This window comes from Tetrao urogallus (genome assembly GCF_951394365.1).
Source record: "Tetrao urogallus genome assembly, chromosome: Z".
Lineage (NCBI taxonomy): Eukaryota > Metazoa > Chordata > Aves > Galliformes > Phasianidae > Tetrao > Tetrao urogallus.
In genome coordinates, this window is record NC_136816.1 from 47,599,319 (window position 1) to 47,660,266 (window position 60,948).

Consider the following 60,948-nt stretch of genomic DNA (forward strand, 5'->3'; position numbering starts at 1 on the left):
CCTACTGAGTCTTTACTTCTGCCTGTAAACTCACTTACTGTTTCACTGTTGCAGCCACAGTATTTTTGCTGTTGTAAATTACAAGAGATTACTGTGGGAAAAGACTACTCCTTTTAACACAGTATAGAAAACACAGCCACTCAGAAGCAGTCAAGATGAACTATATTCTCCCCACAGCAGCTTTGATTGAGACTTTTCTCATTTACAGGCTGAAAACAGTTATGTGTGGTGCAATATCATTCATATTAGAATGTCTGTTTATGTAATGTTGTAAGAAAGATTTTATAGATCTGCAATGTAAGCTTACTGAATGAGTCCTCAGGTCTATTCGACTCTGTTGCTGCCTTTTACATTTTTTTTGGCAGGGAGACTCGTGGGGTTTTTGTTTGTTTGTTTGTTTGTTTTTACTCCTTCAGTCTCTTTTCTTGTCTTCAATGTGTTATCAGGAAGGAAGATTTGCCATCTTAATCACCTGAAGGCAAAAGGTTGCCCATCAGTTTTATTTGCATTGTTTCACTTCTCCATAGAATTAAAGAGTAACTAGAAATAGTGATAGGATGAAAAAATACTGCGGTAAAGAACTAATAACTATTCTAAATTGTTATAATGAACAACAATTAATTAACAATTAAATGAGAATTAATATTTGCTTTAACTAGAAATAGGCAAAGATAGTTTCAACTAATAACACCATAATGATAATACAAGCATACTTACTGCTTCAAAATGGATTTATTTCTCAATGGAGAAGAATTAAGACAAGATATTTGCCTAAACAATTAAATATGTTGTTTTTTTACATTTCTTCTTGCTCCTTTTGCACTTCAACAGTCAGAAAAACAGCCTAATATTTTAGCTCATTTTCACTTGATAAAGGAAGGACAGCAACACGAAATTTAGAAAGCAATATAAAACAAAAGTAGAAGGCAAGTGTTTTACATACTCGAGATTCTTGAGTTCAACAGTAAGTCTCCTAGCAATAAAATAATTTTATCAATACATAACATCAATAGAGCAAGTTTTTATTAAACAAAGATGGTAAAATCATTAAAAGATGCATAAAAAGGAATACTGATTTGTCATGCATTCATGTTGCTTGAGGAAAGAAGTTTACATTCCACAATTACCTTATTTCTACTCTATTAATACAAAAATGGACTGCAGAACTATGAATAGAAATGCAAATATAAAATAAATGATTTGTTAACTCAAGAATTAAAGATGGTGAAAGAACCACCTGCATACCCCTGACACTAATTCTATATAATATCCTATCAAAAAAAAATAACATATCTGTCTCAACTGGTTGAAGTTTAATGACTTTACAAAACCAAAATATAGTATTCCAAGAGTTCCAGTTGGCTGTCCAGTCCATGAATCTTAGAGAAACAGAAGGAATTTTTAAAATACTCTGATTTAAATACATCTATTTATACACTCACATAATACATATGAACTCAGTGTAATTAAGTATTCAAGTGTCTTGGGGCAAGACAGATTAATTCACTTAATTTAAATTTGCTTAATGTAGTTCTGATTGAAATTGGAGACAATGTTTATTATAAATCATTTATGATTTGCATTTGTATTTTTCAGCTGTCATTCTGCATTTACCCACTTTAATCACGGAACCAGTCAAACAGTAATACATCGTGCTAAGTTTGATTTTTCATTAATTAAACAAGACATGTTGAGTTCTATCATTACATTTCATTTATACATAAGAAGTGTAATGTATTCAATCTAGACTTGGGGTTGTAATTAATTAGTGTCTTAACAAGCAAGTTGGCTGCAATTTTCAAGACAATGTTTTTTTAACATGTTTCTGGCAAGCTACATTTGCAAAATTGAAATACAACAAAAATACATAAAAATCTAAATACAATTAAATGCAACATTTCTAAAGAAATGCTACATTATCAAATACTTTTATCAAAACATTTCACATTTCAAACCGAGCAGTTCATAAAGAAGGAAAACACTATAATTATGAGAACTGAACAGTTAGTTTCTGGTCACAATGTCCTTTAATGGTTTAAAACCAGTATACTTCATCTCATTGAGTAGAGATGCGGTTGATGTCCCATCTATGGAGACTTTTAAGGCAAGGCTAGATCAGCACCTGGGCAACTTGGCTGTGCATGTCACTGCTCATTGCAGGGAAGCTGAACTAGATGACCTTTAAAGGTCCCTTCCAACTCTAGTGATTCTATGATCTTATGGGTTTTTTTTTATATGTAAATTTGGAGAGCACTCATGGTTTTGGTTGCTAAGAATTCCCAGACTTTATACCACTCTGGCTTTCTTTAAAATTCTGGCAACATTCATTTCTTATTTGAACTTAAAACACACTGTCCAGTCCCTGTTCCACTTCCAGCCAATCCCCAACACAGAATCATAGAATCACTCAGGTTAGAAAAGACCTCCAAGATCATCAAGTCAAACCATGACCTTACCATACTATACTAACAACCTTCTGCTAAACCGTGTCCCTGAGCACCACATCCAAACAGTTTACAAACACATCCAGGAATGGTGACTCAACCACCTCCCTGGGGAGCCTATTCCAGTGCTTAGCAACCCTTTCTGTAAAAAAGTTTTTTCTGATATCCAACCTAAACTCACCCTGGTGCAACTTGAGGCCATTTCCCCTCACTCAGTCATCTGTCACCAGTGAGAAGAGACCAATCCCGCTCTCGCTGTAAGCACCTTTCAGATACTGGAAGAGAACAATAAGGTCTTCCCTCAGCCTCCTTTTCTCCAGACTAAACAGCCCCAGTTCCTTCAGTCTCTTCTCCTAGAACACCTTCTCCAAGCCCTTCACAAGCCTTGTTGCCTTTTTTTGGGCCTGCTCCAGCACCTCAATGTCCCTTCTGTACTGAGGTGCCCAAAACTAAACACAGTACTCGAGGCCTCACCAGTGCCAGCATTGGTGAGAAAAAAGCATACAAACTGAAAATGTTCATGGTAGGGGACAATGACATGGTCACTGGAAGACAGACTGGGCCAGTTCAACTTGAAGAACAGATGAATTCTGAAGACCTGGCAGCAGCCTCCAGAGCCTATAGGGAAGTTCTTGGAAAGTCAGAGCCTGGCTCTTCATCAGACAAGAGGTCTAAAAGATTGAGACCAGACATAAGGAGAAACTCTGTCACCCTGAGGAGAGCCCAGCAATACAACTAAGACCCAGAGAAGACGTGATGACTATATTTGAGAGCTTTCATGACATCACCAGATACAGCTTTGAGTAACCAACCTGTCATGATCTCGTGACCAATGCTGCTTTGGGCAGGAGTTTGAACTGGAAACCTACTGAAATCCACTTCACAGTAAACTATTCTCTGATTTTGTGAATACAGTATATTTAACAAAAAAAAAGAAAAAAAGAAAAAAAAAAAAAAGATTAAATTTACGCCTTAGCGGATTTGAAGTAATCACTCTTGTTTTGTGTCTGTACATTTATCTTGGTATGCAACAGCCTCTTCCAGGCCCACACATATTTAATCCATTGTTTCAATATATGAAAAGGATGCTGGAGGTTGCTTCCTCATAAGCATTCTCAGTAAAAAACACTTCATCACAGCAAGTCAAAACAATACTAAGTTTTCCAGGCAAGGCTGATTTCCGATGTGGGGGAAGAGAAAAATAATTTGACACATTCATATGAAGTGCCAGTTTGAAGTTGAAGCTTTTCCATATTTCCTGAAAACGTCTCAAGTAATCTAAACAGAAAGTTGCTCAAAGACATTTCACAAAAGTAACAGTGAATAGTCTACAAGGCTGCTTAGCAATAAGAAACTAGAAAGACGGAACTGAGATAATGACTTTTGAAAGAAAGTTACGACATATAGAATAAGTAGCTTGGCTTGTAACTCCTTTGAAAATACCACATCTAGGCATACTGACATGTGGCTGATTTGCTCTAACATCAGGTAATGACAAACTCCAAATTTTCTTCTTAGAAGTCTGACCATAAGAAACACCATAAGAAGCATGTACAGACATCAAATCATAGCATGAGCTCTTAAACAATACAACATATTGTCTTTTAACAAAACTGTTAAAAAATATTGTAGCTCAAGTTCAGGAGCTCCAAAAATGAAAACAAACCTATGCAACCATTGACATATTACAGCTGCATTTTGCTTACAATAGCTTAAAACTCACTATGAGTCTACAGGCAAAAATATTGATAAGCAAATGGATGAGTTCTAAAACAGACAGACATGGAAAAATAATAAAACTAAAAAAAACTACATAATGGTTTAATTTGCTACATACCAGTGTTACCCTTGTAAATACTGTTTACATGCCTAAACCAGCTTGGATAGCAAGAACAACATGAAATTTAAAATGTCTTGCACAGCTCCTCTGGCTTCCAGCTGCTGAAACTTCAGCTAGTTCTGCCTTATTAAAGGGTTATAATCACATATGCAATACTTCAAATTGATTCGGTTCTTATACTGGGCTAACATCATTAACCTCAACCAGACAAACACGATTTATTCTCCGTTTTGGCTCAAGTCTATTTATCACACTGCTTTTAGGTCTACAAATGTCTAAAAATGTAACTGGAGACTTCAGCTCATTTTTGACACCTATCTTGCACAGGCCTGTATGTTCTACCAACTATTTCATTCTCTCATAATGACAAACTTAAGTCTAATATGGTTCTACTCAACTTCTGCAACCATGTTGTATGGGAACTGAATCACGGCCTGAACCTCTGATTGACCACCTGAGGCAAGCACTGAGTCAGCCAGAGGAGCACAGGTGAAGGCAATTCAGCTGTGCTGCCGGAAGGGGTGGAGCCTGGCTGCATCTCTCCTAGACCCATTTAAGAGCTGGCTACCAGTGGGCAAGGATTTCTTTTGGAGATTGCTCCTCTTGAAGTCTTCCCAGCAAACCCAGGACAAGGGTAAGCTTTCTATCTATTCTTCTTTGGTGTAATAATCTGTTTTGCCTAACTTTCTTGTATATTTCTTAATTATAATATCTGTATATTCATTGATTATATATGTTTTCAGAATACTTCCTGGAATTCAGTACAGCTTCACCCTTCTTTCAGTGTTGAAAACCGACAATTAGTGTGCCAGTCTCCAGTTTTCCGGGTCAAAAGGCTCTTAGAATAGAATGTCTTAAGTTTAGCCTGAGGCCTTGAAATCACTGTTTGCTGATGCTAGGTTAATACAAAAGCAACCAGAATTTTATTTTATTTATTCACAAGATCCCTGATAAACAACACAGTTACAGAAGTTTATGGTAGCATAGTTATAGAGCAATTAAAAGGTAACTGCACCTATTTACACAGTTAAAATAGTTCCAAAGTCTCAAACTTTTGGAAGCCAGCTGTTGGACTGACATGTTTTATTGCCTACAGCTGAGGATCTGGGTCTTGTGCAATCCCATGTCCTCAGATTCCACAGGGAACCCAAACTTTCTTTTGTAGTTCAGTTCATTTTTGGGGCTATCCAGGATGCTGTTGCACAATATTTTCTCTGGCTCTGCAAGCCTGTTTAAGAAGTTACCTTGACCACCCCTGTTCCTTTTTGCCACTTGTTTCAGAGATCAAAAATAGTCATTCACTTAAGTCACAGTTATGATATAGTTCATAGCACAACCCTATAAAGAGCTGTTGTGTCTACAAAGCTGATGGAGCAGCAAATTCCAGAGTTTATGAGAGGCTGAGGAACAAAACATCTTGTGTGGCATATGCTTAGAACATCATGAAAACACAATCTTTAACTTCCTTTGAGATCCTTGGGATTTCTTGTTTTATAATTCCTCACAGAAAGGCCAAAAGGCCACTGCTCAGATTCCTATAATTTCCCCCAGTATTAAAAGTTTACCTACTCCTTGGACATCAATGCCTAAGAAGATAGTTAAACTTTCTACTGCTTCAGAGAGCAATACCTCAAGGTATCAAAACATGTAAATGGAGAAAAAAAAAAAAGAAACACTACTGTTTGTTTTACTCAGTACAGAAATCAGAAAGATATGCACAGTAGATGACTGTCAATCTAACACATCTGTTGCTTAAAAATTGCATAATTAGCACTGATCTTAACTCACAAGAGTAGGTGCTCAAATTTCACACAAGTGATCTTTGACTCTGAAAAGTACATTCTTGTAAAACTGGCTTAAGTCTGACTTTACGTGACAATTAAATCAGCAAGCACTTTTGTACATATTATATGAATGTAATGTATTCTATAGTAGAATTTCTAATGGCTCAAAATGAGCCCAGAAAGAATCTGTACTACCAGCACTGCAAAGTACGTCAAAGTAGCACCAAAAATAAGATCAGAGATGCCAGTTATAATTTACAAAGTCATTTTGTACAAGAAGCACTTCTCACTATGAAATGTACCTCACATGGAGAGAGGAAATGCCTTTAGTCATTTGATGATACTGTTGAAAAACAGGCAGGCTTTTAGGTGTGCAAATCTTGGCAGCCTTAATGCAGCCACCTACAAAATGGACATAATTTGGCTTTGTGTTCAATTCTTTCAATTATAGGAGATTTAAAAGGTTTCACTCAATTCCTTTTACTCACTCCCTCTATTTTCTGAGGATAGCAATGTTTTTGCCCTCCTTACCTTTGTAGTTTATATCTTTGGAATAAGGATGGTTTTGATTCTGCTTGTCCCTGCAGGGATGCCAACTCATACAGACCAAATGCTATTTGGCTCCATCTCCAAATTTCCCAGCACACAGGAGTATACAGATGATATACAACAAACATATACATAAATGGCTTTGCCTCTCCTTTACATTTTAGCAAGCATTTATTCCTTCACTTCACAGAGGAGGGAGGTATTTCTACCCCTTGCAACTATATCACAATTAACTTATGAGCAAACATAACACTGTTACATTTTCTAGAACCAGGACTAAACTTTATAGCATGTCAAAATTCCTTACAGCTGGGAAATGCTGCAAAACAGGATTTTTGCTGGCTTTCCTGCCTAATGTTGTAAACTGTACATCAACTACAGCACAGATAACAGACTTAATTTTATGATTTTTTTTTTCCTGACCATCATCTTTTAGCATGAATCCTCACTTGAAAACTATATATTTTTTAGAGCTTTTTGTCTTTATAACTTCAACAGTCTCCTATATATATATACATTTTTTTTTTTTTGTAGTAGCTTTCTAAAACATCTTTTTAACTTGGAGAGGGAAAAAAAAAAAGCAACCCTCCTTAATCAGAAATTAATGGTTATTTTCCAACAAGCTTTGTCTTGAAATGCTCTTGCATTAGGTTTGTAGATAAGTTTTACCAATATACTCAGAGAAACCCAGACACTGCCTGTGACCCCATCTCTATAACTGAATTCCTGAAAACAATCCCCTGATTTCATGCTGAAGTCAACAAGGTACATCTAAATGCACTTAAATAACTGAGGCCTCCAAGTATTGTTGGAGAAATGAAGGTAGAAAATATACTGTATGTTTATACATAGCAATATTTAATATGTAGAAGTAAAATACTTTTACTGTACTGGAAACTCAGGAAGCAGCACTACACATCAGAAAAGAATTAAGAACATTTTGCTTTTAACTAAGAAGCACTAGCTGTTGACCAGTATTAATGGAGAACAAAAACTGAAGATTCTCATGTAAGGTATATTAGGCATGTTCTTAAAGATCAATCTATCTTGTACATGCAGAATGCATATATATATGTGCACATATATGCCAGGACTAAAAAGATATTAATACCATTACTCTAAAATATTAAAAGAAAAGAAATCTCAGCCAGATTCCTAGTTTTCATATTCTGTTTTTGGAAAACAGGACGACTGCAAAAATAATTAGTCTGACAAACTGATGTCAACTGAATTCTAAACTAAGGGCAACAAAAACAAATCTGTAGGACCAATAAATGAAAGAATATTTTTTAATTCTTAATTTACACATGCAAATAACCTTAATCATATCACTTTGAACACGTGTAGTATTTAAGACAAGTTAAACACATTCTAAAATCCTGAAATCTACTGTAACTGTTTGAGCACAGAAGCAAGGTGATACCAGCTAAGATAGCTCCCAGCACTGTCAATGTAAATTTCACATCTAAAAGAACATACAGCTCAGGAACTGCAATAAATACCAGAACAAGTTCTAGGTGGGGATGCACACAAAGTGAGAAATACCATGCCATACACACTTACTCAAGTGTGTAAATAAGTAGGTACTTCAAAAGTCACAGTCTGAGTAATTAATTTTAATAAGCCTGTAAAATGTTCCAGTTTTATCTGCTTGGCCCGGCAATAAAGTTGTTTTTCAACTTCCTAGTAAGCACTGAGCTGCAACTTAAAAACAACTGTACTGATTAGTTAACTCAAAAGTAGACCAGGATCAAGGCATTCCAACAAAAATTGAGACCTACATAAATGAAGAGCAGAAGAAAAATAACGCTCTATGTCAACAGACAGAAACTAATAAACTCCTGAAAGAGTAACTTGCAGCTACTCCCACATGGTGGTAAACTTTGAGAAATGTAACTAACTGAACAAAACAACCAGGTTGAAGGATGTACTGATCAACAGACTGCTAAATACAGGCACACACAAGACAAGAAACAAAGTGTTCTAATGAATAATGAATGGCATTGAAAACATTCTAATTTCACTTGTTTCTTTTCGCATTTTTTTTTGTTTTCTGTGATGTCACAATTCAGACAAAAGCATCTGATCTGTGGATCAAATATTAATTTTACTTGGAAATCACAGAAAGATGTGCAGAAGGAGGGATAGAAGTATGGAAGAAAAAAATTGACTGCCAATGTGTCTCTAATACAAGAAAAGTTCAGCTATGATTAAAAAGCAATTTTACTGGCTATTTTACTGTTAACAGTACCATGGAAATTGTTGTCATAAAAGGCATAGCTGAAGAGAAAATTTGTATCATAAAAAGACAGTGTTTGTACTAATTAAACACCTATAATTAGGCTGCACCATACAGGATTTTCTTTCCCTCCGCCCCAGAGTCAAATTTAAATATTTATGTTTGAATGTATAATGACAGCATAATCAAAATTACAGACACAGTTACCTTACAGGCACGTCGTTCTACTTGTCTACTCAAGATGTACTTGTGTTTTTCCTCCAAAGAAAACTGCTTTCTAGTACAGGATAACAAGCCAGAAATAAAGACAGCTCATTACCGTAGAACTTCACATCAGCTGTACTCACAATAACACAAGTGGATACAGCCTTTGTCTGCATGAATCCAATCTCTCTGCATCCAGTGGTGCCCAACCAGAGAGTTGGCAGCAGAAAGTGGCATCACCCTTTTTCTTTCAGCGTTGGCCAGGTTGTGAATGACTGAGAGAAGATAGCTTACATGCATACCCTGTAGCTCTTGCCTTACTCCAGCAGTCACTTAAGTGACAGATACAATGTACTCTGTAGATAAGGACAGCTACTAAGCAAAAATAGCACCTATATGCATATACCTAATAGAATTAATTACATTTCTTCCAGAAGAACTACCATAAAGAAAGCTCATACTATATACTGGTTTTCATTTTGTTTTTCTGTCTCCATAGAGAATTACTAAACAGAGTAGTTAACAAAACCTCATATCCAGGAATTCAGGAAAGCTCCTCATTTACATTCCAATACATAAATCTGAAATACATTAGAGAAATACAAATACAAGCCTGAGCTCGAACGTTGACTCAGATCTTGTTAGTCTCACTCATATTAGTCATCTTACCAGGCTCGTGCTGAGCACTCTGTGGGTGGACACATAAATTCATACAGAACCCACTGAAATTAGCACACAGCCAGGGTGAGTGACTTTTAATAGCGTTCTACTGAGTTAAATGGAAAAAACACAATTACGTATTGCCTAATTACACTGTTAATCTTTGCATGCCTTGGTAAAAATGAGGGAGGGGCAGAAATAGGATATTTAAAACAAAAATGCTAACTTGTAGTAGCACAGTACCACTAGGATAGGGTAATTCAGGTTGAAAGATATCTCAGGAAGTCTCATCTAGTTAAACCTCCTCTTCAAAGCTGCAGTTAAGTTTATTTTAAAAAGCCATAAGATTGTGTTGCCTTCTTCTTTGTAAAATACTTTTTTTTTTTTTTCCCAAAATGCCATTGAAGTAAGTATATTTCAGTTGTTTTGTGGATAATTATTTTACCCTGCCTCTTAAGTAAAGTTTCATAATTTCTGACATTAGCTGCCTTTCAGGTACATGTTAACACCACTTAGCTGATGTGTTTGTTTAGTATTACCATATATCACAGAATCACAGAATTGTAGGGGTTGGAAGGGACCTCTTGTTTCCAGATTCTTGTTATGTTTTCCATTCTTGTTATGTGGGTTCTTGCTTCCACTTGAGGGTCTTTAAACCAAATTTTTCAAGTATTTCTTGTAACTGTGGATTTTTCCTCTAAGCTTTTTGTTTATTTTAGGTCATACAGTAAAAATGCTCCAGAACTTTGGTAAAGAAACCAATGTTAAAAGACACAACCCTGTTCAGTAACCACTGTTCTTATAGTTCAAGCAAGAGAATACCACTGCCAGTACAAGATGGCAGTGACATTTGCTTTAGTCATACTCTGTGGTCATGTACAACATCAGCACCACATCATTTGGAAATGGTTATTGTCAGTCCAATCACCAAGCTGAACAGATGTATGTGAGAGGCAGTAGCAACCTCCTTTCATTTTCCATTTTGCAGTTCTAGCCAACAAGAAGCTGAAATACTTTCTGTATTTTACAAACTTCTTGCTTAAGTTTCCTCTCCTAGCAGGGATTAGTGCTTCCTAGTGACATCGGGAACTCACTAACATTTTTGAAAGTGAAAAAACTCTTGTAAAGAGCTTAAATTTTAGCTTTCTCTAGAAAGCATGCTACTGTTCATAAACATTACCATTTCACTATGTAACACCATAGTCATTAAGCACAGAATTTTATATTTGTACCTCTGGAGTCACTTGGAACTCATGTCTTCAAGCAGAAGATGGTAGAAACAATGTTGCTATGCCAAAGCCTTCAAATTATGGCCCCTGGACAGGAAACAGTAGAAAGACCTTAAGGACATCACTTCTGCTACCTGGTATCAGTGACCGTGTAGATCGAGCATTGCAAGGAAAAAAAGGTTAATCTGCATAATCAATACAAACCGCACTTTTCAACGGGGCACACAATCCCCCTGAGATTTTCTGTTAAGATTGATTTTTTGTAAAATACAAAATTTAGAAGTATTTCTATCTCATCTGAGCTGCATATCTGTTGATTTTGATTAACAAGAGAGACAGTGGAGAGATGACAAAGGGGGGAGTGTATGGGGCAGGGACGCCAAGAGCACTGATTATTAACCAGCTGACCTGCCCTACAAAGCTACACCTGGCACTTTCATTGACTTCCACATCTTCCCAATTATGTTTCTCCCTGACAAACAACCAGAGGGAACAGCCTATGTCTCACCGGTAATAAGTGAGAAAGCTAGGTGTTACTTTCTGCCTCGTCACACAGTTTAGAAAAAAGGGAATTTGAAGACACAGGCAAAAAGGTTAGCATTAGACTTGTTAGACTTCAGCTGTGCCAAAAACAAACAAAACCAACCTGAAGTTTCACCCGCAATTGTTTCCTTAATAATAACAGTAATAGTACGCTAGTGTACTACAATAATAGTAATAACAACTTCGTCCTGTGGAACGGGAATGAAATGCAGTAATTTGTAACGTACAGCTAAGGAGCCTAGAAACAACTTAAATACGATCTGACAACGAAGAGCCCCCAAAGCCCCCGCGGCGCTCCTTCCCCCCGCAGCGAGGATCTTTCAACGCCACAACTATTCTCGAGGAAGTACTCCGGGCAAAACCCAGCAGTTTCGCCGACGCGCGGCGGCCCGAAGAGTGACGGCGGACTTCCTCTGCCTCGCCCCGCCGTCGGGCCGGCCGGCACCGCGCTGCCGGACAGAGAGGCCTCCGTGCACAGGGAGCCGTCCCGTCCCTCCCCTCCCTGCGCAGGGCCTATTCGGGGCACCCGCCCCGCACCCCGCCGCCGCCCCGGGCCGCTCAGCGTCGTCCCATCGCGCCGGCCCCGAGCGGGGCTCCGAGCAGGGTTCCGCTCGGGACTCCCCACCGGCGGGACGGAGCGGAGACCCTTTGGGCGGAGGCGCAGCCCCCTCTCCGATCCGCCGTTCCCCCCGACCCCGGTCGTGGCGGCCAGCGGACAAGTCGCTGCCGGGGCGAGCGGCGCTGCCCCACTCACCCCGCGGGAGCTCGGCGGAGCGGCGCGAGCTGGCGGCTTCCCCTCAGCACCCGCAACCTCTCCATGCACAGCACTGGGGCAGACAGCACGGCGGCGTGCTGCCGAGCCGCGTTTTACCCGCTGCTCGGCACAGCCGCCCCGCCTTCCCCCCCCTTCCCTCCCTCCCTCCCTCCCTCACCGCCGCGGCGGGGAGCGGCGGGGGGCGGGGGCACCCGCTCGCGCGGGGAGGAGCGGGGACCGCGGGGCACCCGCCGGCTGCGTCATCGCGCAGCTGATAATCGACGCGGGGCGGGGTTGGTGGTCGCGGCCGTTGCTCCGCGGTGCTCGTGTCGTCCCGCCCTCGGCGGGCGCCGGGGCTGTGGGGAGCGGGGAGCGGGGTGTGTCCCGTGCGGCTGTTGGTCGCCTCAGGGTAGGCCCTGCGAGGCATGGGTGTTTGTGTCTCTTACGGGTTTCCCTTCTGTCTCCCCGGTGGGGAAAAACGAGAAGAAAGTGAAGCGGGGGGCCTCCGACCAGCAGGCAGAAGTCGCAGCGGGCCAAGGCAGTGGCACCTTCTCTTGAGGCGGTGTCTGTGCCCGCTGTTTCTGTCTTAGCTCACAGTAAAAAGTAGAACTTCGGGGGAAAAAAAAAAAAAAAAAAAAAAAAAAAAAAAAAAAAAAAAAAGAGGCTTTTAAAATGTTTTCTTTAACTTGTGCAGTTAGTTTGTACCTTAGTGTCTTACCCACGTGAAGCGAATGTGCTTGGTGCTGCTTCTCAGCTCTGGGGTGGGCTGGTACAGCTCCAGGCTGTCTGCTGGGGCAAGCAGGCAGGACAGAGTGTCAGTGAGGAGATGATGAGTTCGGGATAGAAGTAGAAGGAAGCCAGCACCAGAGGATTTGATCCACAGGAACTTGAAGTCCTCTTACAGAAAACAGTTGGGAGAAGGGGTGGCAGAGAACTGACAATTTGATCAGAGATAATGGTGACTCAAATCCACCAGCAGACATGTGCTCTTCACTCCAAAGCAAGCTGTTACCTGCCTGCCAGCATAATGTCGAACTGTCAAAGAAGATGCTGCTCTTTAAGGATGAACTTACCACTGTCATCTCTGATATATATTATTTGCTCTTAAGCGGAAGAAAATTGTTGCCTATGTCATGTAGCATCAGCTTACAGAAATCCGGGGAAATTCAGAACTGGATTTTAACTCAGTGTTCACATTACTTTGCATATTTGATTTCTTTAAATATGCAACTTACAGGATACTTGGTGGTTGTGGATTAGAAGTGATTAAATCTTGTTTTCCTCCTAGTATGTACAGCTCCTGATCTCACTGAAAGTCTCTGTGGTAATATATTTTGTAAAAGTTTGCTTTTCATTTGTGATGCCTTTCTCTTGTTCCTGGCTGCAGCATGGAAAAAACATACAAGCATCTATTGCTGTCATTCTGAATGCTTTTGACAGACAGGAAGGAACAAACTTCAAAATGTATCACTGCCTCCCAAATATCATGAGCACTGGTATCCAGAATGAAAGGTTTAGGAGAATTACATGTTGGTTGTGCATCAGTGCATACCCACACAACTACTCATCAAGGTCAATTTTGATAGAACATTGAAAATGCAAAGAATTTTACAAAAGTGGATGGGAAATAAATGATTAAGTTTACTAAGTTTCAACATGTTAGTAGTGTCAGGCTTGGTTAGACCATCAAAACCTTCCAAATTCTCAGCTGATAAATCACATAATCAGTTGACAGATTGTTGAAGACCCACCTATGTTAGGACTCCCAACATTACAGCTTATCTAATGACAGTAGGCATTTTCACTCTTGTTTGTCTTCTGTTTTAATAAAATACAATGTAGCATATTCTAGAAAGAAAGAAAAACTATTCTCTGATTTTTTTTTATTTTTTTATTTTTTCCTGTAGTCAGTTCAGGGTTGCATGTTACTTTGAACTCTTCACTTTTAGCAAGCCCTTTCAAAGGCATCTTCACCAGAAACACAGCATCTCAAATTTCCATCTTATTCAAGCATCCCCCTTTCCTTTTGTCTTTGCTAAACAACTGTATATACTTCACATACCTTTGTGCGTTAATACAATTTGGTACAATTATGTCAGCCTGTGATGTGTGGCAACTTACTTTTAAAAAGAGTGAAATACCATTTAGCTTCATCCTGTTTACAACTTTGGTTCCACTTTTTGATATTAAGTAAGTCAAACAGAAATATGTGTAGTGTCTACTAACATGGACATATTAACAGAATTCTAAACTAAATAGATATGTAAAATGCTCTGGGTGAGAAGCTTATTAAATAAATCCCCAAGTAATGGACACAAATACCACAAATTACATCTGAAATGTTTATTTTTACAGCTACAGTAATAATTCTCCTTCAGAATTAGTCTGCTTCTAAAGCAAGTTACAGAGCTTGCTATCTTTGCAAGAGACTTGGTTTTACTTTCTTCACAATTACGTGTTCCAAGATCTGAAGTTAGAAAGCAGACAAGGAAATAGACGTTGTTTCATTTTCATATTCAAAAGATAAACATGGTCAAAACAGTTTTATTGCAACTACTTAAAAAACTCTCAAAATTGGAACTAGATTTGTCATTTTCAGCTGAAAATAAATAAAATGTCCATTATTTATTCTGGACAATGTGAGGATTTTTTGCAAAAACTTCATGAATTAGAACAAGGCTTGAAAAGATACTCAGTTAAGTCAAATCTATGGAGGCAGACTGTGTATATTTCACTTTTCCTTCTTTAGAAATCTTTCAGGATGTAAAATGCTTTAAGATGAGCACGTAAGTTGTAATGGTTTTCCTCGCCCTATGTGGGTAGGTCTAGCCTGTTTGAGAAACATTTAGTCAGAAATATGTTTCTTTTTTTTTTTTTTTTTTTTTGCAGAGCATGAAGAGCACTCTTAGAAGAAACTTGTTCAGTATTAATAGTCATTATCTGAAAGCTATTTATTTGAGTAATATGAGTGAATACTTCCAGGGGGGAAAAAAAAAAAAAGAAAGAAAGAAAAAAGCCATCCTAGTAGTATGCCCAATTTTGTCCTCTTCTAAGCATTGTCTTGATAAGTGAGGTGTGGTAGGGAGCTCCTAGAAAAATGTCGTAATACTTTTCTGCAAAGTCTACTTTTGAATATCCTTACATATTCATATCCTTAAGCATGCAAAATGCAATTCACCCAACACTAAATACTACCTTACCTACTGGTGGATGATGCACTGCTTTGGCACTTCCCTAACAGTCTTGTATTCTTAATCAGGTAAAAAGCACAGCAATATACAACAATCCCAGAGAAAAAATAATAATAATTAAAAAAACCACACAAGAACAGGCATCAGTTCACACCATTGACTACCTGGAAAGCTCTTAAATGCTACAGTGACTAAGCAGTACAAGATCTTCCTTAAGACAGAACAAAGAAAATTAAATAATGCTCCCTCCTCCTTCCTATGTGTCTGTAACTGCCCCATTTCCCTTCCATAGCATTCTACGAACTAGCAGAGAGCTGCAGCTTTCCAGCAGCTCACCGGGATTTCCTCCAGAAATCCCTAAATAGAATGAGCAGAAGGCAGCAAAGAAGTTCACTTCATAGCCTACTCTACTCAGGAAAAGTGCTTCACCTGACAGATTTCTATTTTGTAGGATGGACTGGTGTGTGCAGGATGTGCAGTGGCAATAAATCACGGATTAAAAGAAGGTGACATAGGCCTGTTTCCATATTGCTGACCGTGCCCTGATGGTATATACACAGATGAAACAAATGTAGTGCAGAACATTTTCATGTGTTTCTTTAAAATTGAATTATTTTGCTATTGTTGTATTTAATAGCTTCTGTCAGGTTTCATGCAGATAGACCACATAATTTTTTAATTCATCTTTAATGAAGCTGATTGCTTGTTGTGAAAAGCGATGCCCACACCATGGACAGCATCTCTGTGTCTTTATTAATGGTCCCAGCCCACTGAATCCTGGCAACTGTGTGGCTCTGCAAAGGTTGGTCTGCTCTGAATTCAAGTAAAAGCATTTCATGCCAAATCAGCTGAGTCATAGTTTGGCAATAGCTTGGGGACTCCTTTTAAGAGACTCCTATATCCATTATAGGATAGAACATTGCAAGCTGCCAAGAGTTGTGTGGATGTAAAAAGGAGGCAGGCAGGCAGTGGCAAGCAATTGTGCTATCTATAGAACTTTCTGAAAATGAATTTTGAAATAGAGTTCATTGATAGGAAGTGGCTTGTTATGAAAAGCATTGAAAGGTACTACAAATATTGTCACCGTGACACTCAGAATTTTGCTTAGTGCCAGGGAGAACAGATAACATATGCAGCACAGTACAGTGAGAAAACGTGTCAGTGGGAAAAGTCTGAGGTTCCTCAACAAAATCTGTGCACAGAACAAAATAAAATTAAATTATTAAAACTACAGTCTGAGTTGAAGGAGAAGACACAGACAGTGCAAACACCAGCTTGCAGTGTTCTCAGTGGATCTGCAGTTAAAACTCCTGGTGACTGCGACACAGATTCTTCTCTAGCCCATCACAGAAGGTCTCCATTGAGTTGTACAGACTCACTTTACTTCCTAATCAAGTTCAGCTTGTGTAGAGTTAACTTTTGTTTTGTTTTGTTTTCCCAATACTATCCTATCTTTTTAGTGGGATATCCTCTGTATTTAACTAGTGCTTAGCACAATGACATGTGATTTTATTTGTGTTTTGGTTAGAGAAATAGGATGTACTTATAACAGTGAAGAACTAAAGTTGTGCCTTTTGGGGTCTACTTACAACCAGGAAAAAAATTAATACTAATAGAATTTCTCACTTGAATATTTCTTGGAAGAAACAGTGGTTACTAATTTGCAAACCTCCTGTAATATAATTGTGGTGAACCAGGTTTGGAGGTTTGGGATTTTTTTCTTTTTTAATATATCCAAGCAGAATTACCTTAAATGTTTTTACACTGCTCAAACATGGAAAACAGCCCACTTTCCTTTTAAAAACTACATTTTCTTCTTTCAGACGTTAAGTACATATATTCTCATCCTGCACAGTGCTCAGGAGTGCATAATGACTCAAGTGGACTTGGATCAGTTTGTGGAAAATAAATCTGTTATTTGAAACAGATACTTTCACATATGTACATGTTTTAGATATTTTTCATGTTTCAAGATATCTAATGGCAATTAAGTGGGAACTTCTCAACTATTCTGGAAATTAAGGCTTCTAGAACTTAAATGTTTACTAACTCATTAGATCTGGTTTTAAAATTCAACAAACTGAATCTATAATAAGATTCTTTTGCTTTGCATTATTACTGAATGTTAAGCTTCCTGGACTTTCTTGGCAGCACTTACCTGTGAAAGTCAGAAAACTCCAAAAGCTTCTGTTTATATAACTTCATTTCAGCCAAATAGTAATTTCTCATCCTGTTTTTATTATTATTTAATCTCTTTCTGTAATTTATTCTGTTTTCACCAGTGTGACAGGATGTGAATATCATACATCTAGAAATTAAAGGGATAAAAGGCAATCAGATGAACTGGTGATAGTGAGGATAACTAAATTCTCCCACTGTTTACTATTGAAGTTGTGGAATTTTCTCTTAAGAGAGATCAAACTATTATTTTTTATCCCTGTTTTTTGTTTTGTTTTGCTTTTTGTTTTTTGTTTTCTTTTTGTTTTTAAGTTCTGTGTATAAGATACAATAACTAGGATGCCTCAGTGCCATATGAAAGTTTAAGTCATAAAACTGAATCAGGTTCATCTTGTACTTTTTCCTAACTGCCTACGGTTTCCATATCAACCACCAGATACCTTGAAAATCAAGAACCTTTAATATAAGCACAATTATATGGGCAACAACCATTCATGAACTATTTCTAAATTTCTTTAAATTGCTTGCAGCAAGTTCAAGGTAAAACATGTAATTTGATTTCAGATAATTGATTTTTCTACTTGATGCTCCCATCTTAGCATTAGCAGAGCAAAACTACCCAATTTCACTTTTCTTTGTTCTCAGTATTACATCTAGTTGCAAGCACAAGGCAATAGCAAGTTGGGTTCACTGTCCTGGAAAACAAACAAACAAACAAACAACAAAAAAAAAAAACAAAAAAACCCAAACAACAATGTACATAATTTGGCCTGTTGGCCATGAGCCAGCAGTGTGCCCTTGTAGCCAAAAAGGCCAATGGCATCCTGGGGTGCATTAAAAAGAGTGTGTCCAGCAGGTCGAGGGAGGTGATCCTCCCCCTCTACTCTGCCCTGGTGAGGCCTCATCTGGAATACTGCGTCCAGTTCTGGGCTCCCCAGTACAAAAAAGACAGGGACCTCTTGGAAAGAGTCCAGCGGAGGGCCACAAAGATGGTGAAGGGCCTGGAGCATCTCTCCTATGAAGAAAGGCTGAGTGAACTGGGTCTGTTCAGCCTTGAGAAGAGAAGACTGAGAGGGGACCTGATCCAGGTCTATAAATATCTAAGGTGCGGGGGGCAGAATGGCGAGGCCAGACTGTTTTCAGTGGTGAGTGGAGACAGTACAAGGGGAAACGGACACAAGCTGCAGCATAGGAAGTTCCGCACAAACGTGCGCAAGAACTTCTTCACAGTGAGGTGACGGAGCACTGGAACAGGCTGCCCAGGGAGGTGGTGGAGTCTCCTTCTCTGGAGATGTTCAAGACCTGCCTAGATGCCTATCTGTGCGACCTGGTGTAGGGAACCTGCTTTGGCAGGGGGGTTGGACTCGATGATCTCTGGAGGTCCCTTCCAACCCCTACAATTCTGTGATTCTGTGATTCTGTGATAATTTAATTTAAATTCAGAAATTTATTTCAACTTGAAATAAAGTGCTGATTTTTCACAAGTGCTGAGTAACAATCGCTCACTCTTTATGAGATGCTTTGCTTTATCAATATTTCTGAAAGATTAGATCAGTGTGGAGAGTGTCTAAAAATCAGGGTTGGTATCAAATGCACATACTGTGACAAACTGCAACATCAACACATTTTAGAGTAAAAATAAATTACACAAAAATTAAATATCTTTAACATAGGTGTTTTCCTTTTGAATTTTTTGGCCAGTTTCATTTAAGGCAGGCAGAAGAACAGGTGTTAAATTTCCACAAGTTCTGTGGTATATTATGTTCTCACCCACTCACTGGACACCATCAGGCAATAAAGAATGGCACCGAGGCAAAGTAATAAGGAGAAAGTCAGACGCTGTAAAAATCCTAGCTTATGTGAGCTTCTGTTACATTTCAGAGACATAACCCACTGTATCTACCTTGGTTTTAATGTCTATGGAAGTGCCTGTGACATCTAAATGGAGCAGGTAGGATGCTGGCAGTCAGTGAGGGGGCTTCTAATCTTTGAAAGGAGTTGATGCTCCAACACTCTTTACCACTGTGGGTCTGGGTGTTGTGTTCTCTGGATTCAGAAAGGTGCACAGCCAGTGACCTGGGCAAGCCAGTTTAAAGGAGAAAGGTCTGCTCCCCTAATCACCGCTGGAACAGACTTGTAGGATCACAGAACTGTTTGAGTTGGAAGAGGCTTTTGAAGGTCATCTAGTCTAACTCTCCTGCAATTAACTACATCTACAGCTAAATCAGGTTGCCCAGAGCCCCATCCAGCCTGACCTTGAATGTCTCCAAGGGCAGAGTGTGTACCACCTCTCAGGGCAACTCATTCCAGTCCCTTGCTATTCTTTTCCTGATATCCAGTCTATATCTCCCTTCTTTTAGTTTGAAGCAGTTTCCCCTTGTCCTATCACACAGAACCTGCTAAGGATTCTGTTGTCTTCTTTCTTATTGCCCCCTTTAAGTAATGGAAGGCTGCTAGCAGGTTTTCCCAGAGCCTTTTCTTCTCCAGGCTGAACAGCCCCAGCTCTTTCAGCCTCGCCTCCTGAAGGACTTACTCCATCTCTTGTATCATTTTTATGGCCCTCCTCTGGACACGCTCCAACAGGTCTATGTCTCTCCTGTCTTGAGGACTCCACATACGGATGCAGTTCTCCAGGTGAGGCATCACTAGCACACAGTAGTGGGGCAGGATCCCACTACTGACCTGCTGGCCATGCTTCCTTTCATGCAGCCTGGGATATAGTGGGCTTTCTGGGATGGGAGAGCACTCTGCTAGCTCATGTCCAGCTTGCCCTGCTTTAACTAATCAACTGTGGCATAAGGTTCTGCATACTTTTAATTATTAACTTTCCTTGCTTTTCTGGAGTTATTTTGGTACAAACAACAGCAAACTCTGTCCCTCTTCTTTTCCTTCTGCTTTAGACTCGATCTCCAGCCAACTGGCTGCTGTTTTATTTATTTATTTTTGTTTGTAATTAAAGTTACAAATCAGCATTCATTAGTTTTCGTTTCTCATTTCCAAAGAATGGCACCCAGCTGCTATTACACTGAAAAGCACTGGTTCCTCATTCTATTTTTTGTAGTATAATAGAAATGAGGCACATGTGCAAGCTCTCAGGAAAGGCACTTCTGGATCCAGAAATTGCTTCTACAAATTCCATTTCTTCGAGGATGGAGGATTTTTGAATGAGCAGTTCTGACAAGTATTCCGTTGCATGAGACATGCACACAAAGCATAGGATTTTGCCTAGAGGCAGGGGCACTTCCCCCTGGCTGCTGGGCTTCCCAGTGTGTCATCGGAGGAAATCTCATTGCAGACTTTAAACAGAGACTACTTTTACATCATCTGATAGTGATAGGACAAGGGGAAATTATTTTAAACTCAAAGAGGTGAGATTTAGTTCAGCTGTTAGGAGGATATTCTTTACTCAGAGGGCAATGAAGCACTGGCACAGGCTGCCCAGACAAGCTGTGGATAATGCCCCATCCCTGGAGGTGTTCAAGGCCAGGCTGAATGGGGCCCAGGGCAACCTGGTCTTGTGGGTGGGAGTCCTGCCCATGGCAATATTTAGGGACTGAGTGAACTTCAATGTCCCTTCCTACCCAAGCCATTCCATTATTCTGTGATTATGAGGGATTATCAAATATCTGCTGAGGTAGCTGCATATGAGATATAGAAGCAGAGGCAGCACTCAGCTCTACTTGATCATTACAGGCAGCATTTTCCAAATACATAATTTCCACAGTGGAGCTTGTGTGAAGGGCCAAACCATGTGTTCTCCTAATTGCTTGGAAGAACAGAAGTAATCCTTGTCCACAGAAATTAAGGAAAGCTGCTTTTGCTGTGTGTTGAATGCCATATGCAGTGTGGAGCAGCATTGGGCCAGGTGCTCCCTGGACCAGATTAGCCACAGAAAAGTGTTGGGGCACCTTCCTTCCCAGGGCAGGAGCTGGGACACACAATGTCCCCCAGGGGAGAGCTGCCCCCTCTGAACTGATCCTGTCGTATTCTGGATTTCTGCTGTCCTGCATCCCCTGCTACTGCATAACTGAGTCGGACGGTAATGGAAAGCCCAGCAATATGGTTGGAGGCATTTTTGATAAGTAGAAAGAATATGCCATTACAATTGTGAAAACGTGAGTCAGTTTGTGTAGAAAAGATGATGCAGACGGTAACAGATATTCTATGGGCCTATCATTTACTTAATGATAGAGGAAGCAAGCTGAAAAGATTGCCAGGAAGGCTGCTTTTACTTGGAAACGTGATTTTTCTTCTTCCCCTCAAAAGTGAAACTAACATATTATTCACTCTCACAGCTTGCTGAGCTCAATATTTGGCAGAACACACTAGCAGAAGTGGGTTGTCCTGAGGAGGGTGGTTGAGACATAGCTACTGAAATCCTTACCATCAGCATTTCTTGGTTTATGATGAACAAGTGAACAAGTGCTGTGAAAATATTCTACCAAATGCTGCAAATTATTTTTAATCCCTACAGAATGTTGCAGCAATATTCTAAAGTAGTTTTAATTATTTTAAATATAAGCAGATACTGGAAGCAGCAGCACACTTATGTTCTTTTATTTCATTGTGTGTTTTGCATCTTTGTGACTTTTTTTCCTTTTTTTTCCTTTTTTTTTTTTTTTTTTTAAATTCTTCCTAATTCATATTCCTGCCCTGCTTCCTTTCAAAAATAAAGAGCTGAAAAGTTATGTTGGTCCCCAGAATTCCTACTCATAAGCCAATATTTCTTCTCTATAAGAAATAGTGTTTCAAATAGCAGTGGTATATACCTTAATGAAGACATAGTGTTAATGAGAGAAAACCCCACAACACTGCTAAGGAAACACAGCCCTAGGTATGCTTTCTTCACAGTGGGTCCCAAAAGAACTGAGTCTTTCATCTCAGTAAGCTAAGTAAGTGAGCTAGATTTCAAGATTATCTCTTGTGCAACCTGTAGCTCCTGGACTTACTACGCCCAGTGTCAGTTTAGTAGTGTGATGTGCCACTGCTTTTAAAGGAGACTACACATCTTAGTGATAGCCTGAAAGAAATTTTTCATTTTTGCTAATTGGTAGTTTGCATTTTTGTTCCACTTTAAATCTCAGGAGATTCATCTACGACTCACTTTTCCTCGTTTTTTTCTGATAAGGTTTTCTGATACCCAACCAGAAATATTTTAACTTTGAGGCCATTCATGGAGTGGAAACATAAGGGATCCAAGCATTCTCTAGCATTATAAGAACTGATAAGAAATGAAATAAGTACTTATTTTTAAACAGTAAGCAATTAAATGCTAGAACAAAATTACAAAAGCTGTGTAATGGAAATGCCTTGTCTCAGTTTTTCTGCTTAAGACTGGAGATCCTTCTGCACCTTATAATTTCTTTTGAAAGAGGAAGAACATACTAACATACAGGAGAGCCAGACTCTGTAATTAACAATGCATTCTTTGTTCTAAACTCTCTTTACTTCAAGATGACAAGCTTGCAAGGAGGTTTCTGAGATGGAAGAGATGAGGAGAACCCTTTGTTTCCACATCAGATACGTTTAACCATACACAACTCAATGTATCTAGTAGCTTTTCCATTTTATAAATCCTGAATTAAAGTCTCTGCAGTGAAGCAGATCAGTGAACAGCATTTTTAGAATTTAATTGCTGGACAAAAGAGGGGTATACCAGCTGGGTGAGTGGCCAGAGAGACAGCCTGCAGAGACATCCATGGAAGTGCCAAGAGAAGGAGGTCTATCCAGCAACTCAAAATCCCACAGTGGCATTGTGGAGGCTGTTTTTCCAGCTTGTGTGATGGAGAAACAGCCATGGAGGTAAAAGAAGCAGGAAGAACAGTCTAATAGAGAAAGATAGCAGATAGTACGTAGGATGTACCATGGAGGAAATCCTTCTCAAGTAAAAGCAGCAGGGTTTAGTCTAAAAAAGAATCTAATATGGACAAAGATACACAAAGAAATCCTATGAATAAACCAAATCAAACCAACTAACCAAGAAAGAAGCAAGACCAAAGCAGTGTAAGAGCAGAAATAAGCCAGGGAGATTTAGGCTTGTAGAGACACAATCTGTTTGTATTGGTCATAAAGTGAAGAAAATATTGTACTGACTGAGAATCGGTAGATCTCAGGATTTTCTAGTTCAGCTCCCTGTGGAATGCAAGCCACTTCATTTTCATCTACATCAGACACAAAAGCATTTCTCCAAAATGCAGACTTTGAAACAGAAGGATAAATCTATAAAGCCAGGAATTTCATTACATGAAGATCAGCAATAGACCTATTTATATCTATATACCAAATGCCCCAGGGAAACAACTGAAATAGTTCATTAATTAAAAATATTGTTCTTGCCTGGGGAAGACTTAAGTTGGAGGAAAAACTAAGGATTTTACTGACGAGTGAATAGATGTGAAAACAAGTTTCAGTCAAATTCTTTCGTAGCAGATCTCTGAAAGTTGCGTCATTGGAGAAAATGCCATTGCCTAAACACAGTAAAATTCTACACAGTAAAATTCACTCAGGTGTTTCTGAACGGATAGCTCAACTCTTTTTGCTTAAACCTATGGGTCTGGAGAGATAAAAAAAAGCAGTTAATAGGATTCTCTAGTTCCTTTAGCTGCTTGTTACATCTTTTCATGAACACCTCTTACCTCTAAATTTCAAGTCTTAAAGCCATCTACTTGTGATGTTTTTTTATATCTACAAGCCAAAATAGACTTCTTGTTTAAACTCAGAGCCAAGACAAGTTACAGAGAAAATAATTCTACAGGACATTGAAGATCAGTTAAAGAAGAGCTTTCTCTTCTCAGGCATGGTCAACATGGATTCATCAAAGAAAAGTCCTGCTTTGTAATTTCATTTCCTTTTATGAAAAGGTCACCCAATAAGTGGATAAAGGGAAAGCAGTGGATGTAACTGGATTTTAATAAGGCTTTTGATGTCATCTCTCACAATATAACTCTAGACAGATTGTTATACTACGAGATGAACAAGTTCATGCTGTGATGGATGATGAAGTGGCTGAATGGTACTGCATATTAGATGAATCATGGTCAGACACAGGCACTGACTGTGAGTTGAGTGGCTGGAGCAGGAAGATCACCAAGAAGGGACGTGGGTCTTGAAGCTGCTAATGACACTGGGTTCAGCATAAGCCAGCAGTGCACCTCGGCACCAAGGGAGCAAAATTACATTTGGGGATGCATTAAACACAGTGTAGCCAGATGGTGAGAAGTAATTCTCCTATATTTAGCACTGCTTTAGCCTCACCTCAAACGTTGCGTGCACTTCTGGGGTCCAAAACATAAAAATGATATTAAGATACCTGAAAGCATCTTAAGATGGGGGACAACACAGCTGGTAACAGGGCAGGAAGGTACGCTCTGTGAGGGGCTGAGGGCACTTACGCTGCCCAGCCTGGAGAATGAGAGGTACCTCAGTGCTCCCTGAAGCTCCATGAAGGAGGTGCCAGCTCCGCTTCTGGGAACCAAAGGCAGAACAGGAATGGCACAGAGCTGCCTGGGGAAGGTCATTAGGGGAAATTTCTTATATGAGGGTAGTCAAACACTGGAGCAGCCTTCCTATGCCTGTCAGGGCTCAAAAGTCTTGATGATCTTTGCATTTCCCTTCCAGTGGAACTATTCTGAATTCTAAAAAAAAAAAAAAAAAAAAAAAAAAAAAAAAAAAAAAAAGTTTATTCTTCATCAATCAAGAAGAAAAACTATTGAGGCAGCTGCCAGTCTTTGTGCGAAAAGGTCAGGCTCAGATGTTGTAGCTTTAGACTGTCACTCTCCTGTTGAGTAAAAAGTTGCTAAGAAACTGTGATCTGTAGGCTGGTCTTCATAGATGTTCTATGTACCATGAAAAAATCCAGATCCTTTTAAATCAGATTTTCCTTATTTTGAATCTGTACATCGTTAGAACAAACTAGAACAAGATCTTGGTACTGTTTCTCAGGAAAATTTGCTATTGACATCAAGGATTAAGAAACAGTATTTTTATTAACAACATGACAAGCATATTTCCAAACAAACAAATTACGTATTCTAGGCTCTCTTACTGAGTTCTGATTTATCAGAGATGTTTACTCAGAAAGTACATTACATACACAATTTAAGTTACAAAAAACAAGGTGAAAATAGTGGATAAGATACTTGCATTGTGAATTATGACATAGATTTTTACATTTGATGCTCCAGAACATTTCATAGCAGAAACCTTTTCCCTCAGATACACTCTGAATCTGTAGAGGCATTTCTAAATACAAACACATATGCAAACATTTAAGGAAACCCTACAAAATCAGGCATCTTCCGAGTGCTGAAACACAAAACAAGCTTTAAGATTTTTTTCCAATCTCTTTTCTACTTAAACTTTGGTAACATAAAAAATAAATAAACCAATATTTTGCATATTTTGACATAGACCCAATTTGCAGATATTCCATAGCAGACAGGGAAAATAGGTCAGGGTAGTCATTTTGGTGAATATATATAGTAATTTCAGGAGAAAGATTACCACTCATACTTACATCTACTGCTACAGATATACTACCAATCATTCTAACAAACCTGTCTTACTGTAATGTCCTAAGTTATCAACTGCAATTACTGCTTGGGCATTGTGATGCTCTAACAGAGTGCATGACTTTACTTCATCACGATTCTGTACAATGATGTCACAGCAAAATCCAACACACACACTATTCCTTGCAGGACTGTCTTTTTTCCTTTCCATCTTTCAGGTTTACTAGGACCTAAACAGTAACTATAGAAGATGTCACTTCCCCTTCCCATTCCCCTTTCCCTCCCCCTTACCCTCCCCCTCGCCCTCCTCCTTGCCCTTCCCTTCCCTCCTTTTCTTTTTTATTTATGGTTGCTTTGACACAGTAGCAGTCTTATTCTGTATTCCCTGGTTTCCAGACTAAGTAGAAATGATAGAATCATAGGGGTTGGGAGGGACCTCTGGAGATCACTGAGTGCAACTCTCCTGCTAAAACACTGTTCCCTACAGTAGGTTGCACAGCTTCCAGGAGTGTCTTAAGTATCTCCAGAGGGGACTCCACAGATTCTTTGGACAGCTTGTTCCAGTGCTATGTTACCCTTCACAGTAAGTCTTCCATCCTTTTCTGCAGGCTGAACAGTCCTGAGTCTCTCAGTTCCAGGCTCCAGCTCATCTTTGTAACTCTCTCCTGAATTCTCTCTAGAAATTCCCTACTGGACATAGTACTCCAGATATTGCCACACCAGGACGGAGAATAAAAAGGGGAGGATCACCTCCCTTGACCTGCTGATCATACACTTCTTAATGCACACAAATGCATTATCAGACATGCAAAATGAATGTGTGGAGATGGTCATACAATATCAAAGACAGAGCAAGAAGATTACATGTGAAATTATGCCTTCTGAAGGTTGTTACTTTTCCTTATTGCCATTTTCCTTCCTGCTGCTGCCTCAAGGGCATGACTGAAAAACTGGGAAGTGAACGTCAAAGCTTGCAAACAGCAGAAATACGTCTCAGTGGCTTGAAACAAAATCCATTAGACTCTTAATATCACCTGTGAGGTAAGGGAAGAAGAAAGAGAGTATCTGTGCTCTAGCAGTAACATAATCACAGTTTTGAAAATATTACCCAGGATAGTCATGTACCTACTGTTGTGGCCTTGCAACTCACTGTGTGCTTTCCCAGACATTTACTGCACTGGCTTCCAGCCACACACCTTCAAAAGTGCACTGGCTGGGACTGAAGCAATTTCACCTTCAGCATAATCTCTGCCACTCCAGAATCTGTTCTACAGCAACTTACCATGAATTTTCTCATGTAAACACAGAAGATACAGAAAAGTTACCATCCATCTCAGAAACTGAACAGCATTTAACAATGCATATCACAAAAAATGGAATTGGATACCACGTAAAAATCACATTTTTCAAATAGTTTTTGCATCAGACAGCAGTAGCCTTTCCTGTTAGACAAGTTGAAAGAAAAAGATTCTCCACGTAATGACTTGCTCTAGTACTTTTCTGTCAAAACATTTCTCTGAGCTTCTTCACCTTGTCCTGTGCAGTTAAAATGCATGTTACAAATACTTGTAACAAGTAACAATACAAATACAAATACAAATACTTCTATTAACTAGTTCCTTCCCACAGCTATATTCCCTATGGTCCATCCTTATGGTATTCTGCAAGCAGAAAATTTTCCAATCACAGCTGAAGAAGTATCATCAGAATAGTTTATCTAAATCCACAAACTGGACTGACAAATAGCTCAAGGAGTACAAAATTGTTCTGATACAGATTATCAAGTTCAAGTCCTAAGGTTTTTAAACCTACCACAATGGACTGAGATTAAAAATGTATCTCCTTGTAATATCCTTTCCACAAAGTCTATGTTGATAAAGAACATGAATGGTCTCTTTGTTAGAAATCAATTTTCTGTAAAATTGACCTGTGCCATTGTCCCGTTGCATACGGGATCAGTCCAAAACAGATGGGAATAGTCAAAACAGGTGTTAATCACCATTCTGCCTGTAAACAAACAGATCTTATCTATAGTACACTTATATCGTAAGTATTTTTCACACAACATAAAGATCAAATAATTTTTAAGGAAGCTCTTAGCTAAACTTCTTTTGGAATTGTTCCTGTTTCTCCAGAGGCTGTTCTGGAAGACTTCTTCCTGTTATACACGTGTTTTTCTGTGTAAAGCAACCAGCAACTCTGAGTCATAGCTAGCAGTCTGTTGTGAAGCTATGCAATCTAGTTGTTTTCTCTCAGCAGGGCTGAGGTTTAGCAGCCTAACTTCAACACTGAGGTTTAGTTAAGCATGGGTAATTTTATGACATAATTACTTTACTGCTAAGAGTACCTGGGCTCTTAGCAGTACTGCTACCTGGGTAACACATTGCCCTTTCTATGCTTGGTACAATGAACATTTGGAAATGCTGTCACAATTTCAAAAGCTAAGAGCTTTCAAAGTTTAACTGGAATACAGCTTTTTGCTTTTGAAGCTCTGACAGTACTTCCTAATGTATATTTAGATTTATTTCAGAAATCTGAGCTGTGCTGTAAAATTTTACCTTTAATTAACATAGGCTTTAAACATTCATTCTGGTAACTACTCATCTCACCTTTGTACATTTCATTTTTTGGATCAGTGGGTCCCCATATTTAGCATAACTTTTATCTGGAGAGTTTCCAGCTTTCTATTGTGCAGGTAACAATGGGAAGCAAGGCAAGAAATTATTCTTTGCCCAGAGACTTTTTTTCTGCAATAATTTGAAAAATAAAAAATAGTTGAAGAACATTAATTAGCTTTTTCCTGAATTACTTGGGATTTGCTGCAAAAAAGTTTTGGAAGGTACTAAGTGGTAAAAATGGCCCGACCTCCAACACTTCCCTAAACTGTTCTTTCCACGTAACACTTCAAAATAGCCACTTATCATTTGAAGTGCCATCTTACAGGTCTGAGAAAATCTTCATTCGTTTCTGAAGAGGAAGAAAACCTTATTTAGGACAAAATATTTTCAAAATATGCTTAGATAGGTTGTAAAAAAAGAAAGGCATACAGTACAAAAATGATGTATGGCCTCCAGTAGTTCATAAAGCACTGTTCAAATATATTATATTAAAAAAAAAAAAAATCAAAGTTCTTGTTCAGTTCAATGAAAACTTTTCATATTATAGAGGTCATACCCACTTCAGCGGCACTGGATAGAATTTTTAAGATCATTGTAGCACAGTCACTGGTACTTGCTCTATAAGAATATCACCTTCTAACACAGTTTGTTTTATTCCACACTGAGTATAATATGAAATCAAGCATAAACCTCTTTCCTTCTGTAAAAAGCTCAGTATTAACTTCATCAGGTTTGCACTGAATCTATCAAAAACTTTTTATTGGGTAAGAATTTACATTCTGATAGGAACTTCCAGCACCTGTCAATCCAAAAAGTGGTCATCCACTATAATCCCTCTTTTAAAATGATGCAGGTGCACAAAATGTGTCATTTCATGCACAGCAGTAATGCATCTTCAAAAAGAACACAGGTCTAAACAGCCTGAAATAATTTTATTGTTTACACGAAGCAAGATTGAGTACCTCTGCACTGGTTTTCCTGGTGCCAGAATAAGTACAGGGGAAGACACTTTTTATCAAATTTTTGCAATGTTTTCTGATATCTCATTTTGGAAAGTTTGCAGATAAGCTTCTTATCTTATTGCTTTACTAAGGTTGGAAAATCCAGTGCCAACACATGTCATTAAGACTTTCTCCCCGCCCTTGCATTCTTCTTCAGGGGACTTCATTTCAATTTTAAACATGATCTGGAAGAAGCTTCTCAGGTGTCGCAGAAACTCAATTCTGAGGAAGAGAAAACAACAGAATTTAAGAAACAAAACAAAAAGCACAACAGCAGTAACTACTAATGTCAATTCCAATGAGCACAATAAGCATAAGAATATTGCTCTGTACAGAGAAACAAGCCCACAGGCTCCAAATTTTTTTCTCACTTGCACTGCTGCTAGTGACCCCTACTGAAAACACCATGTACTCTGTATAGGAGAGTATTGTAATCTGTATAGTAATCTGCAGAGAGGGACAGAATGCCTGGTAACAGCAAGACAAAATGCCTGGTAACAGCAAGACAAAAAAGACAAAATAAGGAAAGAAAACGAGGAGAGAAAGAACAGGCGTACACAGGCAAGGTCACTTAGTCACAACACTGACTGTACATTAGGGTCCTAAGAACACCGTACCGACCTGCAGTAAAATATCTCTCCCAAAGTTTAAAGCGGAAACAAAAAATTAAATAGAGATAGCTAAGAGTTTGGCCTTGGGGACATACTTTTAGGCTTCATAGTGAGGTGACTGATGCTCTGCCTGTTGATGTTCAAGAGGCGTTTGGATAACGCCCTTTCACTTTTGGTTTGCCCTGAAGTGATCAGGCAGTTGGACTGACAATCTCTGTGAGTCCCTTCCAACTGAACTAATCTATCCTATTTTCTCCTGATTTTCAAGAGCAGGAAGCAATTTTCTGTAATTTCAGAATGAGAGGCACGAAGAGACTAAATAGGTACAGTTCAGATTTTTTTCTGTCAGAGCAGAGTCTGACAGAAAAAAAATAGCAACACTCCTAAGAAAAAAAAATACAACAAAACAAAACCTAACTGAACCAAACAAAATAAAAATCCAAGAAAACACTCTGACTTTAGACTAAGATTAGCCTTTGAAGAAAAAGAATGTGCACATCCAGTCCACACATCTATATAGTTGGCAAACTGCAAAAAGCTTCTGCTTTGCATGCTAACAGCATAATCACAAGCTGATCACTTACATCATGACATCAAATCAAGAAAAAGTACCCACAAAATGGGAAGCAGGAGACCAAGGGCAGAGGACAGTCCCCAGAGCAACATTACACAGCTCTTGGCTGTGTAATCCTTCTATACATAGAAATCCAGGAGCCTCTAAACACAGAGCACAGTAGGTGCTGCAGAATCAGGAACTGTGTTACCCACTTGAGTTCTACTCTTGCACATAGATGTATGTGTGGGAGAAGAAAGAAACAGCAGGAGCCAGGCAAACAGAGGCTAGAGTCACTGACACTGGTCTGTGCTTGGTGATTTGCTGCTGAAGCAATCAGCTGAATACCTCTGTAGGGTGAATGTGGGCAGCTGGATCCCCCTGCTATGTACAACTTCTCACTCCATCCTGCTGTGCTAGTGACCAGCCTTTCCACAAGCACTAGATCTCACATCTCCTGAATGTATTAACAGCTTTAAGGAATAAATGAAAACTGCCTTTTCTTCCATGCCTCCTCAACTCCAAAGGGAGGCTGTAAGTAGGCAAATGGGCATACACTGGCAAAAATGCGTCAGCAAAGCTGACAGGCAACAAGCTCTGTATCAGCCTCCTCGCTAGCTGGGCCCATTCCCAGAGCTCTGGCAGTGTGACAAGCAAACAGACAAGCCCAAAACAGCAGGAACACAGAACTGAACAGCAAGGATACAGAATAAACTGCATAAGTGCCAAGGGCAGCACAGAAGCGGAGGACCTCTCTTCCTACGTTTGTAGACTATTGTTGCTCTGCCTCTACTTCTGGATAGAGTGAAAAAGCAAAAGCCCCCGGGTAAATAAAATAGGCTTAAAGGAACGGGAGAGGGGGAGGCTGCATGGAGATCAGACAGGAGAATTTGTAAGCAGTGGGAAACATGAGGTAAGAAACAGGAGAAAAAGAGGGGGAAGAAACAGATGACAAAATGAAGCAGAAAGTAGGCTGCTATTAGCTTGAGGCTGATAAAGGTGTGGGCAGGTCTACATCCTGAATAACAGGCAGCTGCATCAAACACACATGAGCCAAATGGAGGAGTGACAGAGGGAGTGAGCAGTATAGCAGTTTTATCTTGTTGGAGTCTTTATTCTGTTAAGCTGAAGGACAGTTACCAGAACCATACCGGAGATGTTCCTCAGCGCCAGACTCCTTGGAATTAACAACCACTGTACTACAATTACATATATATAGAAAAGTAAGCTTGCAGAAGTGCTCTCTTATCCCAGAAGCCTACTGAGCAGCATAATCACTTCGTGTGTTCTAGCTTGCTGTCAGGGCACAGCGACCAGCTCGTTAATCACCACTTGAGAAGACCTGGCTGCCAACAAGGCCTGCTTTGTTCCTTTACCCCTAATACATAGCAGCGCATGTGGGAGCTCACACATGGCACACATCAGCAACACGAGAGTGCCAGAGCAGACCCTGCAGGGCCTGGCCTGAGGCCTCTGCTCCCTTGGAGCGTCTGGTCCCAGCCAATGGAGAGGGAGGGGGCAGGAGGGGAGTAGAGGAGACCCCAGCCCGCCCCGAGGAGGGCGACAAAAAAGTGAAATAGCACGGGTTGCAGCCGCCCTTCCCCTCTGGCTGACGCTTGCAGAGCGTTGTGCAGGCAGCTCTGGGTCAGCTCAACGCAGCGGTGGGCAGCGCTCGCGAGCATACCTAGCCCGGCCGAGGGGCCACAGCGGGAGGTGGCTGTCACCTGTTTGCTGCCAGGTGAGCCCTCCCTTGGGCTGCGGCTGCTTTTCTACCTCCTTGTCTCACTGCCTGTGCTCGGCTCTGTCTGTTTTTTCCCTGCTAGTTTGGTGCCCTGCACACCACAGCTTGCGAGCAATTCTCAGATGCAGTTTGTGGGGACTTTCATGCTGAAGCACATGTGCCTTTTTCCTCCCTGAGGCTTTACAAGCTGGCAGCAGTGCTTTCCCATTGCTGTCCTCTGTGTGCACCCTGGTCCACACACATTCATCTGCATGCAGACCAGACCAAACTGCAAAGCCCTCATCTCATGCCAGATTTAAGATTTGTTACCATGCACCCTTGGTGAGATAGCAACACCGTGAGCATTCAGAATTATGAGCAGCTCAACAGACAAGCACTGTGAAATCTGCAATATAACGCAAGAGGCTGGTGATCCTCCCCTGGGCAGCCCTGTTCCTAGCATAGCTTCCACATTAGCAATGGCTCTGAGGGAAATACACATACGTGGAAGATATCTCCTTGTTCTGGTGGGTGTATTCCAGAGCGTCATATCCCCCTAACAGAGTTTTAATTCACCAGCTGAACTGTCACATTTAGACTACATTGTGCTAGACAGGGAACTCAACTATATATGTCTTATAAATAGCTTTGGAACCTGCAAGGTTTAAGTGTTAAATGCAGAGACATCATAGCTCCGACAAAGGGAAGAAGGGATTAGGACGACAGCAGCATAATTCAATTCAAAAACTTGTGCATTTGATGAGCTGCTTGAGGGCCAGGTTTCCCAACCCTTTAATAGCTGCCTTAGTGAGGGCATGACGGTGCTCCAGAGTTGCGTGATTTCTTGTGGCACATGATGCTCCAGAATGTCTGCTGCTGACCTTCATCTCTGCCATGCACTCCTAGCCTGGTGGAAGTGACAATCCACCCATTTGAAATCAGTCTGCTTACAAAATAAAGTGGTGTGCTCATACAACTTGAATCAAGGAGAAAAAAAAAAGGCTGAATGATGCAAGTCATCACTCTGTTTCACATGCTTAATTATGTACTTCTTTGATGCCTTTCACTTGGATACTTACTTCACACAGGATTACTTCACTCCTGTGCAAAAGGAGGCTTACCTGCTCCCTCGCCCCCTCCCCAAAAATATGTGATGAATGTTGTTACCCAGGTCTAAGAGTCTGGGTATTTAAATTGAAGTTAGGCAATTTCTAGATCTCATGTGATGGCACCACCATTCTTCAGTTATCACAGTACTGTACCTTTCACGTATACAGCACCGGTACCATGATAACCGAAAAAGGACAGTTCATAGTCTTATTGTTTGATGCCATTGTCAAATAAGCTACCTTTCTCTCATCTTGCTTAATGGAAAACTGCCCAGTTTCTATGAATAGCTATGACCAAGTCAGTCTTCTAGAATAAATGAAATTTTTGCTATTGGATGTCTCTTACCTACCCCGTGTTTCAACTAACCGTGAGAAATTTATTCCTCCGAATCATTACTAGCGACAGACAAATCTTTAATAAAATTCAAGATTAAAGGGCATCACAGAAGTCCACTACCTGACAGGACTAACGCTTTAGGGCTGCACATAGCTCCAGAAATTGAACTCTTGAGCTGTCTCCTTGAGACAGTTACAGCTTTAGTATTTGGCAAGCCATTCAAAACAGGCCATTTAATGTCCCAGCTACAGAGAAATCACTAGGAAAACAAGGTAGTATATGCTAGGCAACAAAAGGTAACTGATGTACACATACAAGACCAAGAATCCACAATAAACTTCATCTCTGGAATTTTAATTGCTTCAGAATCAGGAAGAATACAAAACGGTAAGGAAATAATATTTTAATCTGTGTTTACACTGGGTAACTTACACTACCTGTCTCATTTTAAGACAAATACAAGTTGTTCTACTCACAGCCAGAGACAACATCTTTCATACAGAAAAAACAGCTGTGTGATACAGAATTAAAAAAGACTAAGTAAATAAAATGAGAAAAAAATAAAAATAAAAAACAACTTACGTGTATGGAGACAGGGGTCCTAACAGGACTTTGGAAACATCTTGTTGTCCAAGGGTCATGAGCAGCAGAGCAAGGCTCTGGTTTGTTGAATCAACACAACCTCCCTGTAAACCAAAATGTTTTAATAATTAATCTCTATACAAACCAGAAATTGAGATGGAAGGAGAGAGTAATAGAAAGGAAAAATATACTCAAAAAGTTGAATTACCGCTCTCAGTTTTCAAGGGTTGAAAATATAAAAATCTAGATTTTGTAACAATAACAAATTCATTTCACCTGTCAGGCTGGGAAAGAAATATAGCTAAACCAAAACCCAGCAACAATGGCAAAACAAAGAACTCTCTCATCTCTCCCTGTTCTGTTCAAGCATTACAAAACTGAAGCATGTTTCTGAACTTTAGTAGACAACTTTTAAGCAAAAGGATGACATGAACTTCTGCATTTCACTTGTTGCAGACCCAAAGCCTCAATGCAGTCTGTGAATACTTTCTTACTGAATTAAAACTAATCCTAAGCCCACTGAACATGTTGTCTGGAGAAAGCAAAACTACAGAGACTGCTAACTGGCAGTCAGCTTTGTGAGCAAAGCACAAACTTAATTTTTTAAGAAATAAAACTATTCAAAAAAGGAAATTTTTTTGAATTTGGAATTCCAAATAAATTTTGGGATTGACTAAGAAAACACGATGTGACAACTTGAACACAGTGAAAAGGCAGAAAAAAGGACTATTCCAGTGAGAGATACTGATAGCAATTTTCAAGATGGTTTTACTTCAGTATGACAAGTCTCACTGTTCTTTGAAAATAAAATTCAACACTTTGAATCACACAGTTGTTGATATAAAAAAGGGTTGTAAAAATCCTTTAAGATCTTTCTTATCTCTCAGCTAAACCTCTACTGCTGCAACTTAAGGATGTTCCCTTATGTTCTAGTAGTTGTCACTTAAGAAAAGAGACGAGCACCAACTTCACAGCAGCCTTCTCTCAGATAGCTGCAGAGTGATAAAGTCCCTCCAGCTTCTTCATATCCAAACTCAACAACCCCAGTTTTGTCAGCCGTTCCTTGTATGTCTTGTTTTCTAGTCCCTGCACCAGCTTAGTTACCTTTCTCTGAACGCATTCCAATGACTTGACATCCTTCTTTTACTGAGGGATCCAAAACCAAACATTGTGGCTCAGTCTCCCCTGTGCTGTGTACAAGGGAACAGTCACCTCACAGAATGCCCTGAGTTGGAAGGGACCTTCAAGATCCAACCTTGCAGTGGACAGGGCTGCCACTCATTAGATCAGATTGCCCAGGGCCCCACACAGCCTGGCCTTGAATGCCTTCAGGAATGGGGCATTCACAGCTTCTCTGGGCAGCTTGTATCAATGCCTCTTCACCCTTTGAGTGAAGAATCTCCTAACACCTAACCTGAATCTCTCCTCTTTCATTTTAAAGCCATTCCCCCCCTTTGCCTATCACAATCAGACTGCAGGCCAGACTGCCATTGGCCTTCTTAACTTTCAGCAGTGTACACTGCTGGCTCATATTTTTCTCTGCAGGCAGACAGCTCTGGTGCAGTTGCATTCCACACTAAAGCAAGGAACTGACTGTGCCTATTCAGGACAACTGAATTCCTGTCAGGGAGAAGCTGCCAGACACAACTGCCTCCCATGTAGCCATGTAGCAGCAGTTGTGGGGGCAGGGCCAAGAGCAGCAGCATCATACCCTGAAATTAGAAAAGCAGCCTGCAGGGAGCACAGCTCCCAGGAGTGCTGAAAGCAGTGGGCAAACAGAGCATGGTGCAGCAGTTAACACAGGCAGGGCAGACTACTCCTCCCCAGTCAGGGGATTGGCTCGCCTATCAGCTGCCTCTCAGACAACAAATCTTGTGCCACTACACAGAAAGCTCCTGCCTAAAAGAATGCAGCTACCCAGACTGAGTGCCTGCCCAGAAAATATGTCTGTTCTGGTCTCTGGTTGCAGGGAGCGCCTGAGCCTGCTGCTGCACCCGCAGGGTGGCAGAGATACCACCTGTGTGAGGCGTGAGCCTATGGGTGATCTGCTCAGCATAGGGGCAGGAGCCCAAGGAGGAGGTGGAGAGATTGAAGAGCATCAGGGAGCGTAAACAGGATACAGACTCCCTAGTCCAGTTCACCCCTCTGATTATTACTCCTTACTGATAGTTCAGGCTGGCAACAGTGAAGTCACTGAGAGCCTGAGAGCTGTAAAAAGTGACTTCAGGGGGGAGAGGCAGTTTAGTAGACAGAGTAGGAGTAGAGGTGGTGTCTTCCTGTATGCCTTCAGGGGCAAGGAGGAAACCAGGAAAGGACCAGGAAAATCCACCTGATAAATACATGGCTGAGAGGTTGGTAACACCACAGGAATTTTGGCTTTTTTGACCATGAGGCAGTTTACTCTGTACCTGGCCTGATGGCTCCTGATGATGTCCACCTAGGTCACGAGGAAAAGAATTCTGTCCCAAGGTCTGTCTGTGCTCATGGACAGGGCTTTTAATGCGATTTGAAGAGAGAAGGGGGTAATGGCGAAGAAAGAGGTAGACCAACATTTTACACAGTCTGATAGCGATAGGACAAGGTAGAATACTTTAACTGTAAGAAGCTAGATTTAGGTTAGATGTTAGGAAGAAATGTTTTACTTAAGAAGATGTTGAGGCACTGGAAGAGGCTGTCCAGAGAGGCTGTGGATGCTCTGTCTCTGGAGGTGTTCAAGATAGGTTGGATGGGATCCTTAGCAGCCTGGTCTATTGGTTGGCAAACCTGTCAGGGCAGTTGAAACTGGATGACCTTTTAAGTTCCCTTGTACCTATGCCATTTTATGATTCCGTGTTCAGTCGGCTGCCAACCTCTAGGTTCTCTTCTATTGCTTTCATAGTCTCCGTTGCTGCAACGAGTTAGCCATCCCTACTATTATGCATTAGCAATGCATCGCCACATGACCATTCCCATGTAAGCAATTATCATACAGAGAAATTAAGTGATTTTCTTGTAATCTAATGCTGACAGAACAGTAACATGTCAAATGAAACAGAAAGAAATACCACTTCTAATGAGGCCATCTTTTAGCTCTCAATCTGCTGTTTACTTGAGTTAAAAAAAAAAACAAACAAAAAAACCCCCCAAAACAACAAACCCAAAGCAAAAATACTACCACTAGAAATGGGATAGACAAAGTCAGAATCGAAGTACTGACTTTATTCCAAAACTGCTGGCACTCATTACAAATCTAGGATGCAGCTACTAGCTCGTTAATTCAGTTTATGGCAGGTTCTCCATTATTGTTGGAGACAACAGAATCAGATCCAAGATATAATTAGAGACATATACATAAATGCAGAAATGCTGCAGCATAAGTATCACTGTTTACATGCAGAAGCACAAACAACTGGATCATTGACAAAAGTGTGTTTGAGGAGGATTATTCTTCCAAGCTTATAGTACTGGTAACACTATAAGATAAGGTTGTTTTTTTCTCTTACACATAAGGTACATACATGCATGCTTTAATCAACCCTGAGGTGTATTATTTGTTAGGTGAGGTGCAGAACCATTTTTAGAAAGAAGCTGAGACTTGTCACATCGAAGTATGACTGTCTTGAAAATTAGCATTTAGTTAAACATTTCATTGATATTAGCTCTAGCTGCATAAAACAACAACCTTACCCCTTCTGCCCTCCCAAGCTCCCATAGCAATTCAACCTTTCCTCAAAGAAGAGCTCAGAGTTCAACTGCTTCTACATCTAGCCCTATTTCTCCTGATCACAAGTTATACAGGCATTCAACTCTCTTCTAGCTTTTCCTGGCCTCTCAAGGCAAGAAAGGAGGCCTTCTTTATTGATCTTCTACAATTAAACTTGGGTAAGAAATACACACAGATCTGTAAAGACAATGCTAGCCATTCCATGTTCCTCCTTCAGATCTGTTGTAATTAGCAATGTGCCACTTACTGTTAGTCAATTGGCTCTGAAATCCTTTCATCTACAAAGGTATATCACAAAAGCAAGAATCATATATGCTCTTTTCAACTTCTTTTTTAATGCTTAGCAAAAGGAGCAATTTAGCACTTCACATAGCAAAGCTCAAGTCCTTAGGTTTCCTACATGGTAAAGTTCACATAATAGCAAGCATTAAGCAAGCACTTTAAGAGATGCCTCTGAGCCCTTTTAAGCAGGACTGAATTCCAACAGTTTTGTGGGTGATTCTGACAACTAAAATCCTCTGCAGAGAATCATCTTCATTACTACTGGGATGCCCTTTTCTGATAAGCCTTCTAGCCCCCAGAGTGTCTACAGGCAAAGACACAGCTGGAGCAACAGTCTCATTCAGTTCACATGCATTCTAAGCAAAGAAAGGGAGAGCAGTTTTCCCTCAAGCATTCAGAGAGTACCAATGTAAAGAGAACGGGACTTAAGGACTGCTTGTTCACAGCAGCCTGTTCACAGCAGCCTGTTCTCCCATGCATTTTCCTCACAACTTCACTGTTTTACCATACGCTATCTACGCAAAACAAAGCAAACAAAAGAAAGAAATCCCCAAACAGTATCCTAAAACAAGCAAACACAGCACACTTTGCAATGAGTGGGGTCAACACTGGATCAAACTGACCCAAGCTTGGAAAAAAGAAAGAAAATAGAATAAAATGAATGAGCAATCCCAATTTTTCTAATTCCTGGCTAACACTCTGTTAGAGTGTGTATCATACACAAAGTCATAAGTTCAAGTTATATTTTGAAAATTACAAAATGAACCCCACAATATTGCTTATGACAGGCAGCAGGGATTTCATGAGTACTGAGTAAGATCTAAACAGTCCAGTAGATAAGCAGTACAATAGCCCTTAAAGGATAACAGAAGAGAACTTTTTCACCATGAGATGCTGCAGTGGAGGACAACAAACAGTCCACAAACTGTTCAGCAGTTGTCACTTACTTCTGTAATGGCCCACACAGCATAGAGCCTCCCAGAATGCCAACTGTTCCACAGCAGGGCACAGCTAACCTCATTCACTGAGAATCTAATTTTCAAGGACACTGAAACCTCATGCCCCATCACTTCACTGTGCAAAGACCTGCCTGACCCTGTTTGTGCCTCAAACACCTTTTCCTAATTGACTACACTACCTAAAACAGAATCACACTAATGGCATTTTTAATACTTTGTAAGGCCCTATCTCTTTATTCTAGTTCAGAGCAATTACATTTTTTTGGGGTACCATTTGTAGATGGCTGCCTCCTAAAAACTATATGTGGTTTGTCGGTACTAACAGCTGCTTACTTTGACATCTATGGCAATACACAACAGAAGCAGATATGTTCTTTATTGGATCAGAAACTCACTAATTGCTAATTCTGACTGAGTGCCAGGCATCCACTAGAAGTCTTGCCACAGATGAAAACAAACACTGTAATAAAAAAAATCATGCTGTGGGAAACTGTGATGCAGATAAGACTCCTAAGCCAATACTGTCTTAGTTTCAACAAACCATTCTGTTCCTTATATCACAAACAGACCTCAGCACATTTGAACTTTGTTATTGCTGCAATAAAATGGCCAGCATTGAAACCAGATGCTTTTTTCCCCCCTTTCCTTCCTCTTTCTCACATTTTCTCCCACTCACAATGCTTCAATTCCACCACTAGCTCAATAGCTCTCTTCTATGGTTAAAAGTGAAAAAAACCACACGAAGCAAACTGAATTCTATTGCAAACAGAAGGCAATGAAAACAAAATTTTTTTCTACTATGATCCACAGTAAAATAACATGGACACAGGAAATAACATGACAGAGTAAGTCATTATATCATTAAATGAACCATTTATAAAGCACTCCCACTGGTATCAAGAATGCATTGGCACCATTGGAGGATTTTTCTGCCTGGATCTCAGCCTGAGCGAATCCTGAAATCACCTATTCCTTCAACAATATATAACTGCCTTCTTCCCTTTCAGCTGTACATGCAAAACACGTTGGCCACTTACCCTGTATATCTCCTCAAGCAACAGCTTAGCACAATTCTGTCCAAGTTCCTCAGGAAGCACAGCTGCTCCGTGGCCCTGAGGGTTTGAGGCTAACTCAGCACTGAGAATAGTGCCATTGATGGTTTCTGCAATAAGGCATATGCCAAAACCTGGAGATCTGAAAGAAAAACACACTGGATGTAACAACAAAATTAAATAACAAACCAAGAAGAAATATCAAGGTTGTCCTCAAGTTGCGAAGAGCTCCACTCATTGGACATTATGGGGAATCTGAACTTGCCGACAAAATTCCCATTCTAGACTTTTCATCTGCCTTGGAAAAAACATTAACAGTATCTAAAAGCTAAATCTAGTATCACTAGTCCCAGATAGACTGTGCTGGATATTTCTGGCTCAAGCTCTTAAAAAAAAAAAAAAAAGAAAAGAAAAAAAAAGAAAAGAAAAGAAAGAAAAAGAAAGAAATTAAAGCCAATGCAGAAATAGCATTTTCTATTAAAAACTTTCTATTAAAAAAAAATAAATCTCATTTACTAATTAATCTTTGAAATTTTCTGAAGCACCTTGAGTTTCTTCTCTGTCAGATTCAAGTACAAAACTAACTTTCTTTAGCGATCCACCTTTTAGCATGGAAGCTTCAATATACAGAAAGAATAGCTACAGTACCAGCGAATTAAAAAAAAAACCAATTACAATACTTGCATTTCATAGAAACATAGAATCACAGAATTGCTTGGTTTGGAATGGACCTTGTAGCTCATCCAGTTCCAACTAGCAGTGGTGACAGCGGTATGAAAGACAAGTCACATTCTGGATGCCCATGCACAGCTGTCATACCACAAAATGAAATGCACTGATCAAATAAACTGCATAAGCTGGTTAATGGTAGTGACTATGTTGCAAACTACTGCTTCGTAGCTGAGAATCTGCTCTGTCAAATAGTGTTATTGTGCTCTTTGTATCTATTGCAGTTTCCTTGTAAATAAATAGGAGTCATCACTTTGGAGCAACCTATGCATTTTTCTCAGACCTTAGCATCCTAAAAAAATGCTTTTATCAGTGTTAAAAAATACTTTTGCTAAAAGAAAGTAACAGATGGTAGTGTACAGCTGAGAAGTCAGAAAGTTATAACTAGAAAAAAAAGTATGTAAGATCCTTGTATTTTTATGTTCTGGAAGAACACCAACAGCTAGCCATTCAAAATAAGGTTGACTTTTCTCTACATACAGCATTTCCCACAGTTATGGACTCATACTGCCTCCGATACCCAAACTTTTTAATAAAAAAAACTCCATTCACCCAAAATGGTAAGGAACATCACCAATATCAACAAACCACAAAAACAAAGCCTAAATGCCAGTACAGACAAACTGTCCCAGTGTCAGAAAAGAACAGTTCTGCCAGATGCATTTAAGTAGGAAGGGAATTAACAGATACTGGAGGTTCCCACCCATATTTAACTACCGGTACTTGCTCAGCAACACAGAAGTTATGCTAAAGATGTTTTTCTCTTCCTCCTTTCCTCCGAAAGAAAGATTTAGACACCGAGAGTCAAAAGATGTTGCTTCTTAGGGGCTATAATTTGGACAGTAATAATAACTATATCCCGTGGCAGATTTGTTAGCCTTCAGTAGCATGTGACAAACTGCCAAAACAAAATCATCTAGTGTCTTGTGCATGTGCAAACAGTGTTAGGAAACATCTGCAAAGATGAACACTCTGCTGTAAATTCAGAAAATTCAGAAAGTTTTTGTTCAGAGAGACATCACAGATGTCAGAAAATGCTCAAATCTACTTCCTGAAGCTTTGGCACTGTGTGAGGGATGGGGTACAACACCCTACATTCGGAAATCAGGGCTTTGCCTAGCCTGGGCAAATGTGTGCTGAAATAGTCCTCGCTGTTTTAACTCTTCATTGAACAGAGACCACAATGGAAATTAGATGCATTGCTTTCCTTCCTTATCCTGTCTACACATGTAGAAGCAATAGGAAGCTAGTAAGACAAAAAGCTTTGCCAAAATGGGACTGTGCTGGCACCATACTTACGCTGAATATGGTAGCAAAGCAGCAGTAGAGATTAACATGCACCAGCAGTGTGAAAAGGGGAACTCACCTTTTCTTCCCATGCAATTATTTATTTTTCTACACGGGCTAATCATGGAAGCAGAAAATACATTGGTGCTGCCTTAATTCACCTGAATTTTCCACATTATTGGTAGATATGAAAAAAACAATCACACAACCCAAAACCACAACAACAACAAAAACTTACACCCTCAGAAAAAAAGGTTTCAAAATTTTCATTATTGTTAACTATCTGCACCAACAAGACTTACTAACATGGAATATTAAATATGATAGAGAAATCAGGAAAGAGACTCTAGAATTAGTTAACAATTTTCAGATGTGTACACTCATGAAGTTAACAAGTTATCTCAAAGATGGTATTTCCAAGAACAGAAACAATAAAAAAAAAGCATGCACGCTGGGAACTGAATATACAGGAAGATAACATACAAATTAATTATCCCAATCTCCAACTTCAAAGAAGTGACAAGCAGATAGTGTTACTGACTAATGTAAATAAAATTGTCTGAATCATGAGCATCACTTCTGTGTTCTGCTGGCCAGCAAATCTCTAAGGAAATTTGAAACATTAGTATGCTGTTGAGAGAACACTTGTTTATGTCACAGGAAAGCAGAGAATAACATAGTTTAGAAAACATTCAGGTTTCAACCTTAGTATTACCATTTCCATCAGATAGTCTAGAGTAAAATTCAAACACTAGTTTTCATATCACATCAGTGCATTCTGCACTCACTTCTGTGATTCTGTAAACAGGCTTAAAACAGAATAGAGCTCAGGTTACCTTTAGTGGCAGTAATGATAAATTACATAGTTAGTTTAAGAAAAACACAGTATTTCTATCACAGCATTGAGTAAAACTCAATCTCTAAGGAAATTTGAAACATTAGTTTGCTGTTGAGAGAACAGTTGTTTATGTCACAGTAAAGCAGAGAATAAAATAGTTTAGAAAACATTCAGGTTCCAACCTTAGTACTACCATTTCCATCAGATAGTCTAGAGTAAAATTCAAACATTAGTTTTCATATCACATCAGTGCATTCTGCACTCACTTCTGTGATTCTGTAAACAGGCTTAAAACAGAATAGAGCTCAGGTTACCTTTAGTGGCAGTAATGATAAATTACATTGATAGTTTAAGAAAAATACAGTATTTCTATCACAGCATTGAGTAAAAATAGTGATTCATTCCTTTTTTTTTTTTTTTTTTTTATACGGAATATTTATTTAATGTCAGAAATAGAAAATAATGGCTTACAGCTCAGTAAAATTACAGATCAGAATACGCTAGCAGGCAAAAAAATATATACACCTACATTTCTTGTTCCTGTAAATACTGGATACTCACTTTCCAGAGCTGACCCCTTTCATATGGTCTGTGTAGATATAAATATCTGGGAGGAATTTATTCAGGACACTCCTTGCAGATTCCACCATTCTGTTTGCCATCTGTGGAGACACTCTGACAGAATATCTGTATTTCTGAGCTAAGGAACTGTGATAATGAAAAATAATTAAGAGACTGGCAAAAATAATCAAGAAGTCCCAGTGCATTCTTTCAAAAAATGTAGTTTTGTCCTACACGTAGAATCCTTAAGAGTTGGAAGGGACTTTTAAAGGTCATGTAGTCCAACTTCCCCGCGGTGAACAAGGACATGTACTGCTAGGTTAGATTGCTCAGAGACAGGTCCAGCCTGGTCTTAAATGTCTCCAGGGATTGGGCTTCCTTGACATCTCTGGTTAACCTGTTCAGTCCCTCTTCACTCTCACTGCAAAATACTTTTTCCTTATATCCAACCCAAAACTCCCCTCTTTTAGTACGAAATCGTTCCCCCTTGTCCTAATACCACTGACAATGCTGAAGAGTCTGTCCCTTTCTTTCCTCTAGCTCGCCTTTAGATACTGAAAGGCTGCTATCAGAGCCTTTTCTTCTTCAGGCTGAATAGCCCCAGCTCTCTCAATCTGTCCCCACAGGGAAGGTGTTCCATTCCTTCAGTCATTTCTCTGGCTTTTCTCTGGAGGCTCTCCAACAGGTTCACGTCCCTCCTGCACTGAGGACTCCAAATCTGGGTGCAGTATTCCAGGTGAGGCCTCACCAGCGCAGAGTAGAGGTGCAGGATCACCTCTCCCAACCTGCAGGCCACACTTCTTTCAGTGCAGCCCAGGATACAGTTGGTTTTCTGGGCTGCAAGGGCACATTACTGGCTCATGCCCAACTTGCCATCCACCAGTACCCATAAGTGCTTTTCAGCAGGGCTGTGCTCAATTCTTTCATGCCTCAGCTTGTATTGGTAGTGCAGGTTGGCTTTACCCAGTGCAAGACCTTGCACTTGGCTTTGCTGAATCTCATGAGGTTCACTTGGGCCCACTGCTAAAGCCTGTTTAGATTCCTCTAGATGGCATCCCAACCCTCAGGTGTTTCAACTGCATCCACAGCTTGGTGCCATCCACAGACTTTCTGAGGGTGCACTCAACCTCACTGTCAATGTCACTGATAAAGCATTAAAGAGTATCAGTCCCAGCACTGATCCGTGTGAGAAACCTCTTGTCACTGATCTCCATCCAGACACTGAGTTTGACCACCACTCTCTGGACTTGATCCTGGAGCCAGTTCTTTGCCCATTGAACAGTCTGCCCATGAAATCCATATCTTTCCAATTTGAAGAGAAGGATGTTGTGGGGCACTGTGTCAAAGACATTAATGAAGTCTAGATAGATGGCATCAGTGGCTCTTCCCTTGTCCAATGATGCAGTTATACCACCATAAAAGGCAACTAGATTGGTCAAACAGGATAATCCATCCATGAATGTAAGCTCATTTTCCCAGCAAAGCCTGTACATACAGATCATGTACTTAAGTGCTTTCTACAGTCTTTTCACTGATATATCTTGAGTTGAGATACACAGAACATCTACAGAAACACCGACTATTACTGCAAGGTAAAAAGTGGACTTAGAGATGTCCTTCAATAATTTTATCTTGCTATTCTATCATCCTGGATAGTCTGCTATTCATATCCTAGGAAAAGATGTTGGTGGGCAAAATTATTCTGAACTAATAGCAAGAAATCCTTTCCTTCCACCTTAAAGTGGGAGAAATTGGAGAACTGAAAATAAAAGTTTTACAAAAGAAAAAAAATTTAGAAGGCTAAAACTTTGCTGTCTCCTGCTCTTTTGCAATGCTTTGATGAATTTAAAGTCTCTAGTGCTCTAGTCACTCAGCATTCAAAGATAACCATTCCAAGGAAGAAATCATCATCTTTCTGCACATCCTTTGTGCCCTTTTACTCAGGTGCTACTTCAGTAGTTTTCTCAAGAGATATTCAAACAGCTAAGCACATCTGTACTCAAAATTCCATCTCAACTAATACACTCATGCTCTGCATTTAAGCAGCCACCTGCTTATACTTACACCTGGCAACACAGAGAAACCATTATCCTGCTACCTGAGGGGAACTTTATCTTCTACAAATTTCTATTGTCTGCTCTTGTGGAGTAGGCAGATGAAAAACTTCAAGATCTTAAGGGTGAAACTGGTAAACAATAAAGAGAACTGATCATTCTGAAGTTAGTGCACTCAACGTTTTAGATGATTATAAGAAGTTATTGCAACACAAGATCCCCAGCAGTAAGTAAACAGATCTGTTCAGAAGCTTCTTGAAGGATCAAAAAAGCACACGTGAAAGATCCAAGGACTTCTGTTTCTAAATATTTTGTTTCCTACTGGCTTGAATGATCACTTAGTGATCAGGCTAAAATAGGATCACTTCTCACTTGGTGTCACATCCCCCCCAAAAAAAGACTTATCACTGCTCTATTTCAAAAGTCTGTTTTGAGGAGTTCCAGTGTCAGCCCACAGTATTGGAGAAGGGATGGAGGGCAGTGAATGCACTTGTCTGAAGGTCCAAGTCTCAAAACAGCAAACAGCAGGAAGTGAGGAATCAATGACAACAACTACCACTGGGGGTCCTTTTCAGGCTTCCTTTTATTCCTGCTAAGTTTACAGGTGCACTGGCCCAAGGCTGTAGGCAAGTCTGCAATAAAGCAGGATGGGTAAACCCATATGTCAGTGAAGCAGGACTATTCTGCTGAGAGGACAGGATATCATACTTGCTGATAGCACATTCTAGAAAGTCAGAAAATGTCTTCTGTTGGTTCTTTACACTTGACTTACTAGGCAAACTTTTACCTCTGAGAAAAAAAATCCAATTGTTCACATACAATAACCAAATCCACTGAAAGTGGCACAGGGTAGTATTGTGTTTTACAGTCAAGCTGGAAAGATGTCACAAAGCCACTGCTTCCCCTTTCACATAGAAACAGAGGACAGAACTACATATTATAGAGCTGAAGAGGACAAAATAGAATGACTTTCTTCATGGAAAACCATGAAAACAGCCACTACAAGCACACTGAGTTGCATCCTTTCTTCTACAGCTCATGCACACAGTAAAGCTGCTCTCACTTGGCAGTGCTGCACTCATCCAAATATGCAGTTGGAATAGAGGTCAAAGCATCCCATTCTTGCATACATCTATGACAGCATGACATAAGATAAAAGCAGAAATGTGTCTAGAGCAGGAAAACAGCCCCAATTCCTGCTTTTCTTGTGAGTGATCAAGTCTAGACTACATTCAAACTACAAGCTGGACAATGCTCAAGAGAGCTGAAGCTCATCAATTATAACATTTAGTATATGCTGCCTATAAGGGATTTCTGCGTCTTCTTATAATAAGAGTAGGTTCATAACATATACCATAGAGGTAACAAGCCAAAAATAGAGGACAGCAGAAAAAATATTACATATTATGCCCTTTTCTTTGAGAGGGAGTAAATCCCTCACTACTTCCCACTCCAATGGCATTGTTGCAGGCAAAGAGCTATCAAATTGCTTCTGGTAAGCCAACAAAAAGATCAGTTCATGTATGTGCAGTGAGTTGTAAAACAAATTATTTTATGCTCCCATTCAACGCTCTGCACTCTGCTCATTAACAACCAAGATGCCAAATATTCAATGTATAGCAAAACTACATTTGTTCCTACTGGATTACGACAAGGTAACACTCCTATTAGTGCTGCTACATACAAGAAGGAATTTCTTGCTATTGAAAATATTTTAGATCTAAAATATAACAGCACTTTTCATTTACTTGTTTACTGATACTTTTTGAACAACAGTATTCTGAACACAGTGCTTTTGAGACATGCTGGTGGAATCTGTGTTCTCACTCCATGAAAAGCGGCCCTGTGCTATCTGCATGTATACTCAGCAACACAGGTATGATCTTGGGATTTCAAATTAGGTGACTTACTTTTTTCCCTTAAAAGCACTTGTTTAAAAGGAATGTAAGGGAAGGATACGCAGTTCCTCTGATGCGCTTGATTTTGCCTGGGTCAGTGAACTGAATAGGCTGCAAGACCTTTCTCACTGGGCAAGCAAATAATATCTCCCCACCTCCTTTTGGAGGCATTCCTCTCCGGCTGATCTGAAAATAATAAGAAAACAGGTTGCAAAGAACACAAAGAATATATCACAGAATCACAGAATTGTAGGGGTTGGAAGGGACCTCCAGAGATCGAGTCCAACCCCCCTGCCAAAGCAGGTTCCATGACCAGGTCGCACAGGTAGGCATCCATATATTCAATCAGACATGATAGATTTAATTTCACTTAAAATATAATGTTGTCATTATCAGTAAGTAAACACAAGTAAGAAAAAGACATCCTAAAGGCAGAAACAGATTTTTTTCCACCAAACCTATAAGCAACAAATGGTTTCTTTTACTTCTCCCCGCCCCCCACCCCCTTGTTTCTCTCATTTCAAATGCAGTAGGCATGGATTTCCAACAAAGAAAAAAAAATACACCACTACCAAAAACAAAGACAATCAGGCGAAAAAAAACCCCAAACCCTACAATATTTACCAGGGAGGTAACACTAGTTCACTACCATTAAATAGCTATCTCACTGCTGAAGAAAGTGTTATCTTTTTGTTGCTTAACATGCTTACGTGGGAATCAAAATGAACAAATTCCCTTCTTTTTTGAAAGCCTCTCCATCCCATGCTGATCCCAACATTCCACCCAAGAAGCAGGGCAGACCAGGGGGCAGTCCCAACTCTGAGCACTGGGAACACTCCCAGGGACACAGACTAGATAGATATGACAGCTGGGAACTGGAGACCAGGACTTCTGTCACACCATCCAGGCAGAGCCTGATGATGTCTCGATTCATGGTGGAGCCTGGAGGGGGAAGAGTAAAACTGCTACCTTGGACTTCAGGAGGGCGGACTTTGAATTGTTCAAGGGACTAATAGGAGGAGTCCCCTGGCATTCAGTCTTAGCGAGTAAAGGGGTCCAAGAGAGCTGGTTGCTCTTCAAGAAGGAAGTCTTAAGGGCGCAGGAGCAGGCAGTCCCCCTGAGCTGCAAAATGAGCCGGTGGGGAAGAAGACAGGCGTGGATGAATAGGGAGCTATTCCTGAGGCTCCGGGAGAAAAAGAGAATCTACCGCCTGTGGAAAGAGGGACAGGCCACTCAGAATGAATACAAGGAAGTTGTTAGGATGTGTAGAGGTGAAATCAGAAAGGCAAAAGCCCAGCTTGAATTTAACCTAGCCCTGGGGTGAAAAGGAATAAGAAACTCTTTTATAAATACATTAACAGTAAGAGGAGGACAAGGAGAATATCCACTCTTTGCTGGATGAGGCTGGGAATGTGACCACTGAGGATAAGGAAAAGGCGGAGGTTCTGAATGCCTTCTTTACGTCTGACTTTAAAAGTCAGACCAGTTATCCTCAGGATACTCCTCTCTCTGACCTGGTAATCTCGGCCGGGAAGCACACTAACCCCCCTGCGATTCTGAAAGAAACAGTCAGAGACCTACTGCTCCAACTGGACTGTCACAGGTCGATGGGGCCAGATGAGATCCACCCGAGAGTGCTGAGGGAACTGGCGGAGGTGATAGCCGAGCCGCTTTCCATCATCTGTCAGCACTCCTTGTTGACTGGTGAGGTCCCAGAAGACTGGAGGCTTGCCAATGTGACTCCCATTTACAAGAAAGGTCGTAAGGAGGATCCGGGGAACTACAGGCCTGTCAGCCTGACCTCGGTGCCAGGGAAGGTTATGGAGCAGATCGTCTTGAGGGAGATCATGCGGCATGTGCGGGATGAGCGGGGGATCAGGCCTAGCCAGCACGGGTTCGTGAAGGGCAGGTCCTGTTTGACCAACCTGATCTCCTTCTATGATCTAGTGACCCATCTGGTGGATGAGGGAAAGGCTGTTGATGTGGTCTACCTAGACTTCAGCAAAGCCTTTGACACTGTCTCCCACAGCATTCTCCTGCAGAAGCCGGCAGCCCGAGGCTTGGATGGGTACACTCTTGGCTGGGTAAGGAGCTGGCTGGAGGGCCGGGCGCAGAGAGTGGTGGTGAATGGAGTCAAATCCAGCTGGCGACCGGTCGTGAGTGGTGTTGCGCAGGGGTCGGTGCTGGGGCCTGTCCTCTTCAATATCTTTATTGATGACCTCGATGAGGGCATCGAGTGCACCCTCAGTAAATTCGCAGATGACACCAAATTGGCTGGAAGTGTGGATCTGCCTGGGGGTAGCGAGGCCCTACAGAGGGACTTGGACAGGCTGGAGAGCTGGGCTGAAGCCAATGGGATGAGTTTCAACAAGGCCAAATGCCGGGTCCTGCACTTCGGCTACAACAACCCCAGGCGACGCTACAGGCTTGGGGCGGTGTGGCTGGAGGACTGCGTAGAGGAAACGGACCTGGGGGTACTGATTGATGCTCGGCTGAATATGAGCCGACAGTGTGCCCAGGTGGCCAAAGAAGGCCAATGGCATCCTGGCTTGCATCAAAAACAGCGCTGCAAGCAGGAGCAGAGAGGTGATTGTTCCCCTATATTCAGCACTAGTGAGGCCGCACCTCGAGTACTGTGTCCAGTTTTGGGCCCCTCACTGCAAGAAAGATATTGAGGCCCTGGAACGTGTTCAGAGGAGGGCAACAAAGCTGGTGAGGGGTCTGGAACACAGGCCATCTGAGGAGAGGCTGAAGGAGCTGGGAATGTTCAGCCTGGAGAAGAGGAGGCTCAGGGGAGACCTCATTGCTCTCTATGACTTCCTGAAGGGAGGTTGTAGTGAGCTGGGGGTCGGCCTCTTCTCTCGTGTCATTAGTGATAGGACCAGAGGGAATGGTTTCAAGCTACGGCAGGGGAGATTCAGGCTGGACATTAGGAAGTATTACTTTTCAGAAAGGGTGGTCAGGCACTGGAATGGACTGCCCAGGGAAGTGGTGGAGTCACCGACGCTGGGGGTGTTCAAGGAAAGACTGGATGTTGTGTTGAGGGACATGGTTTAGTGGGAGCTACTGGGAATAGGTGAATGGTTGGACTGGATGATCTTTTAGGTCTTTTCCAACCTTGGTGATTCTATGATTCTGTGTCAGCAATGTTGCAACAGATCCTGGGCCACTGGCAGGATGAGGGGAGAAACTGTGAAGTCAAAGAGGAGCAAAGACTAAAAGTGGATTCTAGGCTTTCATACATTTTAAATAAGTCTTTTCTAGTTAGAAACATTATAGTTTCTACTCTTGAGCCTATTCTACACACAAATTTATTATGTCTGTAAAAAGTAGTCTTTACAGAAAAGTTTCTTTACTGTATACTATACATTCCAAATGGGAAATAAACCTTAACCAAATACAGATCCAGTACCTTTGCTGGTAAAGGAGACAAAAGATTGAATTATTACCTCCTAGCCCTAAGCAGGGGGCAGGAAGAACAGGAGTAAAGAAGAAGAAATTACATTAAGTGAACAGGAACAAGAAAGCAGAAAGTTTTTTTAATTTGCAAAGATCCCCAAGACTCAGAAAGGTCACTTGCATTTGTCACCCTCTCTACATACAGCCTTTGCATCTCTATTCTACTACAGACCTTCAACTACTATATGTGTACTATGCTATTTGAGACATACCATGAACAAGACAAATACTATTATATAATAATATATATTATTTAGATAGGAACAGGTATCTGCTAGAGACAGAAGAGGGAAGCAAGCACATAGTCCCATGAAGCAGCTGAAAGCATTGTTCCCATGTACGTTTAGAAAGAAAGAAACATACTCTCATACCTTGATTTCCAGACTTTCACCATCAATTCCAAATTTTTTCAGTAGTGGTAGAGCCGTTGCCTTAAGGACATCAACCTACAGAACACATAGTTTTAAAAGCAGACCCTTTATTGAAATTACATAAGTCAGTAACTTAAAAGTCATATGAGATGTCTAACAAGGATGAAGCTTCCCTGTGGTAGGCACTCTGTGGGCAGGCATAGGAAGGCAGAGAGCTTCATTTACTCTTAAATTATCACAAGATTTCACTATTTACAAAATTTACAACAGCAAACTATGGAGATGGAATTTCTTATTCAGGATTTCTTCCTTAGTCTGACTTCTGTTATGGTTCAGCTAGAACTGCTCACTTGTTTCTCTGAATGTGGTTACAAAAAAAAAAAATAAAAATCTTATGCTGTTATGAAAAAATTCTGACAACTGAAATATATGATGATTCCAAGAGCATATTTTAGAGCAGCCCCTTGAACTGGCAAGGAGCAACCTTACTCTTTTGTCAAGAACTTCTCATCTGTTTCTGGAAACAGAAGCTTCTAGGTAACTAGAAGAGTCTAAAGTGAATGAAAAATCATTCATTTTCATGATTGATTTTCATCATGAAAATCATGATGAAAAATGAGCAATCATGTTTAAATCTGTATGTAAGTTGTCATATGTGTAGATCTGAATTTGCCCATTTACCCACAGATGACAGATGTAGACAAGGATGCCTCTTACAGAGTTAATATAACTTCAAAATATAGACATATGTTAACAAAATACAATATCCTTCTTACAAACTAAGCTAAACTTCAAAATCCAACCGAACAGACAACATAACCTCCAACACAGGTGAGCAGGTGCCTTGCCTTTCATATCTATGAATGTGAACTAGAGAGGCACATACATGAAGAATGAGAGGAAAAATGCCTTGTTCATCTTAAACTAGTCACGAAGTATTAACACTGGTTTTCCCTCCATTCTTCCCCTTGGACAAGCGGAAAAAGTGCAGAAGGATAGACCAATCTGAGACCAATATTTTGAGAAAAGCATAAATACATTTTCACCCAGTTGCTAAGCACCTTCTACTTACAGAACAATAAAAAGCCCAAATAAATTTGAAATCAAGTTTCCAGGTACTTAAGCATCAAAATCATTTAAGGTACCACTTAAAATTGCGTGTTTAGTTTCAACAACCTACAGAGAAGTGGGAGGTACAAAATACATTGTAAAAACACTTTAAGTTGGTGTTGTTTTAACCAGCAAGCAGCTCAGCACCACAGATTTACACATTTTCCCTCAGTGGGATAAGGAAGAGAACGAGGAAGAAAAAAGCAAATCTCATGAGCTGAAGCACAGTCACAGAACCATTTAAGTTGGGATGTTTAATGGCAATCTAATCCAATACCCTTGCAATGAACAGGGACATCCACAGCTAGATCAGGTTGTTCAGGGTCCCATCCAGCCTGACCTTGAATGTCTCCATGGATGGAGCAGCCACCACCTCTCAGTGCAACATATTCCAGTGTTTCACTACTCTGAGATAGAGTTTAATAGGATACACAAGGAAGGGAAAATAATAAAAGAATACATAAAAGAAGTGATATATAACATAAATGCTCACCACCTGCCAGCCAATGCCCAGCCAGTTCCTAGGCAATAGTAGCTGCCTCTCTCCTGATAACCGCCCTGCTAGCCAATTCCCCCATGTTTTACTGTTCATCTTACAGTATAGAATATTCCTTTGGTCAGTTTGTGCCAGCTGTCTTGGTTGTGTCCCCTCCCAAATTCTTGTGCATTGCCTGCCTCCTCACTGACTGAACAGCACAAGAAGAGTCCTTGGCTCTGTATAAACACTGCTCTGCAACAGCTAACACACTGATGGGTAATCAGTGTTATTTTTCTCCAGCATCCAAAATACAGCACTAGTATATATAGTATAGTATATATATGCTAGCCACTACAAAGAAAATAAACTCTGTCCTAGCTGAAACCAGGACAAACATGCACTTAGTTTTAAATTTATTCAGATAATTTAAACAGACATAAGCCTGACTTCAACCAGTTTTAGGAGCCATTATCAAGCCATTATCACCATTTAGCAATTTACTGCTATTTGTTAGCTGAGTCAAACTAACTAGTTGTGCTCTGCAACGTGCATAACAATGCATAAGCACACAACTCTGCATTTTACATCTACTGCAAACACACTGTAAACTAATGGAATTTAGCTGCTGTAACCCCAGTATCATTCTGTGCCTGAGCTTAGGCAGATGTAAGCCCCTTTCAAGCACAAACTAACTGGCTCTGGTTCTGACACTCCTTTCAAGTAAGGTTGTTTAATTGTTGGCCAATGTGCCTATTCTATTCTAATATATATACTTTATATATTCTAATATACATATTCTATTCTAACCCTCCCTATTCTGGGTTAATTCCCACAATCGGGACTCAGCGACTTAGATGAGCATCCAAACTTAATTGAAAGCAACATTCAGACTGGATTGCTCTTCCTCTCTGACTTATTTAAGAAAAGAAATCTCTTCATTGTGGTCAAAAATATGCAGTCAACATAACAGCCTCAGTAATAGACTGCGAAGAGCTGCCCCTGACAAACAGTCATAAACAGGTTGAGAGTGTCAGGTTAAAGTTAGGGACTGAACCAATAAAGGGCACCTGTTGCTCCGGGTCTACTAAATGCCATTTGATCAATGCGAGCCTGCTGATGAGGCCTTTTTGCTTCAGCTGCAAGAAGCATCACACTCACAAGATCTTACCCTGATTTCAACCACCCAGATAAATACTGGGAATACAACATAGTGAGCTAGCTGCAAACAGCCCAGGAGAATCCTGGAGTCCATTGATGAGAACTTTATGGTTCAAATACTGGACAGAGGTGAAGCATTACTGGACCTGGTCGTCACCAACAAGGAGGAAATTGCAAAAGAAGTTTTGATTGAAGGCAGCTTGAGCTGCAGCAACCATGTCCTAGTCAAGTTCATGATCTTTAGGAATGTGGGCCTGGCAAAGAGTGGAATCAGGATGCTCAACTTCAGGCCGTTTAAGGAAGTGTTGGATGAGATCCCTTGGGAAACTGTCCTTAGGAACAAAGGAACAGAAAAGAGTTGGCAGCATTTAAGGACACCTTTCTATGAGTGCGTGGCAGAGCACGGACCTGCTGGTAAGGCTGAGAGAAAAAAGTAAAAGCAGTGGAAGCAGAGATGGGTGACTTGGGAAGAATATAAGGATACTGCCCACATATGTAGGGATGGAGGCAGGAAAGCCAAGGTGTAGATGGACTTGAACTTGGCAAGGAATGTGAAAACAAGAAAGGATTCATTAGATATGTTAGGCAGAAGAAACAGGCAAAGGTGAGTGTACTCCCTCTGATAAAAGAAACAGGACGGCTAGCTTTCTCAGATACAGAGAATGCTGAAATACTTAATGAGTTCTCTGCTTCAGTTTTCACGGAAAGTCAAGGTTCTCATGCTTCTCATGTCCCTGAGCTTCTAAAGCAGAGGAGCAAAATCCCTCCCAGTGTAAGAGCAGAGCAAGTCTGAGATCACCTGAAGAGATTGGATGAGTACAAATGTACTGGGCCAGATGACACGCATCCCAGGGTTCTGAAGGAACTGGCTTATGTGGTTGCCAATTCTCTCCCCAACATATCTGACAAATCATGGCTGTTAAGCGAAGTCCCTGGTGACTGGAAAAAGGGAAACACCGCTCTCATGTTTAAGAAAGGGAAAAAGCAGGATGCAGAGAACTAGACCTGTGAGCTTTCTGTCTGGGAAGATAACGCCGCAGATCCTCATGGACACATATAAGATGAAGACGACATCTGAGACAGCCAGTGTGGCTTCACCAACGGCAGATCATGCTTGACCAGTCCAGTGGTCTTCTAAGTGGAGTAATGGCATTGGTGGACCAAGGAAGGGCAACTGATGCCATCTATCTGGACTTGTGCAAAGCCTTTGACATGGACCCACACCAGATCCTTGTCTCTAAATTGGAGAGAGGTGGATTTGAAGGCTGGACTACTAGTGGATAAAGAGTTGGTTGGGTGCTCATAGCCAGAGGGTTGTTATCAGTGGTTCTATGTCCAGGTGGAATGGGATCAGAAATGATGTCCTCCAAGGGTCCATCTTGGGACCAGCACTCTACATCTTTATCATCAATGACGCAGACAGTGGGATTGAGTGCATCCTTAAAAAGTCTGCACACAACATAAAGCTGAGTGGTGCAGCTGACACAATAGAAGGGAGGGATACCATCCAGAGGGGCCTGCACATGCTTGAGAAGTGGGCACGTGAGAATCTACTGAGGTTAACAAGGCCAAGTGCAAAATGTTGTACTTGGGTCAAGGCAATCTCAGATACAAGTACAGACTGGGAGAAGAACTCACTGAGAGCAGCCCTGCAGAGGACTTGCGGGTCTTCTGGACAAAAAACTGGACATGCACCAACTACATGCTCTTGCAGCCCAGAAGGCCCATAATACCCTGGGCTTCATCAAGACAGCGGTGACCACAGGGGGAGAGAGGCGATCCTGCTCCTCTGTACTGCACTGGTAAGGCCCCACCTGGAAGTCTGGGACCCCCAGTACAGAAGGGATGTGAAGAGGGTCCAGAGGAGTTCCATGACGATGATCAAAGGGCTGGAGCACCTCTCCTATGAAGACAAGTTGAGGAAACTGGGCTTGTCCAGCCTGGAGTAGAGAAGGCTGCAGAAAGACCTCGCTGCAGCCTCCAAATGCTTAATGGGAGCTTATAAGAAAGAGGTAGACCAACATTTTACACAATCTGATAGTGACAGGACAAGGTAGAATGGATTTAACTGTAAGAGGGTAGATTTAGGTTAGATATTAGGAAGAAATGTTTTACTTAAGAAGATGTTGAGGCACTGGAAGATGCTGTCCAGAGAGGCTGTGGATGCTTCATCTCTGGTGTTCAAAACCAGGCTGGATGGGGCTGTGGTTGGCAACCCTGCCCATGGCAGGGCAATTAGAATCAGATGACCTTTAATATCCCTTCCAATATAAGCCATTCTATGATTCTAAAAGGATCGAAGATTCCTTCTTTGTCACAACCAACTTTTATAGACAATTTCTTCTTTTTATAGCAAGTCAGTATGTAATGGGATGTAAACTTTTCCCTAACTGTGGGAGAACTGAATTAGTGGAAGAGCCTCACATGACATTTAAAGAGTTTCCAAATGAGAAAACAGAAGCAGTATAGAACAGAAGTCAAAGAGTGGAATATCGAATGTAATGTGGAGAGCAAACGGAACAGTTCAGTACAGTTCAGTAGTTTTATCTAGACAGCTTGCTGGCAGATGCAGTAATACTGCATGCTGTAAAAGATCACAAAAAAACACAGTATGCTTTATAGACTTCTTCCTAATCTTTATTTAGAAAGAAAGAATCCTCCTCCAGTACTTACGTTTTATTACTTACCGAAGGATCTACTCGATCATTTGTTACTCCCCTCAGGACAATCTTCAGTGGATGTTTCATGAAGGGTGCCAAACAGAGTAGACTTTCTAAGTAGTAGCCAATACTGCGGCTAGGGCTGCAGTCATGTTCCAGTGAGCCCCCATATAGAAGACCAGGCTGATAATACAAGGTAGTACCTGGGAAAGAAGCCAGTGAGGAAAAAAAGAAAATTAAAGGTATGTCAGCATGCTAGCCATTACTGCAGCATAAAGACACTTTACAACCAGGGAAAGCAGATTTTATAGAAAACTGGCAGCACTACCACCACACTACTTCAAAGACCACAGTAAATAAATGGGTCAAGGCAGATGACTGTTTGTCTTGTACATCATTTCTCCTCCTTCCTGCCCTCCTCCAAAATTAAGAAACTCTAACTATCCCCAAAATGCTGAAACAAGCAACTATCTTTTAAACAACAATCTTTAAAAGCAACAATCTTTTAAAGAAGATAGAATGAAGTTATGCTCTGTTGAAAACCTGTCTCAGTATATCCAGTGACATATTATCCACTTTACTGACAAACGAGTCCTGAAAATCTACACATAATCTACACAACTGAGATTCCTACATGGGATGCTTCTTGATCAAAGTAACTGTAACTCCTCTTAGGAACATGACTTGGCAAGTACTGGCTTGGTTCAGTGACTTTCCTCTGCTAGGAGATCCTACATATTAAACAAAATATTACCCTCAGCCTTAGTGCACTGCACTCTGAAGATGCATGATCTTATATGTATTTCTTTACTAAAAAGCTTCTGTGCTTAGTAACATCTAATTCATGGAGTCAATGCTATCTAAACACCTACCTGTCAAGTTGCAATTTTTACTTCAAGTAATAGAGCCTGGAAGACTGCAACAGAGGAAGAAGAGAAAACAGACCTCACCTGTTTGGTTTATCTCAATCCTAGAGCCATTTGTCACTTTGTCAATAAGGCGAATAAAACATGCTTCAAAGTCTGAGGAATAGAACAAAGAAATAATCTTATAGTTACTTAAATTTACTCCTGAAAACAGCAAGAAACTTCAGCATACCAGACTTAAACATTTTCCTTTGCATTAAGCAAGTGGAGAGCAAATGATAGAAGCTGGTGCATCTGATCACCCAAGCCCAGGATGAAGCTGTTGACAAGTTACGTTTTGCTTACAATAAAGGTAATGTTTGCACGTACGTACAAATCCCAGCCAACAGAACTCCACGTAAAACCCCAAGTACAACAAGCTAATGACAGCTTCCCACTATCCTTTGTAACATAGTTTAGAACTGCTGTTCAGATGTGAAGCACTACTGAAGCATGGGCACAAGCTACCTGGAGATATTCCAGTTTTCCATTTTCAAAACTATCAATGGCAGTGCTAAGACTACAAAAACTTAATTCTTCCCATCACGTCTCTGGAGTTGATGTCCCCCAGTAGAAGAAAGACAGGGAGTTGTTGGAGAGGGTCCAGAGGAGAGCCACAAAGATGATCAGGGGGCTGGAGCATCTCCCCTATGAAGACAGGCTGAGGGAACTGGGCTTGTTCAGCCTGGAGAAAAGAAGGCTGCGGGGTGACCTCATTGCAGCTTTTCAACACCTAAAGGGAGAACACGGAGGAGAATCAACTCTTTGAAAGGGTTGATAACGGCAGGACAGGGGAAAATAGTTTTAAGTTGAGGGAGGGAAGATTTAGGTTCTATGTCAGGGTGAAATTCTTTACAGACAGAGTGGTGAGGTGCTGGAACAGGCTGCCCAGAGAGGTTATGGATGTCCCATCCCTGGAGATGTTCAAGGCCAGACCGAATGGGGCCCTGGGCAGCCTGGTCTAGTATTAAATGGGGAGGTTGGTGGCCCTGCATGTAGCAGGAGGGTTGGAGATTTATGATCCTTGAGGACCCTTCAAACCTGAGCCATTCTGTGATTCTCTCTTTTTGCTTACAGTCTATACTACAGAAGTTTGTGTGGTGCTAATTGGTTTCTCCTGTGTGTATGGGTCATGGGAAAGCACAAGCATATCTTAAGTCAGTGCTTGTACTGAAGTATTCCAAGATCCTGGGCTGGCATAGGCTTAACACAAAGGAGAGCTTGAATTTATGCAGAGCTCAGAACCCAGCCAGTTTCAAGGACCAAGTGCACATGCCCATGTCAGTGACTGGCAGGACTTCCTGATCCTGATCTCTGTCGCTTCCCAACCAGTGATCTGTCTTCTTTCTGTTCAAGCTGTTTGGATACAGTAAAGAAAGGAAAGAGCTATTTGGAGAAATTGCAGTGTGTCAATATATCACACAGTGCTGGTCCTGCTCTCCGTTATCATGGAGGGAAAGTTCACACAGCAGCGATAGGACTTTTTCCGGAGTGCATCCTCGTGAGCACATTAGGCCCTCGGAGTTCAGAAGGCTTTCACTGCAAACGCTCCGGTCACAACAAGCTGAGTGAACTGCACGTTGGATTACCAACGCCCAAACGCTGACACACCTACCAAAGGGCAACGCCCACAACTGAACACAACCCCAAATGCAATTCAGAACACAGCCGTTCCGCGCCCCACCGTGCCCTCGTGCACCGCCAGTATCCATTCTGGGGACGAGGGCTCCGCATGGGAGCAAAGGGCTGCCTGCCGGGGGCTCCCCAAACGGCTGCGGGCTCCCAGGACAGGGATCCTCACCCGGGCCCTCAAGTGATCCCGTTCGGGCACGCAGCGGGCACGTCCCGCGGCCGACACCCGGCCCTCGCCGTCCGGATCCCTCCTCAGCGGCGGGCCGAGCAGCGGGTGGGTTCGCCCTCCGTGGCAGCGCCCGGTTAGACGCTCGGCTCCGCCACTCTCTCCACCCGCACCCTTAGGGACTCTGCCGGCGCCTCGCTCACCGCGGAGACCGGGGTCCTCCTCTTTGGCGCGGATCTTGCGGATTTTCAGCGGCCGACCGCTGAGCGTGGACAGCACCAGCCGCTGCCGTAGGAAGTTGCACCCCGCGAAGCCGAGGCACTGCGCGCTACCACCGCCGCCCGCCATGCCACCGCACTGCCCCGCGGCGCCCGGCACGCCCACGTGGTTGTGAACAGGAAGCGCTGGGACAGCAGGGGGCAAAGGGCAGGGGGCAAAGGGCAGGGGGCGGGGCGGAGCGCCGGGACGGTGGCGGACGGGACGGTGGGAGGGAGGAAGGGGTGGTGCCCGGGGAACCGCGCGGCCGCCCCGCCCCCCCCCCGCGCCGCCGCTGGGACCAATGTGCGCGCGGCGCTGCCGTGCGGGATGATACGTGGTCCCGCTTGCGGGGCCGTGCCTCGAGAGCCGGTAATTAAATATTGCTCCTTTCTGCTCGTCGTGTGTGTTTTTTTTTATTGCAGGCTGGTGTTTGTCTGCCTCTGGTTTGGTGTGGTCTTTCACCCGCGCTGTTACGTGGTGCTTTGTTTCTGCAGCCTCAGCTTCTGTGGGATGCCTGAATCCTCGTTATCTGACAGATGAAAAATTAAATCGTGGGGTGGAGCACGGCTTGGGGACCAGGATACACTTCTCAGATAAGAACGAATGAGCTTCTGGCAATTCGTTTGGTCAAACTTTTTTTTAAAGTAATTTATTGCTGACCGTCATAAGGGTAATTAATGAAAGAACCACTTGACATTCCTGCTTTAGGGCTGTCCTTGAGGGGAGTGTGGA

At 41.1% G+C, this 60,948-nt stretch overlaps 1 protein-coding gene across 1 annotated transcript; it reads right to left on the reverse strand.

Moving 5' to 3' along the window:
- Window positions 1-29,746: 29,746 nt before the first annotated feature.
- RCL1 (RNA terminal phosphate cyclase like 1) lies at window positions 29,747-60,306 on the reverse strand (the record flags this gene model as incomplete). The annotated part of the gene is made up of 9 exons (XM_079548704.1): window positions 29,747-29,966; window positions 34,657-34,760; window positions 40,638-40,794; window positions 44,068-44,193; window positions 48,081-48,205; window positions 51,850-51,924; window positions 57,283-57,458; window positions 58,206-58,277; window positions 60,162-60,306. 9 exons carry the CDS (start codon window positions 60,304-60,306, stop codon window positions 29,816-29,818), a joined length of 1,131 nt encoding a protein of 376 aa, XP_079404830.1. The 3' UTR covers window positions 29,747-29,815.
- Between the last annotated feature and the right edge of the window lie 642 nt (window positions 60,307-60,948).